Consider the following 72,089-nt stretch of genomic DNA (forward strand, 5'->3'; position numbering starts at 1 on the left):
AAACTAGTCTGAAATTTTTCCTTTAAAAGTGTTCTTTGGGGATTTCCTGTTGTGGCTCAATGGGTTACTATGACCTAATGAGTATCCATGAGGATGCAGGTTTGATCCCTGGCCTTGCTCAGTGGATTAAGGATCCAGCGTTGCCTTGAGCCGTGGTGTAGGCTGCAGAAATGGCTCAGATCCCATGTTGCTGGGGCTGGGTAGGCCAGCAGCTGCAGCTCCATTTCAGCCCCTAATCTGAGAACTTCCACATGCTGCAGGTGTGTCCCTAAAAAAGGCAAACAAACAAACAAACAAAAAAAAACAAACAAAAACACACACACACAAAAAAAACATTCTTTGGATTACAGGAACTGCAAGATTCATCTCAATGAAAGGGTCTATGATAACTATAAAAATTACGTTCATGGAGTTCCCGTTGTGGCGCAGTGGTTAACGAATCCAACTAGGACCATGAGGTTGCGAGTTCGATCCTTGGCCTTGCTCAGTGGGTTAAGGATCCTGCATTGCCATGAGATGTGGTGTAGGTCACAGATGTGGCTCAAATCCCGCGTTGCTGTGGCTGTGGCGTAGGCCTGCAGCTACAGCTCTGATTAGATCCCTAGCCTGGGAACCTCCATATGCTGTGGGAAGCAGCCCTAGAAAAGGCAAAAAGACAAAAAAAAAAAAAATGCGTTCGTGATAAGACATCCTCTTGGACCCTTAGAATGATTTTTAATATAACAAAAATATTTTGAAATTATATTTGAATATATTTTTGATCTTTTTCATGGACTATGTAACAACACATAGAAAATCACAGTTTGGGAATTGATGAACTTTTTTTTTTACTATTCTTAAAGACACTAGAAGGAGTTCCCACTGTGATGTAATGGGCTACGGATGTGACATTGCCTTGTCAGCAGCTCAGGTCATAGGTGCAGCTCAGATTTGATCCCTGGCCTGAGAAATATTTGCTCTAATCCTGGAAGCATTTTAATAAATCTTTAAATTTTGATACATGTTAACTTATTTGTACTTTCTTAGGACTGTCAAAAAACTTGCAGAAAATAATACTGAAGTTTGTAAACTTAGACTGAGTAGCAGTATGCCTAAAGCATCTGAAAATCCCTCATGAGCCTACACGTGGAGAACCACTTGTCATAACCACATCTACTAATCAGTTAGTATAAACATAAGTAGTCCAGCAGTGAAATCTGCTGCTGGTTAATGTATTGACCGAAAGTACTTTGTCAGATAAATCACGTTAAAACATAATCCAGGGGGCTAGTGTATTCTCTGGGATGCTGGTGGGAACGAAATATGAGAAAAACCTCAGGAGAGACTATCCAGGAGAAAAGGGACTCGAGCCAGGATTTTGAGTGCTTGCTTTATTTTCTCTTTGATTTCTTCATTGATCCTTTGGTTGTTTAGTAGCATATTGTTTAGCCTCCATGTGTTTGTGCTTTTTTTTTTTTTTTTTTTTTTTTTTTTTTTGCTTTTTTCCTGTAGTTGATTTCTAATATCATAACATTGTAGTCAGAAAAGATGCTTAATACAATTTCAGTTTTCCTAAATTTACCAAGGCTTGCTTTGGGGTGTGAGTGATTATTTTATAAAGCTGTCTACAATGTCTCTAGCACAAGAACTTAAGAATGGCAGATTGGTTAGAAGGTAAGCCCGAGAACCTTGTAGTAAACCCATTTCTGACGGCATTGTGTATTATATGCTATTTGTTAACAAGAATAATGAAGATTATGTGAACTAGACTAAGCATATCCTCTCTCTGTCTCAGGCAGAGAGAGGATATGCTTAGTCTATTTCCACTGTTACAGTCAGTACAGAATGAGTTAGATGTTGTGTTAAATTGGATTCCATTACTAGCCTACCCCATCCCTACACTCTCTTGATCATTATTTTATATTCTTCACATGAGAGACCAGGAGAAGCTGGAGAGAGGAAACAAGGGGTCAGAGGAAGACATTTCAGCGGGAAAAAATATGAAATGGTTCTTGAGTGTAAGGCACTGCATGATTATATGCTGTGAAATCTCTCTACATCATGAAGGTTTTAGCAAAATTTCACATCTGGGTTTTTCATTGAAGCATTCTTTTGAATACTGAACAGAAGTATTAGGATTTATCCCAGGGTTAGAAGAGTTGTGCATGGAAATATAACTTACTGAGAAAGACAACTATTACCATTTTTTTAGGGAACCATCCATGGCATATGGGAGTTCCCAGACTCGGTGTCAGATCAGAGCTGTAGTTGCCGGCCTACACCACAGCCACAGCAATACCAGATCCCAGCTGCATCTGCGACCTATGCAGCAGCTCGTGGCAACGCCACATCCTTAACTGACTAGGTGGGGCTAGGGATCAAACCTGAGTCCTCATGGATACCAGTCAGGTTCCTTATCACTGAGCCTCAATGGGAACTCTATTACCTTTTGATACAAATCAAGTCATTGAAATGAATAAACATTCTGTCCAATAAAGGGTTTGTATTGTTCCATATAGTTAAGCATTTCAGTTGTAGAATCTACCACCTACTATTATATTATGGCTTCTATTTTGTAATAATTCTGATAATTAAGTCATTCTTCATGTGCAAATAAAATCAGTCTGGTGGCAATACATGTTAATTTATCTGTGCTTGATCTTCAGCAAAGGTAGGAACTCATCATAAATAGATAAACTCCCATCGAGGACAGAAAATCTAGTTCAACAATAATATCTGGACAACAGCCAGTCAGCTATCATTTGAAAGATGCCTTCAGCAACAGAGGTAATTCAAACAAACATTTATCGAACATGTCCTGGTCCTTGGATATAAAATCCGTTATAAGGTAGATAAAACAGTTAAATATATTTCAGATAAAATAAAATACTGCCACTGGTTTTGAGGGCTATAAAACCCATTCGTAGAGCCAGATATCTACCTGGGAACACCGAAGAAAGCCCTAGTCCAGCCTTGGGAGAGAGAGATTAGGAAGTTCTAGTTTTGTTCCAAATATGAGTAGATATTGATCTGTTTAAGAATAAAGAGGAGTTCCTGTTGTGGCACAGTGGTTAACGAATCCGACTGGGAACTATGAGGTTGTGGGTTCTATCCTTGGCCTTGCTCAGTGGGTTAAGGATCCGGCATTGCCTTGAGCTGTGGTGTAGGTCGCAGACGCGGCTGGGATCCCACGTTGCTGTGGCTCTGGCGTAGGCCGACAGCTGTAGCTCCAATTAGACCCCTAGCCTGGGAACCTCCATATGCTGCGTGCACAGCCCTACAAAAGACTCAAAAGACAAAAAAAAAAAAAGAATACAGAATGAATTATAATAAAAAGGAATGGCGTGAAAAGAGGCAGGGAGATGTAAAAGATTATAGAAGGTATTGAAATACATTTCTTTCCAAGAAACAAAAGGCATCATGCATACACATTGGGGAAAAAACCCAAAGAGAAATGCCATCAGAATCAACATGGTACGTGTCCTGTGCCAAGAGGCATTACCACTTCAACAACTGGAGAAGAAATCCTTCAAACAGTGAAGGGGAAACTTCACATTTGCAAAGATCAAGGGTAAGGAAAGTCATATCCGCAAATCTTGATGAAACCATCTGATAGTTACCAGGACTTCTCATAGATATGTTTTTCCTTCCAAGTTTAAGATATGATTTCTCTTCCCTGCCCCTCTTTGATTGGTTACTCCACTGTGCAATTTGCTTTTTCCAGCATGGTGTTGTATTCTGATACATGTTGCCTTTGGGCAGAAGTCTGAGGGACAATATGATTTGCTGCACTTTTAAATCCTGACTGGAGAGAAGCTTCAATCACTACGCCTCTTCCATCAGCAGGTTACATACCTGACTAAACGGCTACATAAGTGATTAAGAGGAATGAGAAATAAATTTTATGTGTGTTTGGATTTTTTTTTAGCTCACCATAATCTAGCCTATCAGAGAAGTTAACAACATTTTAAAAATGCTGTGTATGAGGCCTGTTGCTATCACTGAAATCACAAAGATACTTACATTCTGATTACAGTTTGTTGGAGAGATAGATATTTGAGTTGGATAGAAAACTCAAGCTTTGCTTTATTTCCCAATTCTTACTGGTTTTATTCCTTTGACTTGGAGTATGGAGTGGAAGAGAAAACTTATTAAGAAAAGAAAGCGAGAGTGGGGTAGAGCGAGAGAACTTTAATAGTATCAGATAAAATATTTGGGATGGGAAAAAGTGAATACAGAGAGAAATTGATTCCTCATTTACATAGTTTTATCCAATCTCCATTGTACGCTGTTTCAGCAAAGGATAAAGAACAATGGTCAATGATTATGTGTTTGAGGTCTCAGTATTCAACAAAAATATTGGAAGAAAAAATGTATGTTATTGAGATGCTAGATTCTTTTAATCAAGGCAGACTCCACATACTTCCTCAATTTTATTTTTTTTTTATTTTGCCATTTTTTATATTATGCTCATCTGAGAACAGAACAGTAACATTCATTTAGATGTTTTACTCCATAATCTAGAAGCACAATTCTTGGAAGAGATAGCATAAGACGTAGTCCAAAGGAGGATGAGAATAAGGAAAGAGAAGAATCATATTTTGATAAACAGTAATCATCTTAGAGAGCTCTATGTTTTCTTCCTATATTTTTCTTAGGAAAGCTGCAGTCCCAGGCAGGATGTGATGATTAATTTTGTGTGTCAACTTGTCTAGTCTGTGGAACCCAGTTGTTAAAATAAACAACAGCTTAAGTGTTACAGTGCAGATATTTTTAAGATGCATTAGTATTTACTAGATGTTGAATAAAGCAGACGACCCTGCCTACTACAGGTGGGCTGCATTGAATCAGCTGAAGGCCTTAAGAGCCAAGACTAAAATTTTCAGAAGAGGAAACTCTGTCTGAATTTTCTACCTACTGGTTGCCCTGCAGATTTCATACTAGATGGCTCCCATAATTGAATGAACCCATTAAATAAAATCTCTCTCTCTTTCTCTTTCTCCTACATATCTTAGATAGATAGAGATATATGAGATAAATAGAGGTATAGAAAGAAAGGTATAGATACATACATATAGCTTCTGTTTCTCAAGAAAATACTGACTAATACACAGTGTCGATGAGAGGTTCTGTAGTTTCCACTGCGGTGCAAGCTTGGGTTGCTATGGAGGCTTGAGTTCAGTCCTCAGCCTAATGCAGTGGATTAGGGACCGGGCTTTGCTGTAGCTGTGGTGGACAGCTGTGACTCAGACTTGACCCCTGCCCTGGGAACTTCTATATGCCGTGTGTGGGGCCAAAAAATAAAGAAAAATGTAACTGAGGGAACAATAAAATGATGAAATATATGGGTGGTGGGGTGAGGTGAACACAGACTGTTTAATGAAAAGAAAATTAAGCAGTAGTTGATTGGAATTTGGCTCCAGAATCTTTAATCATTAATGGATGTGTTTGTCAGGATATGGTTTATCAGGATCAGTATGCATATGAATATTTACTAATATTTTAGCTGTTTTTAATCTCTAGACAGCCACCAAATAGAAGAAGAAAAATTTTCCTTTGTTATGTAAGGATAATGATAATTATTAGATTTGTTTTTTACATTTTTATAACAAAATCCCTTGGTACAATATTATACAAGTCAGTATTCTGAACCGGTTTGCTTTTAATGTTGTTATTAGATTAAGTTCTACTCAAGCATAAATTCAGTATTCAAGTCCTAATGTTTTATTACTATTTTATCATTAATTTATTTGATTTAATCTTAAACATTTTGAAAATAAAAGTCAACATTTTATTATGCTTTTGGCCAAAGCCAAATTAAAAACTTGGTTTATCTGGGAAAAACTTTCATTTTTGTTAGTTTGTTGGATTGCATTTTATTAGGAATAGTTAGCCTGTGTCTAATGAAGGGAACTATCCAAGAATAAGCTTTGAGATTTTGGAAACAGCTACTGGTTTTATTGAGGCGTATTAGCAAAGTGTTGTGGGTGATAGTATATCCAAGTACTGTGTATAGGAGTGTAGGTTTAGGGCTATAACGTTGACCTAATCAGTAAAATACTTTCTTTCAGTCTCAGAAAGGTGCCATTTGGACAATAAATTTTACAGTCTTTCTAGCCCTGGTCCAAAGGAGGAGAGAGTTGGGATGGAGGAACTTCAGTTCTTCAGCTCCTCTAGTTTATGTCAAGAGACAGGCAATGTGCATTCAAAGCCAAGTTCACGCCCATGCTTTCTTATCTCTTTTCCTCATGTTGTGCATTTCTCCACGGTGGGGTTTTAATGTTATCTTGCAACTTGGATTCATGCAGACTTTGCCTCCTGTACCAGGGGACATGCGTATTGATTGTGGGACCTATCTTGCCGATCAGTGTGACAGGTGTTAACGTGACAGGTATGGAGCAGCCATAGGGGGGTGTGAATTGTGTTAAAAGGGGGACCAAGCATTTGGAATAGTACAGAGTTCCCCAAAGAGTGTCCAGAAAGCAATGAATTGGTTTCCAAGCAAGAAAAAAACACCACAGACACACATAAAGCTATCTGTATGGTAAGAAGAGGGAGCTTGAGTCTGTCATTCCTTTCTTTAGAGATAAACAGTGGTCCACGAGGTGCGATGGGGGAGGGATAGAGAGGTATTTCTGAACAGTGAGGAGAGCAAACCCAAGGAGGAGCAGTATTTCCTTTTGTGTGTTTAAAAGTTGCGTGTCACGCCCATCCAGCATTCAAGCTGTAAATAGTGTGGGAAATGCTGGTGGAACTCAGATAACCAGATTCAAGGCTAATATCCAGAGGTAAGAAGTCAGAAATAAAGGTCATGGAAAGAATGTGATACACAATATGACATTCTTGAGGACTCGAGTGGAAACAATGACAAGGACCCTTTGGTAGCCTGTAGATGGAATTTTTAAAATATCATCATTAAAGTATAGTTTCTCATCTTAGAAAATAACAAGTTAGAAAACTAAGAAAATTTAGCTTTAATATTTTATTTCAGGCATGAGGTTGATAGTGCCGGATACTATTTAAGGAGATGACATATGGCAGTGGGGATAGTGAAAAATAATCTGTATCGTGAGGATACATGTTCCTGGGGAGGAAGAATCGAAGAAAATAAATTTGATATGCTTCACACACGTGTCTAGATACCTAGTATTACTGTCAATAAAACAACTGGCTTGTAATAATACAGACAAGTCAAATGCTTATGAAAACATTACTGTATCTGCCTGGTGTAAGTTGATTCATAAACCTAGGGAAGAAAATAATTAACATCTAACATTTGTGTGAAAAAAGGAAAGAAGTCATAAATTAGCTAACCAAACTTCAAATTTTTGAAGAGACTGGAGCTCTCTCCCATTTAATTGAAGTGAAAATAGATATTTGACCAGTTTTTAAGGGAAAGTTGACTTGATCTCAATTTGCTTTTTTGCAAATGGGATTCATACACTAAATATTTTCAATTAATGCCAAGTGCAAGAAGAGGAGAAACAAGAAAGTTTCTCAAATTTGACTCACACGAACACTTAATTTTCTCCAGAAATCACCTGTATATCACATGAAAATCATTCCTTCACTTAGGAAATCCCCACCTTGCTAATAGTGCAAGAATGTAAATTTACAGCACTTTTAACTAGGAAAACTTTATCATAATAAAATAGTTTAATTTCCCTGAGCGTGAAAGATTCCCCCCAAGGAATGTAACTCTATTAATGGCATGCTTTGATTAATTAATTGGTTCTGGGAACTTTTATACCGTATTAGTCACTTTCCTATTACTTTTCCCAAGCATGGCAAATAAATAAGACAGTGACTGCATTTCTGCATGTCCAGCCATTTCCTGCCAAGACATTTTGCTGAGATGCAGCTTCTGTGCAGTTTCCTACCGTGGGCTTCTCGGCCAGCTGAGTTCAAGCTTTGTTAGTTTAATGCTTAGAAATGACTCATGTTCTAGCAGGAAATCTTTCCCTCTCATTACTTTTCTGTGATATTATAGACAACTGTGTCCCTGGGGGGCATGACAATTGATCCCAGCAGGGTTATTCACAGTGACACAGTGACACCATTGCCAATGGGGGGTTGCCAAAGGGGAAGCTTCTTCAATGTCAATTTTCACCCAGCAGTGGTTTCTGCAGTTGTAAATAATTCTGACTATTTCATCTCTAGGCAGGTAACTGCTGTCAAATTAAAGAGATGTTCAGAACATACCACATAGTTTTGCTTTTACATTATTACACCTACAGTTTGATTGGTGTGCTATATTTTCTTGCATGAATAAACATTCACTAAAGGAGATGGACATTTATAGGAAATTTATTTAAACTAGAAAGGCTTTCCATTTTTTTTGCATGTCAACCATCTGAATTCATATTGCCATGATATTTTGGGAATATAAGATGTAGTTTACCTTATAGCACTTTAAATGTAATAAAATTATTTTCTTAAAACATTGAAAAATAGTTTTCATTAGTATCATGTCCATTAAAATATTGAACTGTATGCATATAATAACATTGCTAAGAGTAAATGTAGCCATTTCACTCATATTATTTAATTCAAACTTCCTAATAAGCTCTGAATAAGGTACATATTGTTATGTAAGATAACTTATTCTCGGAGATGTAACCAATTTTCTCAAATTCACATATTTAATAAGTCTATCTTTTCTTTTTTGGCCATGCATGCAGCATGTGGAAGTTCCTGGGTAAGGAATCAAAACCACTCCACAGCAGCGCCTGGGCTGCTACAGCGACAACTCTGGATTCTTAACCCACTGTGCCATAGGGAACTCCTATTAAGTCTATCATCTGAAGTACCTGGCACAAAATTTAACATATTTTTCTCTATGCCAAGTTGGTTCTTCCTATTCAAAACACACTGAAGGATGCTGAGTGAAGGCCACTTGTCTTTGTCCGTATTTTAAGAACCAAAGTGACTATCACTTTTGTTTTCAAAACTATCTTAAGATCAAATGAATGCTGTAATCAATTTTCAGCATGACAGATATTCAGATCCGTGAAGTGAATCACACCACCCTAACGTCTTCACTTCTTCTCCATTTTTAATGTTGCTGAAGTTAAGAGTCTGGACTGAAAGTCTCACTTCCTGACGGTGTGCTTTTTTTTTTTTTTTTTTTTTTTTTGATTGGAATATAGTTGACTTATGGTGTTATGTTAATTTCAGGTGTGCAACATTGAATCAGTTATGCATATACATATTATCCATTCTTTTTACAGATTGTTTTCCCATATAAGTTATTACAGAATATTAAGTAGATTTCCCTGGGCTGTACAGTAAATCCTTGGTATTTATCTATTTTATATATAGTGCTGTGTATATATTAATTCTAACCTCCTAATTTACCCTCCCCCTAACAGTCCCCCTTTGGTAAATGTAAGTCTGTTTCTGTAACTTTGAGTCTGTTTCTTTCTATAAATGTGTTCTTTTGTATCATTTTTGATGAGATTCCACCTAAAAGCTATAACATATGGTAGTTTGACTTACTTCCAGCACTTAGTAGGATGACTTCTAGGTCCATCTGTGTTGGAAATGGCATTATTTCATTCTCCTGACAGCATGCTTGATCCACTTCCATTACTCATTATCTTCTTCATGGGCAGTTATCAAAACTTAAAAGCTTAGGCTTATCAGACACAGCTTAGAATAGATTTACAAGGAGATCCTGCTGAATAGCATTGAGAACTATGTCTAGATACTCATGTTGCAACAGAAGAAAGGGTGGGGGAAAAAATGTAATTGTAATGTATACATGTAAGGATAACCTGACCCCCTTGCTGTACAGTGGGAAAATAAAAAAAAAATTAAAAAAAAAACTTAAAAAAGCATTCGGTGCAATCTGATGATTTCTCAAAAAATTCTTGTTTGAAAAGAGTCCTTCTTCAGGACATTAATTATTTAATTATTTTCCAGTCTACATTTTTGACTCACAGATGCAGCCAAACCACATCAATCTTTATTTTTTGGATATTTTACCTCTCATAATGCATATCTTTCACCTCTGAAAAATAGCAGGCAGTATCTGTTCATAAACTGTGGGTATAGGCAATTCAGATCACAATTCTCTATAAATAAGCTTAAAATTTAGGAGCTTTTTAACCAACATATTCAGATTCTAGTGAATAAGCACAAAGGCAAAATATTTAAAATGCTAATAAAATGTAAATATTTAATATCAACTTGTTTCTGTTTTTCAGTTTATTAGGCAATGTTTTCTAGTTGATAAACTTATTTCTAACTTACTAATAAGAAATCAATTGGAGCCTAGAGATGAATATATTCCCACCTTTTTGGGTAAGATTCTTTTTTTATTTTATTTTTTTTTGTCCTTTTAGGGCCACACCCACAACATGTGGAGGTTCCCAGGCTAGGGGTCTAATCACAGCCATAGCCACCGGCCTATGCCACAGCCACAGCAATGCCAGATCTGAGCCACATCTGCGACCTATATCGCAGCTCACGGCAACACCGGAACCTTAACCCACGGAGTGAGGCCAGGGATTGAACCTGCAACCTCATGGTTCCTAGTCAGATTCGTTTCCACTGAGCCACAATGGGAACTCCTTGGACAAGATTCTTAAGGTTACTAGAAGACACATACATGACCAAAAATCTACCTATGTGACAATTTTGCACTGTATATGATTGATCTGGTGAATAAATATCATATTTATAGTAATAAAGAAACACTTCCTTTAATTTTTTTATTATCTTGTTTTGAGTTGGAAGATAGTATTTCAAGGGTTATATTTTTAAAAACTAAAAGGTAAAAAATTTTAAGGTGGAGTAAAATGCGAATAGTGACAATGTTAGGTGTTAGGATCTATTTGATTCTTTAAATTTTGTATTAAACACGGGTTTGGTAGTATGGGAGAATAAATTTAAGTACATTCCTAATTTTAATGAAAGAATTAATCAATATCAATTTGAATCCATTTATCTTCTTTTCAAACTTGCTAGCTATTATCAGCTAATAAAAAGGTAAAAATCTTAAAATATTATGCTAAAGGATTTGTAGATCAACCATATGCTATCTACATCTTTCAAAGAATTTCACATGGGAGAATTCCAAAGATTTTTTTTTTTTTTCTTTTTAAGGCTGCTCTTGCAGCATATGGAAGTTCCCAGGCTAGGGGTCCAATCAGAGCTGCAGCTACTGGCCTACCCCACAGCCACAGAAATGCCAGATCCAAGCCAAGTCTGTGGGCTACATCATGGCATGCTGGATCTTTAACCCACTGAGCAAGGCCAGGGATTCAACCTGCATTCTCATCAGTTCTTTACCACTGAGCCACAATGGAAACTCCAAGATAATTAAAATATTAATTCATGGTTAATTAAAATCATAAAACCTAGTGCATATGTAAATGTGTTTTGGCATAAATTAAGGTGCTTTGATTTGAATGTACTGCCTCCAGGAGAATGAGCTGCTAGTAAATTAATACCTTGCTTCTATTAATTGTCAACATGTTGTAAATAAATACTGTTCATAAAAACTCTGGACCCACCAATCCAGGGAAGGACATTGTCCTTGCTCACTAAAGGACATTTAATAAAACCTAAATATAGTTAAAGTTTAATTGCAATTTAATGAATAGGCCTAACAAAAAATATTCACCCATGATAATATTAACTTAGTTTTTTTGGCCGTTGTTTTTGTAGTTGTCTTTTGGCCATGCCTTCATCAGGCATAAGTTCCCAGGTCAGGGATGAAACTCCTGCCATAGCAGTGTTCCAAACAGCAGTAACAAAGCCAGATCCTTAACCACTGGACCACCAGGGGACCCTAACCATATTTGACTTCGGAGGGTGGCTTTCATCATATTCATTTGCAAAGGTGTAATGATTCACATACCTTTCAATTTTGGATTATTCTTTCAGTTTTGCCAGGTTTGAAGACCATATACATTGCAGAAATTCTGAATTTCTGCCGTCACATGTACTTGATGGCTAGCCAGGGAACCAAACAAAATAACAGAGAATCTAGAGCACAAAAGTTTCACAAATTTATTTAAAACCAGCATATGTGTTGAAATCATAGAATCTTTTGCTAAGAAGATTGACCAGTCAAGGTTGTCTCAGCTAGAACCACTAGCTAATGTCCATGGATATATGTGTTCACGTGTGATGTGCAGATATATGTGTGTTACATATCCATAAATACGTATTGCAATGTGGATTTTTCCCCAACACAATTATAGATTGAATAGTTCTTGTGAGGCCAGCAGGGCATGCCATTCATAAGGAAACATGGCTATGAGGGTGGAAAGTGGGGAAAAATGGCAACCTCTAAGAGTAGGATTCACAAGAAGGAATTAAACCTAAATTCATCTCTCACTTCCTCCAAGCCCCCTACTTTCAATGGAGGTATCTTCCAGTGCAACATGGCACCCTTCTTCATGGGGCTGGACCGGGAGTCAAGAAATTGAAGCAGGAGATTCTTGAGGAGATGAGGAAGCTGTGGGTCTGTTGTTGCCTACATCAATCAAGTGAGCCAGCAGATAAATGATGAGATTTTGTGTCAACTGCAATAGCCCCTCAAGCCCTGCATACACCTTCTAATACAAACAGCAGTCAACTGTTGTATCATTCATGCCTTGAAATTCTCATACCACATTTCTCTTGTGACCCATCCCCCATAAAAACCTGGGACTAGGAAAGAAGAGAATTCTGGGAAATGTAGTTCCCTGAACTGACACAAAGTAAATCCACCTCAAAAGAGATTTTAAACATTGCATAAATCAAACATTAGAAGCTGTAATAAACACCAGAACACAACAATCTCTTTTTCTTAACTGAAATGGCCTTCATTTACACTCAGTTTATTTTTTAATCATGAAATTAGCTTATGCTCATCATTGCCTCCAACTGTGTCTCCTAGGAAATCACAAACCACAGTATCCTTACTTCATTTCTTCTAACTCATATAATAGTCATATCTTCATTACATTTAGTATTTCTTTTTTATTGAAGAGGTTTAATTTTTGGTTGAATATGTTTTTTAAAATATTCTGTTTAAGTTATCAATAATGATTTCAGATTTAAAATATAATAATGCAAGCCAAAGTAGGATGATAAATACATGTATATGTACATGTATATGTATCAGGGGTGGTGTGCTGTGTGTGTTTGAGAGTGAGAGTAAGGAATTTTTTTTTTTTTTTTTTTTGCTTTTTAAGGCTGCACCTGCAGCATATGGAAAATTCCCAGGCCGGGGGGTTGAATCAGAGTTACAGCTATTGGCCTAAGCCACAGCCACTGTAACGCAGGATCTGAGCTGTGACCTACACCACAGCTCATGGCAATGCCGGATCCTTAACCCACTGAGCGAGACCAGGGATTGAACCCACATCCTCATGGATACTAGTTAGATTTGTTTCTGCTGGCCACAAGGGGAACTCCAAAGAGTAAGGAGATTTCAAAATGATTCCTGCATGCCCTGGGCACAGCTGAAAATAAATCAAAAGTAAAATTGTTCTTCAAGCTTCACAACTAACCAGACAACCTTGCCCAGAAGAAAGGAGAGTTCATCCAAGCCAAACACTGAAAAAGATGGGAAAGTAAAATGAAAGAAGAGTGGAGGGGAGCAAATGAAAGTAACATAATAGTAATCATTGTATATAGGGAATATTGAAATTAAAAAATATTCTAGAGAGGATTCCATCCATTCAAGAAATTAATTAAAGCTAATATTTGAAAATCAGTTTGCTGTTCTTTCCACTATAGACTAAGTCCTCCACGAAAATTAAATATTATGTTACTCAACCAAACTGGGGTGCATTTACCTGTGTACAGTAAAGCCAGTCTACTGACACCAGATGTGGTGAAGAGAAGTTCAGTGTTTATTTAAGGCATCAGACAAGGAGTCCAGGACAGCCAGTGCTCAACAAGCCTAAACTCCCTGGTGGGTTTCAGCAAAGCATTTTTAAAGGCCAGGTGAGGGAGGGTCTGCCAGACATGTGATCAGCCCCTGCACAATTCTCTGATTGGTTGATGGTGAGGTAACAGGGGCGGTGCCACAGGGATTACATCATCAATCCTCAGGCACCAGTGGGGGGTGTGAAGTTATAAGCTCATGGTCTTCAAGTAGTTACTATCTTTCATTTGGTGAGAGTTTTAGCATCTGTAAGACAGCCCGGGAAACACGCATCAGATACTATTATCTAGGTGCTTCAGAAAGGAGCTAGAGCAGAAGATATGGGGGAGGGACCTGATCCAGGAAAGCCCCATAGATTCCTGCTAGGTTACAATAATACTAAATGCTGGTTAGTGGTAAAGCTGCCTTATAAATATCCATGGAACACTATGAGTTCAGAAAGACCTCGAGATTGCCCTGAACATGTGAGTTCTTACAGAGAGAGAGAGAGAAAAAAAAAAAAAAAAAGAACTGTGCTTATTGTTCTGAAAATAAAGGAAAGGTGTTGACATCTGGCACTTCCCTAACCATGCGTGCTGTCAGATCAGAACCGTTATAATAAATGACTTGGAAGGACTTGTCAATTTTATTTAAATTCACTAGTTTCAACAAGTTGGATTTTGAGACTGCCACTACCTTTTCACAAATTTGAAATATAATTGTTCAAAATATTTAAAAATTTAGACTTTGTGGAAGTTATAATACAGAGCTTGCTATATTTAGCATAAGTGATTCTTCAATTACTTATGACAAATAATAGGGGAGCTCTTAGGAAAAAATAATTGATTCCCAGAGGTTAAAACAGTTTTGGTAAGAAGAGGACATTCAATGTAATATGTTCTTTCTGGATAAATTTATTCTCATACTATCGCTTTAAGAAAATGTGATAATAATTTAGCTAAACTTTTCATAACATCTTTTTAACAAAGTGAAAAAATATGGACTGAAACATTAATTTGGTGCATATAGACTTACATGTGTAATTTACATGGACACTATTGATTATTGTTTTAATGCCACCCTGAGAAAAAAACTCTTACTGGCATGCAGCAGAACCAGATAGTTATTTAGCAAAGTCAATCAATATTTATTCCAATAAATTTGATAAAGATATACATGGAAATGATTAAATTTGGGGATAAATAATAGTTATAACCCTGATATGTTATTTGAAATAAATGATGTTTATAACATCCTAAATGGGATGGATTAAAAGAATGAAGTGAATTTTTTTTTTAAAAAAAGGAGTTTCCATCATGGCTTAGTGGTTAACAAACCTGCCTGGTGTCCATGAGGTTGTAGGTTCTATCCCTGGCCTCACCCAGTGGGTTGGAGATTTGGTGTTGCCATGAACTGTGGTGTAGGTCACAGATGCGGCTTGGCTCTGGCATTGCTGTGACTGTGGTATAGGCTGGCAGCAACAGCTCTAATTTTGCCCCTAGCCTGGGAACCTCCATATGTGTGGTTGTAGCCCTAAAAAGATAAAAAGATACAAACAAATTAAAAAAAATCACAGTTACTGTAAATTCTGCAGTTGTCATTTAAAAAGAAAGACTGGATTAAGTATAAGCTAAATAGCAAAAGTGAAGGAGAGAAGCAAAGTAGATGGAAGGACGGGGCTAAGTACTACATCAAAATTACAGTAAATATTTAGTTTGGCCATATGTAGGAATGGGAATCGGAAGAGACTGATACAGTCACAGGAAAAAAAAAAAAAAAGCAAAAACAAAAAACCAACAAGTAGACCAGATGTGACAGGAAGAATTCAACGTGGATAAAATACAGTCTGATTTACACAATGTACAAATTCCACAATCTTACATATTTCATCTGAGTTTATATGCTTCATGGGTGATGGTATTAAAAAAATGTATCCAGATGTTTGGGGTATGTATGAGAAATGGAAGGATAATCTTTATTGAAGCTTCCACATTAGGTGTGTGAAATAAAACCCATATTTTTTGGCAAGACAAGAAAAATTTAAACATAAAAATATTTATTCTCTGCCCTTTGGCTTCCACTCACCCCACAGTGAACTAAACCTTCCCATCAACAGGAGTACCTGCTCAACCACAAAGAGAAACCTTCTCCTAGCATCAATCAGACAACTCCTTAAGAGGTAACAGCCCTTCTTGATCTTGTAAGGGGTCATGTGACTCACCACGATGATGCTTACATCTGGATTATGTAAACTGTCAATAATGCATCATTTGATGTTCAGCCCTCAGTCTCACCAAACTCATTAAACTGTGCCCTGATATCTAACCAGTGGAATAGCTCTCAGAACGTTCTGAGATGCTTTTCCCCAGCTACAGACCTCAAATGTGGCTTGCATTACAATTTTTGGATGCTTTCTTAGATTGAGTAATTAATTTTTCGTTGGCAGACGTAAATGATAGTAGGTAACTGAATATGGTTTGATTCCTGGTACTACCCCAAGTGTTTTCTTCATCAGCACGTTCACACAGTCATAGATTGCCAAGTCTCTATGGTAATTTGTAATTATGGATTTGAATAGACAGTATGGTGTCTGGCTTTGATTCTCAAATGGAGGTTCCTGTATCTATCAAGCAGCGAAATAGAACGTAAATGGAAGACTGAATTCAAAGACAAACATATTGGGTCATTCTGAGCTCAGATATTTACTCGAAGACTACGGAAATAATAAGGAATAAAATATTACTCAAAGAATCTCATAAGAATTAAGCAAAATAAAATGACATTCTCTTATCCTCAAACAAAAATGTCATGATGTAAGATAAACATTTCTTTAATATTTAAGATATAGCACATTTACCTTTAAGAAACAGTAAGTGTCTTTCAACAGATGAATGGGTAAAGAAGATTGTGTGTGTGTATATAAATATAATATACACATATATATAATAGAATATTACTCAGCCATAAAAAAAGCAATGAAAGAATATTCCATCTATATGGAGCAACACTGATAGATTTAGAGATTATAATTACTAAGCACAGTAAGAAACAGAGAAAGATAAATAAGGTTTGGAGTTAGCAGATACAAAACTATAATATATAGAATGGATAAACAACAAGATCCTACTGCAGAGCACAGGGAACTATATTCAATATCCTATAATAAACCATAATAGAAAAGAACATAAAAAAGAACATGAAAAACATGAGTCATTTTGCTGTACAGCAGAAATGAACACCTTTTAAACTAACTATACGCCAATAACATAAATTTTAAACTATATCAACAAGAGCAAACCTCACAGCTGTGATCCCAGACCAATTGTAGAAAAGAAAGACATATATATAATTACTCTCCTTTACCATGTGGGAATGCTCCTACAGAAACATTTTTAAAGTATTTCCCCACGGCCTTCTATGAAACTTACCCTCTTGTCATAAAATAAAATATAATTGTTGGGGAGAATAATCTCTGAAATGACCAGCAAAATAAAACTCACACTTTATATAAAAGAAATACTCTCCTGGTGCATCTGTTAAACTACTTTTCCACTTTAAATAAACCCATGAAATGCAGTCTGTGATCTTCAGAGGCAGAGCTAAAATGCATTCACCTGTCAACTTTCTTGTGTCATGTACACATGCATGTGTACCTGTGCACACGCATCTTAACCTCTGGATTACAGTCAACTACGGTGAAGTCTATGTGTGTTTCTTCCAGGATCTCTCCAAAAGCCTCATGCTGACAGGGTCACCGCTGTGCACTCAGGCTCCATAACTAATCTGGGGATGAATGAATGAACACAATTCACAGGAAATGTATCCACACGCGCCTTCGTAACTGACCGTTTTTCTCCTGACCATTATCATGTTCCAGGACATAAAGGCCATGATGCCAGTTTAGGAAGCGATATGAATGTGTTTGATTTCTCCCAAGCAACAGATATTTTGCAATATTGGCAGGCTTCAAGAAAGGATTTTTCCTCTTACATTTCACTCAGATGGGACAAATAGAGTCTATCAATAAAGCATTTTATTAACTCTGCCTCCCATGTATATGGTAGTCATTTGTTTTGTCAATAAATTGCTCATATTTATTGGTCATGTCATTTTAAATAGAGCATAAAATGCAGCTACATAGTAACCTCGGGTGGAATGGAAAGGGTTTTATTGATAATATAAAAAAAGGGAGAAGGTGATAATGTGACTACTAAAATAAAAATTTGGTCGGCACAGCAAGAACATCACAATTAGTGGGAAAAAATCGTACAATTTTACTATGTAGATCAATTCTGCCTGTATTGATGTGCCTCATATAAGTATAAAATTACTTATTTTTTGAGTAGTATCCTGATAAGTATGATATTTTGAATTACTCCGGAATTAATCATTATCTATGTGTGTGGTGATCTTTTTTTTTATATGTTACCCAGTCAAATAGGTGGTATAACTCCACTGGAATGCATTTCAGTACCACTTTTGTTTTGTTTTGTTTTGTTTTGTCTTTTTGCCATTTCTTGGGCTGCTCCCGCGGCATATGGAGGTTCCCAGGCTAGAGGTCGAATCGGAGCTGTAGCCCCCGGCCTACGCCAGAGCCACAGCAACGCGGGATCCGAGCCGCGTCTGCAACCTACACCACAGCTCACGGCAACGCCGGATCCTTAACCCACTGAGCAAGGGCAGGGACCGAACCCGCAACCTCATGGTTCCTAGTCAGATTCGTTAACCACTGAGCCACGACGGGAATTCCTAGCTACCACTTATTTATGTGGGTTTGGGAAGTGAAATATTTTCTCTAAGTCTCACTTTTTACATTGTAAAAAATAGTGCATGTGAGGATATGTTAATTTTTTTCTTCATCAATTTTATCACAATTCTATTTTATAATTCTTTTTAAAGACCCAATTTTTGGCTTTGATGATCCTCTTATATCTTTGTTTTACATTTCCTTAATTTCTTCTCTTAGAAATTTTTATCTCTTTCTCCTACTTTTATATGTGTTCACTCTTTGATTTATTTTGCAAGGATTCAAGTATGAAATTCAGTATTTTATTTTCTATCTTATTCTTTTCCTAACTTGAGAATGTACTACTACAAACTTCCTTTTATTTAATGATGTTAGTATATTATACAGCTTTTTATAAGTATTGTTTTCTTTATTCACTAGTCTCAAGGAGGTTTTTTTAATCTCACAATTTCTTCTTTGACCCATTGTTTTTTTAATGTGTTTTTAGTTTCCAAATATAGGGGTTGTAATTTTTAAATCTTAATTTATGCTTTAAGTGAATTAAGTACAGAGAAATAGTTTGTATAATGAAAGTATTTGAATATTTTGGAGTGTGCTCTACTAATAATTACAGCAAACTCTTATGTAGCACATATTATATGTCCAGGACAGTTCCACACAGATTACATATATTAAGTCATTTAATCATCCACAGAACTGTGAGAATATGGTCTCTATATTTATGTCATATTTTCCAGTAGTCAAAGCAAAAAGAAACTGTGGAGATAAGTGATCTTAAAATAACCTGTAACGTTTCCAAGGCTGAATTGTAATAAGGTTCCTCAGCCTTCACTCTGTTTATAAAAATTAAAACAACTCTGCAGAGCCTTCTTGTAGCAAGATGGAACAGAACATATGCAAAACAGGTATATCATGCTGAGCAAATGTCTATCTTGGCTATGCTAATTTTCTCCATCACGAAGAATGGGAGAACGTACGTAAATCAAAATCAGCATCTTCTCTTGTGGCAGGGAGTGAGCTCCAGTGAAAATGATGTGGGACTGAAAACTTTCTTATAAAGAAAGCGCATCAAGCAATAATAAACCTGAAGGAAAAATTGAATGTAAGAGAAAACAATAAAAAACCAATGCAGTATTAAGGTTCATCTTAATATCCATTTAATTGTGTCAAATAACTTCTCCTCCCGCTGCCAAATCCTGGCTGCTGTCTTCTATTGGCTGAACTGGAGCTGAGCCATAAAGCAAGGGGAAGAGGGGTTTCATTCTGGAAGGGTGAGCTTCACTGAATAGAGAGCAGGATGCGGATGGAGACTGCGTCTCTGCGGAAACACGGAAGATACACATAAAGACCACACTTTTGTTATTCAGATATCACAGAGGTTGTTTTAGAACATTAGCTTTTCACGCTAGTGAGTGAGCAACGGATATTTATCAAGTGAGAGTATGGATAAATTATCAAGCATACTTCATAATCAAATATATATATATATTAGATTCTAATCTAATATTTATTTCCTTTTCTAATGGTTTTGTATCACTGATTAAAAAAAAAAAAAATGGGCTGGGGGAGCTGTGCCTGTGGCATGTGGAAGTTCCCAGACCAGGGATCGAACCTGTACCACAGCAGCAACCCGAGCCACAGCAATGACGACACTAGATCCTTACCTCGCTGCACCACAGGAGAACTCCAAAATAAGTTTCTTATCACAGCATCCACATCAAATTTCCCTTCAGAATGCAGTTGTTCTAAGTAAGATTTAAAAGAAAACACTTATGGAGAAGTGGTTTCTAATGTTTAGTAGATGGTCATCACAGAGACCAAAGCACAGTGCATTATTTTGTTCAATTTGTGATATAATCTCTTGCCTCCAGTATAATTTAATTTTAACCTGGTACCAAAATATTGCTCCAGGCCCTGACTGCAATGGAAACATACACATTTTTTATAATATCCTTCCGTCCCAAGTAGCTGAGGAACGTTCCCTTATTTTTCTCAATGATGATAAGCCAAGTACTTCATTTATGTCCAGGTTGTACCAGTTTTTATCAAAATCAAATGTTTTGCCTTATACTTGGGACCTAGCCCCATTCTCCTTAGAGGTTACCCATTAAAATTGATTAAGTAACCTTTTCTGAAATGATGTAAATTCCCTTTTCTTACTCGAATGTATAGAGTTGTCGTCTAAACCATTTGTTTTTTAGCATACAAAGTGACTTTTAAGATTTCAGTGTATTTCATTACTGGGCTGAAAACTGCAGAGATGATTTAGCATGGGTGCCCTATCCTTTGGAGTTTGTCGTTTAATTTTCTGTAAATACCCTTTGGAGTTTGTGGTATAATTATCTGTAAATAAATCTACTTGAATTGAAACTGAGCTCCTAAGTTTCAAAACCATAGTTGTGTGACAGGTATTGAGAGTGGTTTATTTTTCTTTTTTGGTGTTTTCTTAAGCCTTACTCCAGTGTTTCTTTCTAAGATATTGCCCTTTTAATAAGGTATGTCGTTGCTAGCTAACATTCATTTTAATTGGTTAAAGATGCAGAAATGAAAAAAAGTTAAGTGTTAAGTACTTGTGCTAAAATGATATCTAAGGAGGGCCACTGTTCTACAAGTGCCACCTGCACTTGCCCGTCCCAACCCTACACACTCTGTCTTATTTGTCTCCATCCACTGCCCATTTCCTTGTCCCCCATAGTTCGTTCTTAGTGTCACTTCTCACCAAGTCTACAGTTTATTTTAATCCTATGTCCTCTTGTCCAGACTATTTAATAGCTGAGATTTCACTACACCCAATCTATCCCTTTCTTATCCTTCCTAAACTTCACAACCGATCTCATTTTTTCCTAAAACCATATTTTCCTTATAGGTTTTCCTCTCAAAATCTTCAGTGGATCCTTAGAGTCAAATAAAATGTTAAACACATCTATCTTGAATTCAAGGCACGAGGAAATACCATCTTCCCAGGCTTCGTGTCCACTATTCGCCTACATAGAAGATGTGCTTCCGTGAAATGATTCTGTTTTAGACAAAATTTTCACTGCATTTAAACTACTGTTCTTTTGTTACACCATTACCCTCTAATCTAAAATCCCCCCCCCATTTTTTTCCCTCTCTAAATGCTACCCGACGCTTCAAGTTCTAGCGAGCTTATATCTTTCTTGTTCCAAAAAAACCATTTTTACGGGCTCCGGGCAAAAGTATTATTGTTTCTACTCTAAATGCCCATGCAATTCAACATCTGTCTATATGTTCGAATGTATTATTCACTAGTTCAGAGAACTGAGAAAAGCATTTCATAGGTTTAATTTCTCAGATTTATTTTAGAGACCTATTTGTATCACCCTGGCTCTTAGAATGGTGGCTTCCTTTCATTAAATGTGTATTTGATGAATGAAGATGCTATTTACCTAATAAGAAAAGAAGGAAATAAGGAAATTATTCAAGAGAATGCGTTAATTCATAGTGTTACAAATACTTTTCCTCTGGAATAGTCTTTTTCCTTATTTCATGTCCTCCTTCAGTGATATTATGGTTTAACATTTATTGAGCATGGAAAATGTGCTTGGCACTGCACACAACTCAATAGATAGGTATGGATTCTGTTCAGTGAGCTTGAAATATTTATCATAAAAATAGGGCCAGAAAGAATATGAATGACTCAGAGAAAGTGGTATCTTTATTATCAGCCCCTTCCTTTCCATTCCCTTTATTTTTTTCTCCAGTTTTGATCCTCTTTTCTCATATCTGGACACTTACCATCACTTTCGAACTCGTTTCCCTACCGATATCTTTTTCCTTTAGGCTTTCCCAAATTTCATGTATAGAACATGTTATTTTTATTCAGACTCCTCCTCTATTTAAAAACAATTTCCAAGAGTTATTAAAGAGATCACAGTAGACACTTTCTAGATGTGTGTCACTGTCAGTCTAAATAAATTCCCACTCATGTTTCTTCTAGTACCTTTGGAAAGTTATTCCTATTTCCATCGAAAGTTGAACCTGATGTTGTACCTTCATCAGCCATTACACCGATGCGTATTCCACTACGTTACGAATCCTGTTGATTTTTCCATACATGCAACCGTTCTCTAGTTTCCCAGTTTCACTTACGCCTAAAGAGTCTCCAGCATATCTTACCTTAAGAAAACAAACCAAACCAAGTAAACAGAACACCCTGGAACACATGCTCCCTCTAAGTTCCTGGAGTTGTTCTGCTTCCCATCATAGCCATATCAAAATGAAGAATCTTTGCTCCAAGGGACACAAGCCTAAATCAAATAGTTTTAAAGAAAAAATGAACATGGCCCTTAAAAAAAAAAAAAAAAAAAAAGATGTACATCCCATTTGTGACTTGGCTTGATGGGAAATCTCAATGCCCACGCTTCAGTCTTTTCCACAAGTCAGCCTCCCCCATGATGGTAAACGGCTGTAGGAGCTATGGACCTTACGTCCTCAATGACTGTAACTTGGAGAAGATAATACACATCTCTTATCTTTAAATCTCCAACATTAATCAACACATATGTTGGCTCTGCTTGTTTCCTTGCCCACTCTTGAATCAGTTACCCCACTATGGGCATGGATTATGCTTACTGACCTACTAGCTGGAGACATGCCCCAGAAGAGGAGAGAGGTAAACAGTGGTGAAGATATAATGTTAAGTTCCCAAAGGAAAAACACTGTGCTTTGGATTCAATGAGGGATTATAGCGGTTATGGAGGCAAAAGCCAAATACCTACTACGCTAAACATCTTGAATGAATTGTTACATGGCTCACTTTTCCATTTTATTCACACTAAACAAAGAAAAAATGCATATGAGTTTTAGCTTCATCAATTTATTGAAACGTCTCTATCCAAATCCATGTTTGACTAACACCCACGTTTTAAACCATTCATTTATTCAACAAAGGGTGAGAGTACTCTGTGTCCCTTTTACTGCGTTTTTTTCTATTTTCTTTTTCTAAAAAATTCTCTTGAAGTATAGCCAATTTACAATGTAGTATTATTTTCTGCCGTACAGCAACATGATTCAGTTGTATATTCGTTTTCTTATTCTTTCCATTATGGTACATCATAGAATAGTGGATGTAATTCCCTGTGCTATGCAATAGACCTTGTTTTTTATCCATCCTGTTTATAATTGTTTCCATCTGCTAATCCCAACCTCCCGACCCTTCTCTCCCTCACCTCCCTCCGCCTTGGCCACCAGGAGTCTGCTCTCTTATCCATGAGTCTGTTTCTGTTTCACATGTTCGTTTGTGTCATGTTTTAGATTCCACGTATGGTGACGTCATATGGCATTTATCTTTCCCTGTCTGACCTCTAGGTCCTTCCATGTTGCTGCAAATGGCATTATTCTGCCCCCCCTGTTGGGATGCACTTTAGATAGAATCGTAAAGATGGGTCCTTGCCCTAGTGGAGCTTCTATCTGGGAGGAAAGAGAACCATAAGTATTGAGCAATATAATTTAAGAAATCCATAAAGTACGCAGGATGGCCAGAGTAATTCACACTAAGAAAAAGACATTTGAACAAGAGATTGAAGGTCGTGATGAAGTTTGCCAAGGGGTGATGTGGAGACTCAGGATGCCGGGCTCTAGAAAGAATCGGTACCAACAACCGAAGCAGAGAGATAAACAGCAGAGGGGCTGGTGTGATTGGAATGAAGTTGCCTCAGTACAGTGTAGAAAAAAAAATTAGGTCAGAGTTCAGGTCCAGGCATAATCAGAACGGAAGGCCGTTATAGAGATTATGGATTTCACTCTGAGTGAAATGGGTGTTTGAGGTTCTGGACAAAGGGGTCGTGTAATCTGATTTATATTTTCAAAGGAATTGCATCCATATGCTGGAAATATCCTGTAGGGTGTCGAAAGGGAGGTCAGTTAAGAGGTTGATAATCCCAGGGTGAGATTATAGGGGTTCTGAACAAAGAGGACAAATTTTGAAGGTTAATTCCTTGCCTGTCTTTCAAATATGATTTTTGAAGCTGTCTGAAGTTGTCATACTTAAAATTTAAGCTCTATCCCCTCCATCATTTATTTATTAAACAGATAATTTTGAGCATCTCAATATGGCAGTCACCGGGTACTTGTTGCTAATCCAATAATCCAATGTAAAGTAAATTTATTCTGTAATAACCGCACCCAGGCTCCTAAACACTTCCATTTCTCTGCATAGACGATCCTTCTTTGCCCTGCCCCACTCATTGATATGTCTACTATTCAGCCTTTAATTTTTCCAATAGGCAGGAATTTCTTTGGCGTCGCTTTAATTTTTGGTTTTATTTATTTGAGCTCTTTCTCTATTTCTCTTTGCTAATCTAGCTAATGGTTTGTTGATTTTGCTTATCTTTTTAAGGAACCAGCTCTTTAGTTTCTTTGATCCTTTGTAGGATTTTTTTGGTCTCTATTTTATTTATGTCCAATTTGCTCTTTATTGTTTTCTTTCTCATACTAAATTTGGGCTTTGTTTGTTTTTTCCTAATTCCTTTAGGTGAAAAGTTATATTGTCTATTTCAAATTTTTCTTCTTTCTTGAAGCAGGTTAAGAAAACTGCTCAGAAACACTTTTGCTGCATCCCTTTGATATTGATATGTCATATTTCTTTCTCTTTTTCTGTCCCTCCCCCCCCCTTTTAGGGCAGCTCCTGCAGCATATGGAATTTCCCAGTCTAAGGGTTGAATCGGAGCTGCGGCTGCTGGCCTACACCACAGCCACAACAACGCAGGATCTGAGCTGCATCTGCGACCTACACCACAGCTCACAGCCAGGCTGGATCCGTAACCCACTGCATGAGGTCAGGGACTGAACATGCATCCTCATGGATGTTAGTTGGGTTCATAACCCCCTGAGCCACAGTAGGAGCTCTCGATATGTCATATTTCTGTTCTTATTTGTCTCCAGGTATTTTCTGATTTCTCTGTCAATTCCATTAATGAGTTACTGGCTATTCAGTAGTGTGTTGTTTGATATCCATGTTTTTGTGGGTTTTTTTTTTTTTTTCAGTTTTTTTTTATGATTGATTTACAGTTTCACGCCAGAAACTAGAAAATGCTTGCTGTAACTTTAGTCTTTTAAAGTTTATTGAAACTTATTTTGTGACCTAACATGTGATGTTAGGTAAATGTTCCATATGCACTTGAGAAGAACCTGTATTCTGATGCTTTTGGATGGATAGTCTAAATATAGTTACTAAGTTCATCTGACTAATTGCATCATTTATATCCACTCTTTCCTTACTGAGTTTCTGTATGGATGATCTACTAGTGACTTAAGTGGAGTGTTAAAAATCTACTATTATAGCTTTGCTTTGAATTTCTCCCTTTAACTCTGTTAATATTTGCTTTATACCTCCTGGTGCTCCTATGTTGGGTGCATATAACTTTATAAATGTTATGTTTTCTTACTGGATTAACACCCTTATCATTATGCAGTGCTCTTCTTTGCCTTTTATTACAATATTTATGGCAATTTTGTCTGAGTGTATCAATTTCAGCTTTTTTTTTTCATTTCCATTTGCATCGCTCACTTTCAGTCTGTTGTATTTTTACTTCTGACTTGAATCTCATGTAAGCATCATATGTGTCTTTTTAAAATATATTCAGCCACTCTACATCTTTTGATTGGTGAATTTAGTTCACTTACATTTAAAATATTTATTGATAATTATGTACACATGGCCATTTTGTTAACTGTCTTCTGGCTACTTTTGTGCTTCCTTCCTATTTATTTTTTCATCTCTTTCTCTCTTTACTTGTGATTTGCTGTTTTTCATTAGTATTATATTTAGATTTTTTTCTCATTTTCTTTTGTGTATTTATTGTAAGTTTTTTTTTTCTTATGGCTATTGTGAAGTTCATGCATAACATCCTGTGTAAAAAGCAGTATGTTTCACGTTGGTTGTAAAGAGTGAGAATTCTTATGGTACTTGGGAACTTTGGAAAATATTAAAGGTAATCAGAACACAAATATATAATGAAGATGAAATTATATCAAGACTAGCAAATGTTCAAAAGTTGAATAACTCTAAAGATATCTTATTTACATAAACAGAGAAATATGACAAATCAGAATTTTTGTTTTGATCATATCTTTTGCCTTTCACAATTATCACAGAGCACATGTGTGCTAAATCCGTCTGGCATACGAAGGCATAAGCTAATGCTAAAGCAAAAGGCAATAGAGAAAGTAAACCTTGGACATGGAATAAGGGTATTGACTTTTATCTTGTCATTTCAACTTTACAACTGCCAACTAATTTTTGTTGGCCTTGATCAAAGTACTTTTATTTTTTGAGGCCCTGTTTCCTTATCCATAAAACATTGAGTTCAGATATTTTCACAGATGAGACCATTAAGGCTTTCCATGTACACTTCTCAGATTGTGAAGAAGAAATTAATAAACATATTACAATGTTTTATATATTTTAAAGCAAAATACTATAATTTATTATATTATTTTGATGTATTTAGTAAAAATGTTCCTAAAATTTTCAACTCTGCCAACAGATCTAATTCAATATGCTAAATATTTCTGAGGTTTTATGTTTTTAAATAATTATAGTATATATACAACATATTTATATACAAATTTGTATTTAAAATCTTAATACCTTATCGAAATAAAACACAAATTTAAAAATATTATCCGAGGGTTTTGGAACATGGCAGAATAGGTAACACCAGTAGTTTGTTTTCCTACCTAGAGAAAAATTGCTGTCAGCATCTGCCTCAGATAACTATTTTGGAACTCTAGAGTCTGTTAAGTCTTGCAACTTCCAAGGGAAAGTCTTGATGGTAAATTGTGGTCAATTTCAATGCTTAGCACAGTAGCAACTACCCATCCCCCACCCCAACACCTTGGCAGACAGCTGTACACCTATTCTGGAGCAACCTGCACAGAGTTTCAAGAGCCAGGATGAAAAAAATTCACCCTGTCAAATAGCAGGGATCTAGGCTCGGATTATTGGTTGCAGCTTATGATCACAGAAGTGTAGGCACAAAATTAAGAGTCATGGCTTTGCATCTTCTCCACGGTCAAAGATCCTCATCCTATGCCCGAAATGATTTTCAGAGGACCTAAAGGGCAGTTCCCCCCCTTTTTCTTCCATCCTCTTCTTTTTTCCCCCCTTTTCCCCTTTCGGGAGATAGAAATTGAAGATTAGGACATTCAAAAGCAACTACTGTACAAAGAAAGTTATCATGTGTGAGCAGGGAAAGCTACAGGTTTAGAAAAGGCCCCAGAAGACCTTAAGTTTACACCTTAGGCAGATGCCAGGCACAGAGACAGTCTAGCAATCAAAAATTAAATTTAATTAATGAAAAAAATAGCAAGGAGTTTCCATTGTGGCTCAGTGGGTTAAGGACTTGACGTAATCTCCACAAGGATGCGGGTTTGATTCCTGGCCTCAGTCAGTGCATTGAGGATCTGGTGTTTCTGCAAGCTGTGATGTAGGTTGTGGATGCGGCTTGGATCTAGTATTGCTGTGGCTATGGCATATGCCTCTGCTGCATCTCTGATTTGACCCCTTGCCTGAGAACTTACATATGCTGCAGATGTAGTAGGGGGCAGGGGGGTGGGAAGCAAAACAGCAAACCGTGGGGCAGGGGGAGATTTTGACCTCCAGAGTTAACACGTAAATTTCAATTGTCTAGCTTTCAACAAAGGACTGAAAGACATACAAAGAAGGAGAAAAATATGGCCCATTAAAAGAAAAAATAATAAATCAGCAGAAATTGTCCATGAAAAGAACTTGATAGCACATCTGCTATACAAAGACTTTAAAACAATTGTCTTAATGATGCCCAAAGAACTAAAGGAAGATATAGATAAAGACAATAATGGACAAAATTGAAATTTCAGTGACGAGATGAAAACCTTAAAAAATCTTGACCTGGAAATGCACTCACTGAAATTAAAATAAAAATCACTAGAGGGATTCAAAGGTATATTTGAGCAGATAAAAGAATTAGTAAACTTGAAGATAATAGAAAGTATTTTTTGAAGAACAGAAGGAAAAATGAAGAAAAGTGAATGAAAACTTAATTGGTCTGTGAGGCACTTCCAGGTATGCCAACATATACATCATGGGAGTCTCAGAAGAAGCCGGGGAGAAAGAACAGATAAAAATTTTTAAAGAAATAATGGCTGAAAATGTCCCAAATTTTATGAAAGATGTGAGTATAAACATCCAAGAAGCTGAAAATAAATTCCAAGGAGGAAGAACTCAAAGCCTTTCACACTCAGATAGTTATAATCTAATGTTCAAAAGTCAACAACAAAAAGAGCATCTTTAACGCAACAAGAGAAAAGTGGCTTGTCACTATGAGATACAACCATGACTTTTTTCTATGAGCCTTTTAAAGTACAATAAGCCTTCTCTATACTTTTAAGGTCGTGTCATTAGCTTTTCTGCAGTGGCTTTTCTAATTTCATAACTCTACAGATATCTCATTTTGTTCATTATGTGTTCAAATATTATCTGTTGCTGAAGTGTCCCCCACTATTACCTCCCCCCATTTTATCTAGACAGTATTTTTCTTTTCCCTTTTGTATCCAGCTTGATAATTTTGAATATTACTTCCAGTTGATATTTAACAGTGCATTTTGAATATTACTTCCAGTTGATATTTAACAGTGCAATCTTTGTCCTGCATGGATGATTAGATCTTAAATATTCACATGGCCTACCAGTCATTTTTCTGTCCTTTTACACTCACAGCAAGTTAGAAACTGGAGGTGTCCCTCTTAAATTTTGCTGTTCTTCCCTAAAAGGCTATAATGACAATAGAATTCATTAGATCTTTGCTGTCACTCATTCATCTGTCTTGCTTCTGTTTCCAAATATTTCTATTATTATGTGAGTCATTTAGTTGGTGGTGGTCTCCCAATCTGTGTAAACTGTCATTAGTTTATAGTTGTCCCATGATATATATATCATATGTGAGTATGTGTAAATATATTCATTTTTGTAAAAGGCAATTGGTATATGCGCTCATATGCGCTTATAGGTAGAAATATTAAAAGATACACATTTTATTATTCACATTCTTTATCTTGGGAAGTTTTCAAAAGAGGTTTGGAGTGGAATAGGAAGAGATTACTAATTATTCCTGACTCATAACTCAAATGTAATTTATATATAAAATATATATTAAAAATAAAATAATTAAGCATATAACATCATAAAATATTAGACTAGCTCTTTGCTACAGTTTCTCAAATTATAATTTCTGTACTACTTGCATCAGAATAAACTGGTGTGGTGATTTAAAATTGATTCCTCTTCCCCACCTTCCAATAACTGGAACCAAATTTTCTGTATCCTTAAGATACCCTGAAGGTGGTTCTAACCTAACTTAAAAATTAGGAACCATTTTCTCAAATGGCTTGAATTATTTTATGAGGCCACCTTGATACATTTTTGCATTCTTTTACCACCTCTCTGCATAAAGAATATATTATACAAATATTTGTGCTTAATTATATATCAAATTTTATCTCAGATCACCACGGCAACCAAAGAAAGCATGGACAGTAAGGTGGCTCGTCCCTTCCTTATGTGCGTATTCATGTTTAGTTCCCATTACTTCCCTAAATTCAGGGTGTCTTTCTCTTTCTGTTTTATTTTAGTTCCACAAGACGGGCAACAATGCATATTTTAGTAGAGGTTGGTTGATTGTGAAATAGTTCTCATAGATCAGAATTTGATTTCTGGTGTTGGCAATTCAATGAATCATTTATTCTATCTTGCACAGGTGTTCATTAGGAAAACATCATACTCTGTTGAACGAACAGCTATTCTCTCAAGATCATTCAGGTGCAAAATTGCATTAGGGACAATGATAAGGGATTAAGTGACCATAAGTGCCATCTTTATGTCTTATGTGATAAGCAATAGAAATGACCCTTAGAGTCCCTAGGTTCCAAGCAATAATGTATAGTCCTTGAAGAACGGACGCAGGATGCTCAGCATTTCCAGAGATTATCACATGGCAGAGCAGATTCATACTAGCCTCTCAATAGTCGTTCAAAATTCTTGAGTCTTTTTCCTAGTCACCATCTTCTTCAAACTTCTAGAATTACTGTTTCAAATCTCCTTTATATCTCAAATATCTAATCCCCTAACTCTCTTTTTTCTTAGTATAGGGAAATTTCCTTATTCAGTATAAGGACTGAATTTCCTTATTCATATATAAAACTAAAATCCATAAGCCAGTAACAACTTCAATTCCTACCCAAATCTATTCATTTGGACTTAGATATTAACATGTTGTTTATCGACAAAACAGCAAAATATCCTGCTTTAGTTACTACCCATTCTTGCCCTTCTCAGACCAGTTTCTTATAAGGTTTTCTGTTCATTTATCTTTTTATTTGATTGGAGTATAGTTAATTTACATGGTTTTGCTAGTTTCAGGTGTAAAGCAAAGTGATTCAATTATACAAATACATATATCCATTCGTTTTCAGATTCTTTTCCCATATGGGTTATTACAGAATATTGAGTTGAGTTTCCTGTGCTATACATTAGGTCCTTGTTGGTTATCTATTGTTTTTATATAGTAGTGTATATATGTGAATCCCAAACTCCTAATTTATCCTTCTTCCAAGCAAGAATTTCTGATTAAATAGAGCCTTTTCTTTCCTTATCTCCCACTGGGTGCACAATACATTGCACTCAGCAACACAACTCTATCAATCCAACAAAGGATTTCCCTTTGAAATTCCAACTGACTCCCTATTTTCCAAGTCCATGATTTACTTTTCTGTGGAAAGGTTCATTTGTGCTGTATATTAGATTCCAGATATAAGTGATATCATATGGTATTTGACTTTGTCTGACTTACTTCACCCAGTGTGAGCATCTCTAGTTACATCCATGTTGCTGCAAATGGCATTATTTTGTTCTTTTTTATGGCTGAGTAGTATTCCATTGTGTATATATATCACATCTTCCTAATCCAATCATCTGTCAGTGGACATTTGTGTGGTTTCCATGTCTTGGCTGTTGTGAAGAGAGCTGCGATGAACATGCAGGTGCATGTGTCTTTTTTAAGGAAAGTTTTGTCTGGATTTATGTCCAAGAGGGGGATTGCTGGATCATATGGTAGTTCTATGTATAAATTTCTAAGGTACCTCCATACTGTTCTCCATAGTGGTTGTACCAACTTACCTTCCCACCCACAGCACAGGAGAGTTCCCTTTTCTCCACACCCCCTCCAGCATTTGTCATTTGTGGACTTATTCATGATGGCCACTCTGACTGGTGTGAGGTGGCACCTCATAGTAGTTTTGATTTGCATTTCTCTTATAATCAGGGATGTTGAGCATTTTTGCATGTGCTTGTTGGCCATCTGTACATCTTCGTTGGTGAAATGTCTGTTCAGGTCCTTTGCCCATTTTTCCATTGGGTTGTTGGCTTTTTTGCTGTTTAGTTGTAGAAGTTGTTCGTAGATTTTAGAGATTAAGCCCTTGTCAGTTGCGTCATTTGAAGGTATTTTCTCCCATTCTGTAAGTTGTCTTTTTGTTTTATTTTTGGTTTCTTTTGCTGTGCAAAAGCTTGTTAGTTTGATTAGGCCCCATTGGTTTATTTTTGCTTTTATTTCTGTCGCTTTAGGAGACTGACCCGAGAAAACATTTGAAAGGTCGATGTCGGAGAATGTTTTGCCTATGTTCTCTTCCAGGAGTTTGATGCTGCATGCAAATCAGTGAAACTAGAACACACCCTCACATGATGCATGAAAATAAACTCAAAATGGCTTAAAGACTTAAATATAAGACAAGACACCATCAAAATCCTGGAAGAAAACATCAAACATGTCTTCTTAATTTCAGTGGAGTTTAGGGATATTGTGCCAGATTGAAATCCATCATTTGGAACTTAACCTTCAATTGCAGATGCCTTTTCAGAAGGAAACACATTAGTAGGTATTGAATTTTGAAAGACTTATATTAGAAAAGTTTGTGAAAAAATTAAGAAACTGTACCCAGTGTTATGTACTGAACATTAAATTTATAGCATAAAGTTCAGTGAGGAAAGATCCTATTAAAACCAGGAGATAGACCGTGGAGCTGGGAAACAAATACACTATCACAATGAAGTCATCATCCTAGCTGATGTAAACGTGGCATTGCCTTTGTCGGCCTATGTAGTTAAGCTGTAAGTACTCTTTTAAAGTTCTCTGGATGCTTTTCTCCACAAATCCCTGTCATAAATTTCCTGGAAAGAAATTTTCCGTAGTAAATATACAAAGGAGGTAAATGTATGACTTTCTGTGATGATCATGCAGAATATTTTAGGACTTTATACTCAGTGTCAGACTGTCTTCAAACTTTAAATGAAGTGATGATTTTGTAAGCTGATCAGTGAAGACTGCCAAATGAACGATTTTTAGTGGTTCTTAACTGTCTCTTAGCTAGTTCTGCATTCTAGAATAAGCCCAAGGAGAAATATAAAATTTCTTGCCTTGTAGTGTGGGGCCACATCCTTAGAGTATCTCCTACTGTGCACACGTATCCACAGGTTTTTAGATGAGTCCATAATTACCACTATTTTTGTAGCTGGAGACAGAGAAAGAACACAGGCATGCTTCCAGACATGTGTCCAACGCCACTTCTGTTTTGCTTTGTTTTGAATTTGTTACAGTAGCATTTGCACAATAGGTTATGCACATTCTCATCCACGTATTAAGTTTGGGAATGTTACTCTGCTTTGTGAGCTTCTTTTCTTTACTTTTTAAGCTTATTTGTTTATAGCTGTACCACACTGGTTTCTATAATAGTGAGACGACAAGGCATTTTCATCAACATATTAGAAAAATTTGTAGTCATTACTTCACTTTGTGGAAAACATATTTGAGTCATTTTTTCCTAATATCAAATGTTCTTAAACTCCAAATACACTCTGTATGTAACTTCTACTGCCCTGCATGATCTGATATTGAGTGCAGTATGAGCACCTCTACTTTCCCAAGGAAGTAATTTGATGGGAGGAAACGAAAAAGGAAATTATCAGGGGCATATGGACATAAAAGGAGAACCTATAAAATTTCCAGGCACAAGTTAGTACTCAAGGAGAAAACTTATGTTGATTATTCCCAAATAAAACATGAATTTTTTTCCATGAAGAGTTTCTGTTTTAATGAGAAGGGACGTTATTTATGGTAGGCATTAGACTGTAGTTGACTGCGTACTTTAAACATTCTTAATAACTTTCTTAATTTTGCATAGATGGTTTTGTGCTGCTAAGGGTTTCTTCATTTTTCCCAATCTCATATCCTAATGTATTTGAATACTTCAGTTCAACTTTATTTCGGTTAGTATTTCTTGTAAACTTTAGTCTTTTTAGAATCAACTTTCAAACACTGTTTTCCAAAGAAAGGAAAATAAAATAAAAACGTCACTAATAATTTAAATGTCATTTTAAATATCTACAGCTTTCTATTTTAATGAATAAAGTGTTAGTAGGTATTAGCATAAATATTTGCTGTCTTTTGGACTTCACATCCAGAGTTTCTTTTTTACTAAAGGAAGCAGTCCTGCTCTTGCAATGCATTTTGTTCAACTGGGTTTCAGAAAAGGATGTTTTCTAATATGAGAAATCCATTTACATTTTTAAATATGCAAAGGCAAATGAATTGGTACTAAATTATTTAAATAATAATGTTTAGATGATGGTATTTCCATCCTACCATCCTTTCTATGTTTACCAGGGAGCTGGCATAGTACAATACAAGAATGTATCCATGAGTTAACACTTGAATTTGATGGAGGAAACAAGACTTTTAAATATGTAAAATTAAACTTTGTCATTAACAAGGTTATGGTCTTGTTTCTTTGTAGGTCATTCAATGTTGTAGAGACTAAAGAGGTAATAAGTTAATATGAGGTAATTTGGGTAATAAGTCCTTATTCTTAACATACAGTACCCAAAAATTCTTTAATTTTTAATTCTTATCTAAGTACATTTTTATCCCTAGGTATTTTTGCTTCTATATTAATATTGAAACAATTTCATTTAATTAACACGAGGATGTATTATTTGTACTCATATATTTTAAACATTGTATTTCTCAAATTTAATTATAAATGTATCTGCCATTGCATCCAAGGATGCTCATTAATCCAAGTGGCAATTATCTTCTAGTTCATATATTTCTTTTTCAAATTGATCTTCTCTGTGACTTATGAATAATATTATTGTTGACACTCAAAGGTTAGTGATCTATACAAAATTAGCCTGTGGCTTCATTAACTTCCTTAAGGAATTAAGCTAATTACCCACGTATTTATGTTTTTATTCATGTATTATTTCTAGATGAAGTAACTATAGCTAACATGGTATTAATAAGAGAGTAGAAAATGTCTTTCCTCCAAAAGCACTGACATTTCAGTGCAATAAGGTGAGTTTTCATTTGGATCCAGGTGGATTTGGACTTGACTACTTGTGTTGCAGTGAACTGTGTGGCATAGCGCAGACTGCTTACGCTCTAATTCTACTCATTTTAAAAAATTAAGGTAGCTATAATCATCTGTAAGAACTGTTGTGAGGGTGTAATTGAAATCAAAGTCATAAATGTTGGCACCACTAGATGTCTACCGTACTGTCTACCTGGATGGAATACCGTGAATGCCTTGAACTCTAGGGAAACGTTTCTGATGAGAACACAACACCGCCATGGTAACCTGCAAAGTAGGTTGGTGTTAATGACTTATTCCCTGTTATGCTGTTATTTTCAGCACTCGTTATGAACTTCTTTATCAATTTTTTTTTTAATTTTCAGAGAACTCAAGCAATGAAAAGCAGTACGTATTTATTTTTCCTCAATATATATTAAGCCCTCCAACTTGGAAACTTTGGATGTGATGGTCAGGACAAGCTATAGTATGCTAAGAGAAAGAAATAAAAAGCATGTGTCTCCTTTGGGGCCTTTCATACTCAAAAACACTGTCAGCTGTGCCGCCTTTGATAGTCCACATGCTTGACCTCAGTATTCTAAACTAATACCTTGACTTTTTGATTAGTATCTAAAATAGGAGTTTTTGTGTCACTCTTCTGCCTTTATTGGGCTGAAAGAATAAATTATTGCAACAAAAAATGCATAGACATTTGATTGTGAAGGAATTTGTCTATTTCTGCAAGTTTAAAGTGTTCATTGAATAAATTAAGCAATCCTCTTTTTTTTCTTTTTTGTTTATTGGTAAATATTATAATCATTTAGTTTCTGTTAATGTAATCATCTGTCTGAGAGCCTCTAAAGTTTCTCACATTTATCATCCTTAAATATACATGTGGCTGACCTGATGTTGATTTATTGAGGTATTTTCATTTGCATAATATCTGTGTCAAATCTCCGTCCTTTCATTGGAATGCACTTGTTACTGTATATGAGTAGTAAAATGGAACAGCAGAAACTGTACTTTTTGTCACAGAAACAAGCAACTTAGACTCTGCATAACATTCCTCCAACCTAAAGGAAAGGACTTCTTTGAATATTGGTATTGATAGCGACCAGTATTGGTTAATTGATTCTCATGTGTCAGGTAACCTCTCCCCTGTATTTCCTTTTGTCCTTTTAATAACTTTGTGAAACTGTCCACCGCCATTTTTTGTTTCATATATATGTATTTTTGTTTGCATAATATATTTTAATTTGGTTTATGAACTAAAACATCAAAATATTTTTAAGGCTCAAGTCAGTATTTCACTGGACTGGAATGTAAGTGTTCATATAAATTAAATTCAATAGCTCATATAAACTTTTTTTTCCCCAGGTTAATAATAGTTGCTTGTTTCCAAACTGATGACACCGGAGGTCTTGGCAGTGAGACTCTTTCATGCCTCTTCTTAGTTAAATTACCAGACTAAGGTGGAAGGAGGTTCTTAAAGAGATAGCTCTTTTTTCAATGAATTATAGAAAGTGAAATAGTTACATGTCTTAAAAACGTGCTATATTTAAAAACTTGAAATGTACGTGGAACTATACTTATGAGCAATCCTTACATATGTAACTGAAATACAAAATATATAATTAAAATAAAGATTGATCATTCTGGATCATTTCTGTTATTTTAAAATTTATACTGACTCTGCCAAGCTATTTCTAGCAGAATGAATATCTAGAGGGTGATAAAATGAAAAGCACAGCTTACTAACAATGACTTGGCAAAATTTGGTCAAAAAAAAATCAAATCAATAATGGTTTAAATTTGCTATAAGTTTTAAAGTACTTTATAAAATATCCATCATCTAAATGAGGATCATTTAAATAACCACATTATACTTATTGCTGATCAAATTGTCAGAAGCTGACTGGGATTAGCCAGCTAGTACATAACTAAGGAGCAGTATTTTGTACTCTCAATTCTTATGAGCTCTGTCCCATAAAGCGCGCCCCCCCCCCGCCTCAACACACACACCCCTACCAATTTGTTGGGGTTCAGTCACATACAGGTTGTGGCACAATTAGTTGACAGATTTTGCTTTCGGACCTTAGAATTGCAGTGATCATACAAAGTATAATCAAAGAAAACTTTTCTGAAAAGTTTATGTTATAGTAAATGTTAGTTTGGAGGGTCTCTTCTATCCAGGAAGTTTAAGATGGGTCATATTTTGATATTTTTGACCTTTAATCCTACTGAACAAAGTTCGAAACTACACAATCGTACCATGATATTGTTTACTGATAAAATTTACTTTGTGGTTTATGCTTACAAACTAAGGACAAGGTCTGAAACTAAAGTTGATAAAAATCACCACAAGATATGTGATTAGTTATGTGTAGAAGTTTCCTGCCCCTAGAGATAGTATCTAAGTGTATTCCTTATTCAACTAAACTGATTCTCAAATCTCGAGACTCATCGTAAATCATATTGAGAAGACTGCCATAGAAGTAATGCTTATCTCATCACTTGAAATATAAAATTTTACCGCAAAAAATGTCTGCATAAATACAAAAAAAAAAATCAAGGTTAAAAAAAATGCCCTTATTATATTTTTTATTTGCACTGTTGACTAGGAAAAGATTTTATGTTTAGTCATGAATGACTTAACATTAACCAAATAAACAATCACAATAATTAAGATTGATGGATAATCTATTAGTATTTGACAAACAATGTTCACAAAGGTAATAACGTTTTCTTGGCTCCCAAATTACCTTCACCTAAGTCTCTTTGCTCTCTTAAGTCTGTCAGTAAAATTGTTCTGTGAAAATTAATTGTCCCTGTTATCTTGTGTCATTTAGTGGTTAGACAAACACTTATGGAAGCTTATCACACGGGACAATTACTCGATTTTTAATGAGGACTACAAGAGAAAAGAAGGCAAGCTAGACCTCCAGGAGCTTCTTTCATAGTGAGAGAGAGAGGCAAACAAATAGCAGTTTCAATTTCATATAATAAGTGTAATGATCAAAGAAGCACAGCAGTCAGGAGCAACAGGTAAGCTTGGCTGGTCGGAAAGTTTGTAAGAGAAGTCACCCACCCATCTGGGTCTGGCGTGACCAGAACGTTGAGCAGGATAAGAAAATGGCATTCCAGATCTAAAGACTATGGGAAAAAACCTCAAAGTACATCATGAATGTAATGCCTAAAGGCAGCTCAGCAGACCTGAACCCTGAAATGGAAGTTTGGGAAAGGCAGTTGGTGAGGACAATGGTATTTTTTTTCCTTGACGGTGAAGCTGGGTGCCTACAGTGGAGTTCATTTTCTCAGCATCTGTCTACCTTTTTCCATTGTTTGGTTTCCTTGTCTTAGCAGAATCTTAACTACAGTCTCCCACTTTTGTCAACCAAACACTCAGCCTCTCTTGATAATCACTTTTGCTGCAAGACATTCCATGTTTGTTATGAAGAAACAGAGTTATTTTTCCATGTGTCATAAACTTGCCTTACATGTCATATCAGAATCGTCTGAAGGAGATATTTCCAAGGCCTATTCCTGATTTTTCTTCTCTTGGAGATTTTGATTCCATAAGTCTGAATTTGTGTCAGTTTATCTGTATTTATTATGATTTTATATGACTCTGATAAAATCAAACAATAAAATGGAGTAGAATATCACTGATTTTTGATATGTATATATCTGTATATAGTCCCTGAAGATATTACCTAAAGCAGGAGACATTGTTTTCAACTTAAGTACTTTTCGGCCTCTTTTATTTTCTGTATGTCTCTGTTACAAGAGTGCATGTTCAATTACCAGCAAAGGTGAAATAACTTTAAAAATTACCTGTTTCCCCTCAGTTATCTTTATTGCGTTTTTATTGTTTTTCTTGGTTTTGGGTTTTTTTTGGCCATAGTTTATATGATCGCTCCAGTTCAAAAGTTCTAAAGTCAAATATGTGAACTAATCATGCTGGAGCCCTGTATGTGGCAGAACCTCAACAAATTGGTAGGGATGTGTGTGGGGGAGGGGTGGAGAGAGAGAGAGAGAGAGGGAGGGAGAAGGGTTTGTGTGGCAGGCTCATAAGAATTGAGACCTTAAAATATCACTTCTTGGTCTTGCACTAGTTGGCTAATCCTAAGCAATTTCCAGCAATTCAACCAACAATGCATATAATGTGTTTATTTAAAATCCCTCATTTAGAAGATCCTTTATATTTTAAAAAGTACTTTAAACTTATTGGCAAATTTAAATCATATAAAATTTGATTTTTCTGACTAAACTTTGCTAACCCATTGTTAATAAGCTACGCTTTTTATTTTATCATTTCCTAGATATTTATTCCCTGGGAAATAGCTTTTCTGTGTTAATATAAAGTTTCAAAATAACAGAAATGATCCAAAATTGAATAATCTTTATTTTAATCATTTATTTTATATTTCAATTATACATATAAGGATTGCTTATAAGTATAGTTCCATGTACACTTCAAGTTTTTTCATAGAGCATATTTTTAAGAAATAGGGCATATTTATTTTTATTTTATTTTTATTATTTATTTATTTATTTATTTTGTCTTTTCAGGGCCGCACGAGTGGCAACGGAAGGTTCCCAGGCTAGGGGTCAAATTGAACCTATAGCTGCTGGGCTATGTCACAGTCACAGCAACAGCAGATCCGAGCTGTGACCTACATTACAGCTCACGGCAATGCCTGATCCTCACCCACTGAGTGAGGCCAAGGATCGAACCCACAACCTCATGGTTCCTAGTGGTATTCGTTTCCACTGCGCCACGATGGGAACTCTGAAATGGAGCATATTTTTAAGAAACTATGAAACAAGCAAAAGTGCATTCAAAACGCCAGTGAATATATTCTGTTAATATTTTAAAATTTATTGAAAAAAGAGCTTTCTCTTTAAAAACTGGCTTCTATCTTGGACTGGTAATGCTCACTAAGAAGAGACATGAAAGAGTCTTACTGCTGAGAGGTTTTGTTATTTGATCCTCTGGTATCATCAGCTTGGAAACAAGCAACTATTATTAAACTGGGGAAAAGAAAGTTTATATGAGGTATTTAATTTGATTTATGTGAACACTTACATAGTGAGTCAGGGAAATATGGTCTTGAGTATTTAAAATATTTTAATGCTTTAGTCCATAAACCAAATTAAACTATATAATGCAAACAAAAAGCAATACGCACAAAACCAAAAATGCAATAGTTAGCTCATAAGTTGTTCAAAGGACAACAGGAAATACAGGGAAGAGGTGTAGCCTGTCACCTGACACATGAGAAGTGATTCCCCTGCGCTAGTCATGATCAACACTAATATCCAAAGAAGCCATTTTCCTTTAGATTTGAGGAATAGTATGTAGCGTCTAAGTTGCTTGCTTCCGTGACCTGCAACACAGATTTCCTTGTTCCATTGTATTTCTCATACACACTGCACATACTGCACACCACACATGCACTCATGCATCTTAATAGAAGGACAGAGATGTGACCTATAGAAGATGTTGGGGGAAATGAATCGTGAGTGGCCAGTAGATATGTGTGGGCACACGGAACTCTCTAGCAAATATGCCATATTAATGAGTGGTGTGTGTCCGAGAGAAAGCGCAGCTGCATTCTTTTTGTAACACTTGTCACTGTCATAAAGAGTACTGGTTTGAAGCAATTTTTGACTTCATGTGACTAAGGATTTATTATTTCGTGTTAATCATATAATTGGGATTACCTGAGGTCCAATATAAAGTCTGTGGAATGGTCACGTCCTTGAAATTTTCTCGATTGTGTTTATTGAGAAGTAATAACTTCCTAGATTGAAAAAATGATCTCTTCAGGAGGAAATTTTCACAAATACTTCAGAAGATTGGAAAAGAATTACGTAAAATATTTACGTAATTATTGCATCAAATAGGTTTAATTACCAAGGATTATTTATACTTTACAAAACAGCATGGTTTTTGTTAAAGTGACAATACAGTTTTTACCAAGCTTATAATATCTCAAATATTGGAAAACATTCTTTCCTAAAATGGAAACAAATTTTGACATTTTGCTTCACAATCTAAGGAAAGTTACTTATAAGAATCACGCGTGTAACCTTTCTAGACTTTACCTCAAATGCTAAGAGCTGCCAAAAAGTAACGACAGTTTATAATGTGGTAAATATTTAAAAATATCTTAGGAAGAAAGTTTCAGTACCAATTGTGAGTGAAGTACAATGTTTTTGCCTCTCTAATTTTTCTTTAAGATATGCCATTTTCTCTATTTTATTCTAAGCTTATCAGGGAGGTTATTTTATTGGCGAATGGTCAAGAAAAATGAATTATTTTTACAAGTTAGCCATTCACATTCTTCATATACTCTAGAAAAATATTTTTAGAAGCAGAAAATTCTGTCATAATCCAAAGAAACACAAAGCATGTTCTGGAGAAGACAGTCTTGCTGGGTCATCTTTTAGAAGAAAAAGGAGGAAGAGCAGGAGGAGGGGGATGGGTGGAGGGTAGGAGGGAAACAGAAGCGGGTAGGGGAGGAGGGGGAGAAAGGGGCCAGGAGAGAGAGAAGTAGACACAAATAAAGGAGAACAAAAAATTACCTGGTTTTAGAAATTGAGAAATGATACTGTAAAGAATTTCTATATGATCTTAATGAATAGTCCTCATTCATTCGCAATATTAAATCATTGAAATGGTGCAACAGAAAAATGCGTTCATGTTCTACAAAAAAAAAAAAAATGTTTCCAATATTATATTTTTAAAATGGGCTGAAGATTTGGAAGACATTTCATCAAAGAATGCATGTAAATGCAAATAAGCCTGGGAAAAAGTTGCTCAACATGAGTCACAAGGGAGATGCAAGTTAAAGCCTCAATAATTTACTCCTCCACCCGAATTGAATGACTACAGTTAGCGTAGCAAGGCCAGTATTGCCTGGGATGGGCCAGAACTGCAACTCTCCTATTTTGTTTGTGCGGCTGTACAATGACACATCGTAACTGTCTGGCAGTTTCTTTGAAAGCTAAAAAAATATTGATACATGGGACTATATAATCCCACTCCTAGGTGATTATTCAGGAGAAATGAAAACATTTATTCACGCAGAAAACTGTCCTTGAATGTTCACAACAGCCCAATTCATAACAACCAGAACTTAGAAACAACCTACATGTCTATCAATTGGTGAAAAGATAAACAAATTTGGTTCATTCTTAAATGGTACCTTCTCTGCAAAGAAAGGAGCCAACCTCTAACATATGCAAAAAAAGGCAAAAATATAGTCACAGAAATTGGAAGCTCAATATATGGGGGATCCTTAACTGCAAAGACATACTTGGGAAATTTTTCTCATAATGAAAATATTCTATATTTCAACTGTAATGGGGTTTCCATGATTGCTAACATTTTACATAACTCATCTAATTGTACTCTAAGGATTAGTGAAGATTCCTATGTAGAAATTGCAATTTAGGAAAAAGTTCACGTTTTAAAAAATAAATCCCTTATGGGATTGTCTCTAGCTCTGCCCTCTCCCCCCAACTTTTTTCATTCGGGAACAATTAAAACAAATTAAAAAAAAAAAAAAACGCATTTTTACCAGTAAGGATGTGTGGTGCATTGAATATATGGACGCCAACTTTAGGTGAATTAGTGAACATGGCAGTTTTCCAATTACACGCATTTTTTTTTCCATTTTTTTTTTTATTTTTTTCTCTCTTTTTTTGGGGGGGGGCATTTCTAGGGCTGCACCCATGGCATATGGAGGTTCCCAGGCTAGGGGTCTAATTGGAGCCGTAGCCACCGGCCTCACAGCAACGTGGGATCCGAGCCATGTCTGTGACCTACACCACAGCTCACGGCAACGTTCACAGTAACACCGGATCCTTAACCCACTGAGCAAGGGCAGGGATCGAACCGGCAACCTCATGGTTCCTGGTCAGATTCATTAACCACTGAGCCACGATGGAAACTCCTAATTATACGCATTTTTAACGGGCATATTGAAAGTCAACCGTTGAGCACTAGGCACTATCCCCAACACTCACTAACCTTATCTCTACTTTGATGTCTGCTAAGAATCTCTAGTCAGAAAGAGAAAGGCAGAAACCACGGGATATCACTTCTGTGTGGAAAGTAACATGTGGCACAAGTGAACCAATCCACAACACAGAGAGAGACTCACAGACACAGAGAACAGACTGTAGTTGACAAGGGGGTTGCGGAGAGAGTGGCATGTAGAGGAGTTTGGGGTTAGCAGATGCAGGCTGTGACATTTAGAAGAGACAAGCAGTGAGGTCCTGCCGGACAGCACAGGGAACTATAGCCAGTCGTTTGGGATCGACCAAGATACCATAAGAAAAACAGCTCACATAGATAGGACTGGGTCACTTTGCTGCACAGAAGAAATTGGCGCAACCTTGTAAATCAACTATAACGTTTAAAAACAAATACAGTGACTAGCTATTCACTAAAAAAAAAACCCAAAAACCTCAAAATTACCATGTGCAGACTTGACCTGTTGCTTCTCCCCAGACCTGTGCTTCCTGTCCTGTTTAATGATAACTCCCTTTTTCTAGTGGTTTGGTGCATTTTTCTTGCTGTCACCTTTTAGTGTTGTCCCTCTCTGCTGTTCTGTCTCTCTCTGTCTTTTTCTCTCTCGTTCACACACACCCCCTGAGTATACCCACGTGCACACTCACGCACACCTGTTTCCCCATCTGGTGTGTATGAAAACTCAGCCAGCTTTATCATTAAAAATGCAGTAATTCCAAATAAGGTTTTCAAATGCACCTTCCTGCTCGCACTACCAGGTAGATAATTATACTACTTCCCACACCAATACAAAACTCTACCCCAGAAGTTTCCTGGTGGAATAAGAATTACTCTAAACTCTTGTGTTAAGGATGTTCAAATTTACTGAAGAGCTGTATCCTGGTTCTAGCTTCTGCCATTGCCTTTCTTTCAAAGGAGTCTCCCTCCACACAGCAGCCACAGTATGCAATAAAAATCTAAGTCATATCACAACACGTAAAAAAATTAAAAAAAAAAAAACAAAAACAAAAAACTTCAGGAGTTCCTGTTGTAGCTCATCAGGTTAAGGTCCTGACTTTGTCTCTGTACGAATGTGGGCTCTATATCTCTGGACTCGCCCAGGGGGTGAAGGATCCGGCATTGCCACAAGATGAGGCTTAGGTCAGAGATGCTGGCTCGGACCTGGTGTTGCCATCCATGGCTGTGGCATAGACCTCAGCTGCAGCTCTGATTTGACCCCAAGCCTGGGAACTTCCATATACCATAGGGGTGGCCGTAAAAATAAAATAAATAAATAAATAAACTTCAGTGGCTTCTCACTTAAGTAAAACTCAAAGTCCCTGGTTTGACTTATAAGACCCTGTGGAATCTGGACCCCCTACTGATTCTTATCTTTAAAATTTCTGAATATTCTTTTTTGTTCATTTCCTTTTCTCCACCTTAGACTTAAACTTCATGAAAGTGGACCGCTTCACACTACCTTTATCTCCAGAAGCTGAATTTATTTGGCAGATAGTAAGTACTCAGTAAACATTTTCAAATAGTTGAATGAATTAAAATATTTTTCTTTCTTTGAATGTATATTTGAGGCTTTGAAACTCATATCTTTTATTCAAGAGAGAAGATTGGTCTAGATTATCCTTTTTGTTTTGATTTTGTTGTCTTTCATTAGATTAGTTCTGCTAGCGTAAGTGTTGGTATAGGAAACAGTAAGCATTTCCTAAATTTTAAAATAAATTGCATAGGATTCAAATATCTGTTCAAAGACACAAAATAAGGACAAATTTATCTTCTATTTCTAAAGTATTGAATATATGTTATGGAATCTGCTTTTCCCCTCAATTTCTAAACAACTATGTCTGAATGCTTTTTAAAACCATTCTTCATTTCCTTATGCTTTTTTAATGAGTTCACTTCAGTGATAAATTCTGTAAATATATTAGAATGGCTTTTAGAATACATTGTGTTCTACCGAGTAGCTTGCAAAATAATTCAACAGTAGGAGTATAATTTCTTCATAAACAGCCTTTAATTTGATTTGTTTAATTTATAGTTTTCCTACTCTGCACCCATAATTTCATTCAAGGATAATGAATCCTATTTGACTTTTGTGGGGGTTTTATATCATGTGTTATGAATTTGATTTCTTGATCTTGATTTAGAAGTTTGTCCCTGTCTTTTGGTTAGATTGGTCTATAGAATCCTTTTTGGTTTTGAGTCTGTTGTTGTTTCTTCATTTGATTAGCTCTGCTACTGTGCATTTTGATGTTGGAGGTTTCAAAACTTCTATAACATTTAAATAAAACTGATGGAATATAAATACCTATTCCATGAAATTTGGAAGAAATGTTAACACCAGGTGACTCAAGGTATTTTTAAAGTAGTAACATAAGGGTATTTTTACTTTCTTCTAAAGTGTTTTTTTTTTTTTGTTAAATATGTATATTTTAAATTGAGATAATTCTTGATACCAAAAGGCGAATTTAATTTTTCACTCATATAAATATGGTTGAGTTGAAACAATAAGTTGTTAATATGAGTCTGATCATTCCTAATTTTAAAACAGAACAAAAAATATAATGCTTGAAAAAGCAATGGTCCTGGGCATATTTAGTCCAGAGAGGGGAAGTGTACCCTGTTCTGTCTGGAATAGAACAAATATATGGACCAAGATTATTCCACAGAAACATAGATAAAAAGACAGCATGAAATTACATTTTAAAAACTAAAGTTGCTTTTGATACATTCGTGTGAGAACAAAAGAAGACCATAAATAATGTACTTGTCATGCTCACTTTTGGAGGAGGTTAGTTATATCCGAGAGAAACAGAGTGAGTGGAGGTGAGGAATCAGAACCTCATCTGGCTTGGAGTGGACAGGGCCCTGCAGACCGCATGCTATTGTCCGGGCATGTCCCCCTGAGTGAAGGGTATTATTATTAATGAGACTCCAAGCCCCTCTAAGAAAGCAAAATGCTGTTAACCTCCAAACACGATTGGTGCAATAAACTGTGTCTTTTAGAACATGTGCAATTGTATTATCATTTTATAGGGTTTAAAATTTGTTGCATTTAGGAGTTCCCTAGTGGCTCAGTGGGTTAAGGATTTGGCATTGCTGAGTCCTGTTCACTGCTGTGTTTGAACCCTGGCCCAAGAACTTCTGGATGCTGTAGACGTGGAAAAAAAATTACTATTTAAAACTAAAATAATTTCAAAGTTTAAATAAAATCGTATCTGAGAGAAATAAACTTCAATATACACCTCTACATATACAGTTTTGTATATATAAATAAATATTAATATATGTGTATGAATATATATATGCACTGCCATGCATAATTTTGTGGTCTAAATGCTTCATTCAGACAACCTAGCATTTTTCTCATATTCGTAATTAAATTTTCTAACTAGCATGGGTTTTTCACCTCTGACATTAGGCTACACAAATAAATAATAACAGGAAATATTATACCACTTAATAGTTTATTTAAAACTTTTCAGATAAGAAAAATAAAATCACTACAAGGAATTTCACTTTTAAAAGCAAGGATAAATGCTTAAGATAACTTCCTCATTACTTTAGAAAACTCTGTTTTCCACTATATCAAATCAATTTCATTTGCCACAATATATTATTGAGAGCATAAACTTTCCAAAATACATGTTGTATTGGCATGTAAATAGTAAAGATTATCGATGTTATTGTCACATAAAGCCATTAAGCAGAAGAACAAAAGCAATGGCAGCCTTCAGGGCCTTTTGAATCTTATAAGATCATGCAAATGATGACACAGAGGTGATGGAGACAGATATTAACAGAATTTGGAAAAACAGTTTTTCTTCATTATATCGGTTCACAATATGATGAATACTGTACTATTAAGGTCTTGGCGGGCTTAAATGTTATTTTCCACTGCTGTTCATCTCTTTCATATGAAAAAAAGGTGAGTGAAGGGGGCTAGAGAAGAAACACTCTTATTACTCTTGGGTAATTTAGATGGAGGCATACAAAGTGGACTAGAGAATAACACAAGTAAGGCTTTTTTCTTTGAGGAAATAACCTCATAACTTCAGGTGTTTCCTTTTACTATAATTATAAATTACTAGATTAAAAGTTAAATGTAGATGCTGCTGCTGTGGCACAGTGGGTTCGGGATTGACTGCACCTGCTCAGGTCGCTGCAGAGGGTTCGATCCCTGAAAGGGTGCAGTGGGTTAAGGATCCTGTGTTGCTGCCGCTATGGTGTAGGTTGCAGCCATGGCTCAGATTCAGTCCCCCTGACCTGGGGACTTACCTATGCCACAGGTGCAGCCGAATAAATACATAAAGTGAAATAAATAACAAAAATTAAGTCAGATGTGATTATTAAATATAACTTAATATTTGTTGTCTTTTACCAGATGATACAAATAGTCTCTATTACCTTTTTTTCAGTTTAATTTAACCTATTATTCCTCGACTAGGAAATTGTTTTCTGCAAATCCAAGGATTTCATTATAGAAATTGAAAGTGCTGCCAGCTTTATCTGATCTATCAAATATGCACCATAAAATCAGGGGAAAGGATATGTGCCATCAATGCCAGGCATCAAGGATACCAATAAGGGTCACTTTGACATATTTTACGTCCAGTTTGTGAGCAAAGATGCCAGTAAATTCTGACAGGAAGCAGCAGTACTTTTGCTAAATTGCTGTAATAAATTGTTAAGCTCTTTTAAAAGCTGGGAGGTGTCGTGGGTGGGGGGATGTGTAATCCCGAACTTTATAACTCGTGAAAATTAGCTATAAATTTAGGGAATGAAAGGAACAGCCAGAGCAAAGGATGGCTTTTTTTTTTTTTTTTTTACCAACTACACTTGGAATATATTTAATTTTCATTTAGAAGCCCTTTACAATAGCTTTTAATTAGTTAGCATGCGTTCTGATAAAGGGCAGAAGTGGGAATCAAAATATTTTTATGCGGGGTAATATATTTTAATATACAGTTTAATTTCAGACTTTTTGTTTCAAGCCATCTCTAAATTGTGAAATAAGTAAATGAGTAATATAAATATAAATGTCCCCATAATTAAAATGTACAATGTACAGTGACCGCCACTGTAAAATATAGAATAGAACCTTACGTTTGTCTCTCTCGTACCCTTGTAAGAAAAGGTAGCTGAATTTGAATGTGTAGTTGAATTTTGGTGTGAAGAGTCTTATATGTTTCAGCACATATTTTATTCATCATTTGTGTTATTCCATACTTTAGGCGTGCATCTGGTTAATTGACTATGTGTGGGTCATTCATTTACTACATGTAATGAATAATGGAATTAAAGGATATGGTATTTATAGATAAGGATATTAAGTACTGCAGTAATTAACTGACTTTCCCGTGTTAAATTACCTATTCTCAGACAGGACATAGAACATATAGAACAATGCCCAGTATTTCATGCTTACGTTTTAAGTACAACTTGAAAAATTTAAATAATATTTTAACATGTTATCCTTTAGCCCAATCCTTTAATTACAGGTAATACCTGACATGTCATTAACACATCCAGAGGCGTTTATGACAAAATGTGTATATATTTTTAGCTATTTAATGAGCAGACTTTCAGATGAGAGTCTAAGCCAACTGTACATAAACTATCATATTTGGTTCCATCCAGAAGTAAAAGGTATTTATACTTGAAAGGTCAAGAGCAATGCTGGCTAACTGGATTGCCACAGAGGTCAATTTATTCCTAAATTGGTTTTTGTAGCAGGTAACCCTGCAGCTCCAGCCTTACCTGGAGGAAACACGAGTGAAAAGAGCACCAGAGCTGCTGATCTGAGTCCGGAGGCAGCCTATACAAGCTGTGAATAATCATATTCTTGTAGAGACTGGATGCTCCGAGGGCCCTAGAGTATAGTACAGAAGGACTGTTTCTAAAAACAATGGGATCGTAAAGGAGTTCAAATGTCCAACAGACTGGGAAGAAAGGCAGCGATGCCAGTAATGTGGCTGTGGGGAAAAGAACGTTAGCTGAGCCCAGGTGACAAAGGGACAGGCAAGGAGGGCCTAGAAGGGCCGAGGGCTGCATCGACAAGGGCAGGGACAGACTTTCCGTTGGAGCTTTGCTAAAACTACATTTTTTTTTTTTTCTAGTAACATTCAAGCTCCAGAGATACACCGTCCTGTTTTATATCAGGCTATGCAGTGATTCAGACTGTTCCAAGTGAGGAAGTGTCCCATTATTGTGCTTTCCTGTATATTCTTAGAGCAGCTCTCCAAATTAAAGTGACCTGAGGATGCCCCCGCACCCCCACTGGCCCAGTCTCCAAGTGACTTTGTCAGAGCCTTCATGAGAGGTCACAAGGTGACTTGTTGAGCACACTTGCCGTGTTAAATATGGACACAAAATGGGCAACAAAAAAGGCAGTGATGCCAGGTCACTAATCCTAATTTCTAGGGTCGGTCAACTGTACTCCTTACTCTTATTGCCTAAGGGGGACTCAGGATGTTCCAAATGCCAAGAAACATAGGGCACGAGCCCCTCAGCAGAACCTGAGGGCATCCAGTCCTGACGGCCAAATATTTTTTTTTCTTTTTTTAAAATTAAAGTATGGTTGATTTACGATGCTGTGCCAATTTCTGCTGTACAGCAAAGTGACCTACAGACGGCCAGTAGGCCCATGAAAAACGTGCTCAGTGTCACTAATTATTAGAGAACCGCACATCAAAACTCCAGTGAGGTACCACCTCGCACCTGTCAGGATGGCCGTCATTAATGAGTCTGTGAATAGCAAGGGCTGGGGAGGGTGTGGAGAAAAGGGAACCCTCCTGCACCGTTGGTGGGAAGGTAAATGGGTTCAACCACTGTGGGGAACAGTGTGAAGGTACCTCAGAAAACTGAATATAGAACTACCACAGGACCCAGCAATCCCACTCCTGGGCATCTGTCCAATCCCTTTTTGTGTCCTGTAGCTCTTTTATACTTAAAGCAAAGTATATTCAAATTATTTTTTATTTCTTATGTTGGGGGATATGTCTTTTAACTTGGAAACAAGCACTTAAAAAAATCCTCGGAAAAAGACGTTGTGTTTCTAGCGTTTTGACAAGATAGCGATAGCACCCGTGCTAACACGGCTGCTCCTTTGAGCTATTACCTTTTGCCAACCTCTCTGCACTCCGTGCCAAGGGCTTTATCAACATTGTCTTACTTAATCTCCACACTCATCTTTGAAGTTAGGCATTATTATCGAGATTTTACAGATGATGAATCTGCAACTTAGAGCAGTCAGATAGTGTATTCAGGGTAGTGTGATTTTTAAACGGCAGGGCTGTCATTGAGCCGAGACAGATTCGACCTCCAAGCTCATCCTCTTCACCACCTCATTATCCTGACTTCATGCTTTGTAAAGCATGATATGCTATGATGTATGCGTTACTTCAGCTGGCTAATTCAAAATTATATGGAGTAGGTCTTCCTGGTGTTATCAGCATCTTACAGATAATAAAATCAAGATATAGAGATGACACTAAAAACAGAAGATTATTTATTGAACCATATCAAAGAGTTTTAAAATGCTTTTAAATTACTGCACTTTGCCGTTCGCTTTATGTGATTTTTTTTTTTTGCATGATGTTATCGACTAAGATATATTTTAGGGTACCAAAATGAGGGACAACTCAAAAGTTTGGAGGTAAAGCGGCAGAGTCATTGCTTTGATATTGATTAAAAAGAAGAGGAGCAGTGGGGAGGCTTCAGTGAATTGTTTATCTGGATACCGATGATTTCGGTCTAGGTGTTTGTTTCCTAATACATGTGGCTCTTTACATTTAAATTAATTACAATGAAATACAATTTAAAATTCAGTTCTGGAGTTCCCGTTGTGGCTCGGTGCGTAAAGAACCCAACTTAGTGTCCATGAGGATGCGGGTTTGATTCCTGGCCTCACTCAGTGTGTTACGTATCCGGCATTGCCCCAAGCTTCGGCGTAGCCCTGATCCGGTGTCGCTGCGGCTGTGGTGTAGGCCAGCAGCTGCAGTTCCAATTCGACCTAGAGCCTGGGAACTTCCATATGCCACAGGTGTGGTCGTAAAAAGAATATTAAAAAAATCAGTTCTTCATCAGATATCGCAGTCATGGTTCAAGTCCTCAAAAGCCACATGTGGTCGTGATTAGCAGATTTCAGAACCCAAGTAAAGAACGTTTTCAGCATCAGAAAAATCTGTACTGCAGAATGTTGGCCTCAACACTTAGGCATACACAGAACTGCCAAACTGGGTTAAGATGTTACCAAAACTAACCTCAGACGTGGTGTTAGACAAATACCTATGTCATCACTGGCCTGCTGATAGGAGAACGGAGGACAAAATGCATGCTCTTGACTTAGGAAATAAACAGTGGGGTCAATGATAACAGACACATGCAACTAAATTGCCTGTTCAGTGATCTGGACCTTAGCTTTGACGGAAAACGGAAGTCTCCTTTTTCTGAGGTGTTTGTTAGAGATTATGAAATGGTAGATTTACATAATCAGTTCAAATTTGTGTTTGCGCTAACACACTCTCGCAATATTACTTTCTTCTGGTTGCCTTGTGGATTTTCTCCTGTTTTTCCAAATTTTGACTATGTGGATTCTAGACACGTTTTATTTTTTATTGAGCCTTCTTGACTGCTGAGATTGTTCTTCTGCATTTTATTTACTTCATTTATTTTGGGGGACTGTTTAGTCGTTCTCTCTCCAATTTTTTTTTTAACTCCATTTACTCTTCTCCTCCTGAGATTCAAATTATACATAAATTGGCACCATTTAAGTTCCATAAATATTTCCACACCATCCACTGTGTGCTAGATTCTATTTTTGTTTTTGACCCTTTTTACTTTTTTTTTTAATTGGCCACACCTGTGGCATGCAGAAATTCCAGGGCCAGGGATTGAACCTGCACCACAGCAACCACCTGAGCCACAGCTGTGACAACACCAGGTCCTTAACCCACTGAGCCATGAGGGAACTCCCCCATTCTTTTCCTGTTTCATTTTAGGTCATGTCTATCGTCCAGCCTTCAAGTTTCTGGTTTTTTATTCAGTTTTCAAATCTACTAATAATTCAATGGAAGGCTCTTCTTCACTTCTATTTTTATATTTAATCTTAGCATTTCCATTTTATTCTTTTGAAGTACTGGCCATCCCTACTGAAATTCCTTTGGGATTCATGCCTGTTGGCCACTGATACAGATTCCACTATATCATTTAACATCTCAGACACAGTTATTTTCAAGTTTCTATACTGGTTTTTTACGGCTATATTTCTGTGTAGCTAATTCCCACAGTTAAGCAGTTGAAACCATACGGCTCATCCCACATTTTGGTAGGTGCAAAGTCCTAGTACAGCATATCTGTCTCTGCTGAGGGTCACATGAGGCTGAAATCAAGGTGTCAGCCGAGGATGTCATCTCATCTGAGCTTGGAGTTCCTTCCAAGATCACTGGTAGTTGTCAGAGTTTACTTTCTGTCCGTGTAGGACTGCAGTCTTTCTCCTTGCTCCCTTGAAATAGAGGCCATGCAGTTCTCTGGGTCTCAGTGGGTTAAGGATCTGGCATTGTCACTGCTGTGCTTGGGTAACTGCTGTGGCATGGGTTTGATCCCTGGCCTAGGAACTTCCCAGGGGCACAGCCAAAAAAAAACTTTATTATTGATAATAAAAAGAAAAATATATGTTAAAATATATTATTACCCATCTGTATAATATATATCATTGCAGAAATATCTTACACAAAATGCCAATACATATTAAATCATTTATGAATAGGAAGTCTGTTTCTAACATGCCACTGTATCTCCATAATACACTTGGTCAATTTAGAAAATACATAACAATATGCGTGAATGTCATATTTAATTCATTCCTTTTGTCAGGGGATTCCTTTTTGATTGATCACCTTAAAAATTACCTCAGAATACCAAATGTTGCATAAATATTTAATAAATGAACAAATACACACACCAAGTATAAATTTATTATGAACACAGTTAATCCAATTTTCAGAATTCATCTGTCGGTGTCAACATTGGTAAATAGAATAAAACTCAAAAAAAAACAAGCTTTTTTTTGTTGATAGCCCTGAAGCTTGGTAGCAAATCTGGCTAAGTTATTAGTGTGCAAAGGCAAAAAGTTTTCCTCTTTTGGTGAATGTTTTAAGCAATTACGAACTTCTTATTTTTGCTAGCACTAAAAAAATATCTGACAATTTATATGTGTGTGAGGAAGAAAATATTTTTGAGTCATACATTTCATACGTTTTATGGTATTTGTTCTGCAAAGGGGTCATAACACATCACAGTAAAAGAAATAAGACTTGAGGAGTTCCCATCGTGGCTCAGTGGTTAACGAATCCGACTAGGAACCATGAGGTTGCAGGTTCAACCCCTGGCCTTGCTCAGTGGGTTAAGGATCCAGCGTTGCCAAGTGAGCTGTGGTGTAGGTTGCAGACGCGGCTTGGATCCCGTGTTGCTGTGGCTCTGGTGTAGGCTGGTGGCTAAAGCTCCAATTCAACCCCTAGCCTGGGAACCTCCATGTGCCACGGGTGTGTCCCTAGAAAAGGCAAAAAAAAAAAAAAAAAAAAAAAATAGGACTTGAGGACCAGCCACATTTGCTGGTCATCAATAAGATAACTTTAACCATTGCCATAATTAGAAATTGCAAAGCACGGCTATTGAAGCATTTTAAAGGAATATATATTTCATATATTTTATTTATTTATTTAATGTTTTTAGGGCTGCACCTGTGGCCTAGGCTGTACCTGCGGCATTCATCTATTTAAATAAGATATGCTAGGGCATATATTACCAGGGTAATCATTTTAATATGAAAAGGATGAAAAAGAAAAATCAAAATTTTCGTGAAGGAAGGTTTAGTTTTTACTTTTACCTTTTCCGAGAATACAGTCACAAAACATCCATATGGTTTGGCTGATTTCTGTGTCTAAGGAGAGGTGACAGTTGAAGGCAGGTAACATTCACCAATATTAGGTTATTTAGGGATAGCATAAACTTTTCTAAGAGGGTTAACCAAAAGTGTCCTTTCAGAACCAGCTTTCCCTCTTCACTTCCTTCCATCCCCTGGTTCAGCCTCCTCAGTCACATCTCCAATCTGAATCAATTAGAAGGGTAGGTACAATTAACAAATAATTAGAGTCCCCACTGTGGCACAGGGGGTTAAGAATCTCGCTGTGGCATAGATCACAGTCGCAGCTCAGATTTGATCCTTGGTCCAGGAACTTCCCTATGCCCTGGGTTTAGCCAAAAACAAAAACAAAACACCCCACCAAAAAACAAAAACAAATAGTCACAGTGTTTTGATATATCCTTAGATTCACAGACCTCTTTTATAATATATAGATAGAAAAGGTTTAAGGGTGGAACAAGGTCTTAAAAAAAATATGAAGATGAGAAAGAGATGAAAACCCTGTTAACAGAGATGCAGGTCAAGCTAAAGAGCTTGAGGCAATTGATATGGAAAATTTAAATGGTCATGTCTCCTCTCTGTGTGCCTGTCTTTTTTTTATCCCATGATGCTAACAACATAAACATCTTTGTGGAGTTCCCTTTGTGGCTCAGTGGTTAACGAACCCGACTGGGATCCATGAGGCTGTGGGTTCGATCCCTGGCCTCCCTCGGTGGGCTAAGGATCCGGCATTGCCATGAAATGTGGTGTAGGTTGCAGACACGGCTCGGATCCTGCGTTGCTGTGGCTGTGGGTGTAGGCCGGCAGCTGTAGCTCTGATTCAACCCCTAGTCTGGGAACCTCCATGTGTCGCGGGTGCGGCCCTAAAAAGCAAACAAACAATATAAACCACCTTTGCCATCAATATTTATTTTTGATTGGTTCTTATAGTTCTGTTCTCAGACAAATGTTATAAAAGCAGACTGAATTATCTTTCCATTATCTCTGTAGGAAATTAAAAGTTTCTTTTATATGAAGAGGCAAAAAAGAGTGTTCATTTTAAAAACAGAGGAAAAAGGATTATAGAGTCATTTCAGACAGTTAATTAAAATAACAATCCTGGGATGTTCCCATTGTGGCTCAGGGAGTTATGAACCCGACCAGTATCTATGAGGATGTGAGTTCGATCCCTGGCCTCGCTCGGTGGATTAAGGATCTGGAGCTGCCATAAGCTGTGGTGTAGGTCGCAGACACAGCTCGGATCCCGCATCACTGTGGCTGTGGTGTAGACCAGCAGCTGTGGCTCTGATTTGACCCCTAGCCCGGGAACTTCCACATGCCGTGGGTGTGGCCCTAAAAATAAAAATAAAATAAAAATAATCCTAAACCAAATCCTAATAATGATAATAGTTGAACAAATTGTATTTTTTTTTTTTACAAAGGCCTTTTTACTAATTTTACAATCTCAAATTCTCTCTTACCTTGGAACTAGCCTTTTAGGTAAAGATAATTTATAATTGAATTTCCTACTTTGTGTGATTTGCCTTAATCTATAAGATTTATTCATGGCATAATGGAGATAAGTTTTTAAAAAGGATGTTGGATTATTATAATACCTTTATACACAACATGTACCTACACCAATAACTTACTCTAAAAGAATATGTGAGTATGTAGGGCTCATTATTCTGTAAGAATATTTCGGGAACAGCAGAGGGGAGTATTAACTATTTCATAAAAAGAGTTTGGATCCAGAGTGAAATGGGTCTGTCCGTTGCGGTTGTAGTCAGCAGGATGAGGAGGTGGGCTGGGGATTGGTTTTGTGTGGATGGTTTTACTGATGAATACCCAGAACGCTCAGTGTCAGACTTTGAAAAGAGAACATCGTTCAGGGCTGTCATTGCCGCACTTAGTAATAACCAGGGTAATTGTGATCAAACATATGGACAGAACTCATAAAAGGAAGTGTACCTATGCCTGTATAGATTTACACATTGAAAAAGCTAAACCAGAAAACCTTTACCTGTGAAAAACTAACCAATTAGAAACACAGAAAGATCTCATTTAGTATATCAATGGAACGGTCTATTTTCTAGCTATCAGAACTCTTGTTCTAAGACCTGCCCATCATCCTTTAGAAGTCTCCAAATGTCTTTCTGGAATACCTACCTTTTGATTTAGAGCCCTGGGTAATTTCAGGAAATCATTCGTCTTTTCTATAAAATTGCTCAAAGTTCACATTAAGAAAACATCTTTTTCCGTAGATTCTACAGAAGGCTTTGCTTCCTTCCAGTAATTTCAGCAAAACGTTGGTTGCCTGGTTTACATGTTAATGAGAATTTCTCCATGCTGCTGCTCTGACCTCAAAGCTCCAATCTACCTACTTGTCTGAGTTCTCTGTTCCTGAGGCTTCATCTCTGCCTCTAGCTTTGACAGCAAGAGTCACTTCCTGATTAGCGTTCAAGTTCAAAACTTTTCCGTGCCAAGACATATTAAGAGTAACACTTTTAAATATCACACAGGCACTAGAAGCTCGGGGAATCATTATCAAACATTTTACTATCAAATATCTAAGAGACTTTATGATGTACCTAAAGCACAGAAAAAATTAAAAGAAAATGAAATCACATGATCTATATGTTGTCTTTATAATATATATATATAACATATATGTATAGATATAACATATATATAGATAGATATTAGAACCACACATGGAGAACTAGAGTTAATTGATCAGTCATTTTGAACTCAAAACTTGTCAAGATGCTGGAAAAGTATTGTCAAAAAATAGTGCCCAGAGCCATTTTTCATTCAGACCACATTCCGCATCCTGCCGTTACCACAGGAAGATGTGATGAAATAAGAACTTCCTAACTCACTCCTTCAGCCTCTGCATGTCACGTCATTAGGATGAGACACCTCAGAGTAACTAGTGTCCTGTAGGAAATGCACAGAGAATGCCTTTCGGGGAAACTGCCTAACATGTCTAAGAGGTCCTAAAACAGGATGGACTGTTTGCAGGAAAATCACATTATGTGTGAAAAAACTCATCAAGCTCTGTTGATTTGACACTCTGAAGAACTACTGGAGATTACTCACTTCAGAGTATTAACTGAAATGAAAATATGCCCTATAGCACTCTTTATATACATCGAGTATTAGGTATATTGTCATATGTTACATTAGGTTACATTCCTTCACGTTACATTATGCTGTGTCATGTTGTATTGCGTTGTTATCTGTCATGTGCGAGACTGTACTATGTTATACAGTATGATACTAAATCATAGCTAGATGCTTATGATTAATGCTAACTTAAATTTCTATCATTTCCTATTTATGTATTTATAGGCAGTCTTGCATTGTGTCAATTACATCATCAGCCAGAGCTCACCTTATTGTTAAGTAAACAAATTACTTGACTAAAAGCTAGGTTGTACTGAACAGTTGATGACATCAATACAGCTGTTAAAACTGAAGGGCTCTGATAAGTTCATGTGTCCATCTTAACAAAAAGAATACTTCTCCCATTTGAGACACATCTCGTCGGATAACAGTGCCAGAAATTTCACTGTCGGAGTTCCCGTCGTGGCGCAGTGGTTCACGAATCCGACTAGGAACCATGAGGTTTTAGGTTCGATCCCTGGCCTTGCTCAGTGGGTTAAGGATCCCGGCGATGCGGTGAGCTGTGGTGTAGGTTGCAGACGCGGATCGGATCCTGCGTTGCTGTGGCTCTGGTGTAGGCCAGCAGGTGTAGCTCTGATTCCAGCCCTAGCCTGGGAACCTCCCTATGCCGTGGGAGCGGCCCAAGAAAGCCAAAAAAAAAAAAAAAAAAATCACTGTCAAGTTTCGTTTTGGTAACTCTTAAAGAAAATCTCAAACTTTCTATATTTCCAAGGCTGAAATGGAATTACATGTAATGTATTTTAGATACGATACTTTCACTCATGCGCCGTGTGATCCCTCTTCCGGGTTATATAACTGTTTTTCCATTCCGGTGTATTAAATAATATTGCCGGTGGAGATTCCCTCGGGAGACGCAGGTGCTTCCTCCCTTCCTAGGGCTTCGACATCTCAAGGTGCCATGTGTGAACCAGCGAAACTGAACACTTAACTCGCTTTTCTTCTCTTGTATGATCCTGCTATCATTTGAACACAAGGCTATGCAGAAAATCGGTGACCAAAAAAGTGAGCCAGTGTCAGACTCCTCTCTTAATAGTTGTAAATGAGTGAGTTTATAGTATAAAATTAATTTCGGCAATTTATGTTCAGTTCATTTGTCTATCAGATTAAGTTTGTGTCATACTAGAAATGTGGGTTTGTTACCTTCCAAATATTTATGAAGATGCTTTAGAAAATATTTGCCTTCCAAATATTTAGGAAGATGATTAAGAAAATCTAATATGAATGATTTCATAACTGTTACTTTTGTTATGGTTATTTTTTCTTTCATAAAACCTTAGAAATGTACTATATAGGGATAGCCTACTTTTCCTTACCCAATTTGTGGGGGGGAAAATGCTATGTAGAGTTTAGAAACTAGTTTTTATGTAAAATAACAAACAGCCTTCACATACTTCTTTGAAGCTGTTATATAGAATATCTGGACTTCTGATGCAAAATTAAATGTATCTTCTACAGAGCAAATAACAATGTAAATACAGCAACACAAAATGTAATTGAGGATATAGACATGTTCATACAACTTAAAAAATTATCTTCAATTTTTGTTTCCTTTTTGAAAAGAAAATTATATGTAGTTTATTTATTAACTTCATTCGCAAAAGTATACTATCCTCATAAGAAATGCTATGCTTGTAAAAATCATTTCAGTTCTTGGGGTGGGTATGTGAAAATCATTTTAAATTGAAGTGTTTACATTGTGTGAGAGTGAAGACAAACAGCATTTTCATAGGTTTATACCCTAATGAACCCTAACTGGTAATATTTAAGCAGAATATCTGTTAAGTGACATACGTTGATTAGGTAGTTTCACTAATATCAGTGTGCCTGATATTCCAATACTTCTCTTTTGCCTTCAGAATCCTTTCTCTAAGCAATAATATTCCATATGCATGACATTTTCATGGTCTCTTTTCATGGAAATTGATGAGTGTATATTCAAAAAGAAGTGTCTGAAAATCAAGCGGTTTATAAAGATAAATGAGCAGTGACGCTTATTTTTTTAAGATCAACATGAAAAGCCCTAAAATTTGAGTTTAGCGTATGTAAGTACACTTAACAGGATGTACAGGGGGGATCACTGTTGTAAGGAGGCATTGTCAGGTATGACTTTTTGATAGAGAACAGGCAGGTAGGTCTCAAGACAGCCCGATGCGATGATGTTTCTATCGGTGGTGTAAATAAAAACTTTAGTCAACATTTGCTTATTTTTTTGACATCTTGCCGACTACAGATTAAACTGATTTTTTTTTTTTTTTTTTTTTGCACTGAATAAATGAGACGAAATCTTTTGTGTCACTGCTTAGGGAAGCCGTAATCTCTGTTATGATTCTTGCAGATTGAAAACAGGAAGGGAAGGTGAGTTTGAATTTGCTTTATTTTTATCATGTTTTTATTATTGTTATTGTTATTTTGTCCTTTAGGGCTGCACCTGTGGTATGTGGAGGTTCCCAGGCCTAGGGGTTGAATACGAGCTCCAACTGCCGGCCTATACCACAGCCACAGCAACACAGGATCTGAACCGCATGTGTGACCTACACCACAGCTCACGGCAATGCCGGTTCCTTAATCCACTGATAGAGGTCAGGGATCGAACCTGCAGCCTCATGGATACCAGTCAGATTTGTTTCCACTGAACCCCAACAGGAACGCCTGAATGGGCTTTATTGATTGATGTTTTGATTGACTGGTCATTTTAAATGAGATTCCCTTCTTTATTCCTTTCAGATAATTTTTAGACCCAAAACAACTTCAAAGAGTTACTTCATTCCCTGCATTGAGCAGGCAGTGTAGACAACCAGCTCTTGAGTGTTGGGATGATGCAGGTGACAAGCAGGCAGAGGAAGGCAAGATTGGTGGTGAGGTGGGCCTCCAGCTGCACCCCTGAATCAGTGTCTAATTCCATCTAGAAGAGCAGATCTTTAGGGAAGAAAGAGGGGTTTTGATATGGTATCTGAATGTAATATCAAATATTTCCAAGTTTGTTGGGGAAGAAGCATATACCTGCGACTCACTTCCAAACTATTTGAGACTATCGGCGTAAGCACATGATTGATAATTTTCCATTTGGACTAAAACTAAACTTGATATGATTTTGGTCAGTTTTATGTTTTGTTTTAAGCAACATGTGTTCCAGGAATGAAATTTCAGTCGTAAATATTCCTCTTTTGAAATCTGAAAAATAGCAGTAATTCCTCTTACCTTTATTACTTGGGAAGTCTTGTGGTAAGAGAGGTCTGGTGCATCAGATTCAAGGATTCTGTGCCTGTCTTAGTTCACCCTCCTAACAGGGGAAAACTTCATTCATTCCTTTCCCCTCCTCATGTGTCTGCATGTCTGTATTTGTGTGGGTGGGTAGGAGTTTATCAGTGTATTTCCCTATGTCATGATCCCATTTAGGGAAAATCATTTCTAAGGCCGAGGTTGTCAGTGAACAGCAGCAAGACAGCCCTTCTTGAGCTGAATAGAACATCAAGAAAGAGAAAGGCAGATACCGTAAGATATTGTTTCTATGTGAAATTTAATATATGACACAGTTGAAACTCTCCACAAAACAGAAACAGATTCGCAGGCATAGAATAGGGACTCATGGTTGCCAAGGGGGAGGGGGAATGCAGGAGAGATGGTTTAGGAGGTTGGGGGTTAACAAATGCAAACAGGTATACAAAGGATGGATGAACAGCAAGGTCCTACTGTGTAGCATAGGGAACTATAGTCAGTATCCTGTGATAGACCATATTAGAAAGAATATAAACAAGAATATACACATACATATATTTGAACTAGTTTGCTGTATAGCAAAAACTATGTTGTAAACCAACTATGTATCCATACATAAAAAAAATAGCAACATCATTTTACTTGCGACCCAACTAACTGGGTAGAGCCTTTGAAAATAAGTTATTGACAATAGATGAGAAAGTGAGACAATGCTACAGGCATTATATTTTGCTTAAATCATTGCATTCCGTTGCAATGGATCAAAACTATCAATTCAGTAAACACCAGATCATTGCCTTTGGTTGCACACCCCCTTCTCCTGATTTTCCTCATGCTACTAAACAAAAAAATAAAAGTGAATAGATAATCATATGGACACAATCTGATATTGTTTGAAAACATTTTAGTAGCTTTCATTGGAAAAAATTGCTTAATGAGAACAAATATGTTTGCCCTGTTGGATACTGACTCTTCAATTCCAATCATTGTGTTTGCCACATGAAAGGGCTTTTTTTCCCTTTGTTTGTGTTTTAATATTTTTTTTCTTTTTAAAGTTTATTCTTAATGATTGAGGAGAAAAGAAAATAGAGAAAATCTTACGTAACTTTATAGATAATACCAAGCAGAAATTTTGAAACAAATCTTGCTCTGTAAGTGCTGCAGGTTTTCTGTAGCATCTATATGGAAGCAAAAAAATGAAAATAGATCTTTACTAAATAGAAGAATCTGTTACGACAACGTGGATAGAGGTCTTGAGTGTTTTCTAATGCAAAAAAAAAAAAAAAGCTGCCTTTCCTTTTTTAGTATAACGTCATGTTTATTGTAAGAAGACTTTGTAGATAATTCAATCCTGTGTTTCATTTTACCCTATATAAGATACGTATTAAATCTAAATGTTACTTCCTTATTTTGTCTTTGCAAAAATTCATAGGGATTTACATGTACAAATGTGTATGCCGTAAAATCTCCATTTATGGATGATGAGTGTTATTGTATATGGTTTTTTGATTAATAAGCATTTAAAAATTGAACATGTAAATGCAACTCATGCTACCTTTTTGTAATTCCGCTTGTCAGTCCTTTCTTCTTTTATACTCTAGTTCCAAATCCTGGAATACTTACTGTTATCTTATTTTGTGATGACAAGGATGCAGACAATGATATTGCACTTCCAGGCAAATGTCTGTACCAGAACATAAGATAAAAATAGAAATTAAGCTAAAACTATATCTTCCTCTACCAAATTGAAAACTTTGTTTACACTTAAAAGGCAAAATGAAGATTTGATGCACTCAGATTGAAAGTAATTCCCTTCATTTTGTAAGGGGTTTGCTTACAGCACACGTTCATTCATTCTGTGAGATAGCTGGTTAACAAACATGTTTTAGCAGATCCCCTGAGCCAGGCACCCAAATCAGTACACTCCCTGCATGTGGCCCAAGCCTCTCACATCTGTTATGCGGAGTGATGCAGATGATTTCATGCGCTTCATCTTTTGAATGGGATGTAGAATGCTAGCATTCAACGTCTCAAATATAATCGTCAACACTGCTCTTACATAAATACTATCAACTGCGGAGTTCCTAGGCTTAGTCACCAGGCAACTGTCTCCATATATGTTTATTACATATAATATATGTAATATTATTACATATGATACTAACTTTGCACTCCAGTTGAACACCTGATAGGTGATGTCTTAATATTATGTTTCATAAGGGGGTTTTGATTTGGAACAAAAAGCTCATATCTCAGAGGTTTGAGGGTTGCCTTGTTTTGTCTTCTATTTACTGTTAAAGTGGATAAAATACTGTTAAGTGGATAAGATTCTAGAAGGACAAATGTGCATTACCACCCTGGTGAAAAGATAAGTGAAACTCTAATTCGTAGCTCCTGATTTACAAGCTATGGTTATTTAACACATTATCGGGCATGGGTAACTTCCGAAGCATTAAACACCAAGTTGTGTTTCAAGTCATCCTTCCTCACTGAGAGTCTGTTTATGCCAAATTAACAGTGTGTACCCCTATATAAGCAGGGTGGTGATGTTTGGATTGGCTTTTTAAAACAAATGACAGCTTTTTGTTTTCTTCAGGCAAAAAAAATCTGTAGACTACCCATGATAACAGCTTCAAGAAGCAGTGCTTTCTAATTGGCACATGGTAAATCAACTATACTTTAATAAGAAAAATCAATAAATTAAAAAAGAAACACTGCTTTATTATAAAAGAAAATGAGAAGGACATATCTGAAATAGACATGGAAACAAATTGAATTATTTTTTTCAAAACGATGCTATGTTGTTGTGGAAGCCATGTCACAGAAAAATGGTTAGCGGAAATCTGAATCTGCATGAAATGGGATATTTTGAGGGTTATTGAACACTATTCCTTTTCATGGGAACAGGACAAGGTTATTTAGCACAGGTGTTTCTGTAATTGTGATGCATTAGCAAAATTAGCTGTGTTCAGTTCAAGTGTTCATGCTTGCTCTGCCACCTGTATGTGAAACAGTCTATTCCTGCTACCAAGAGATTTCTTTTGAAACACGTGTGTACTGTAGAATTAAGTTCAAAACCTATCTATTGTCAAATTACCCTCTATTGTTAAATAAAATGTTTTGTTTTGTTTTGTTTTGTTTTTCCCCAACAATGCATACTTTTGATTTTTGGGAAAAAACAAACTTGGGAAAATGAATGCTGTGTGATAACCTCTGAACCAAGTTTGAAAGAGAAAACGTTAAGGAAGAACAAAGCAGTCGTTCAGGTCACAGTTGATGTTGAAGAGTTTTCTAATGTTGAAAAGATGACAAACACTTAAAATTGCTTTCGTATGGAGAAGCCGCTTGTACATGAATCTATGAGGATTCTAGATAAAAATTCAAAGACACTGGGCCCAGTCTATTAAATGTGACTGAGAAACACCCAGTGATCCTGAATCACTTTCAACTTTTCCAGCCATTGATCAGATGGTTAAGATGCATGAAAGATACATGGTTTTTAAGCCAAGATAATTTTATTTAAAATACCAGTGTACAGTGCTTGCATTTGCAGGGAACATAAATATTTGATGACACAAAGAACATCCCTTAATAATCAACAGAAGTAAGTGTATAATTGTTTTTTTCTCATTTTGAAAAAAATGTAGACAGTGCCATGAAATCATGAATATTTTACTTAAACTTGTTTCCAAACCACTGAGTTCAAAAGCAGGACTGCCGAAGTCACTGGAGTTTGATATTTTAGAATTGACAGCCTTAACTGAATTTTTCAAAGTCAAATAAATATATAGTATAAACTATTATATTCATTTACTTGAGTAGAAATTAAATATATATGCAAACCATATTCTTAGATCAGATAGTTGATTAGGTGACTAAAACATTACTTCTCGATTAACTGCTTTGTCATTGTTAAGATAAATCTTCAAAGAATGTGATTGCTTTTTTGAATTAAGAATTGTAATTTTCATGTTATGAAGCTGATAGCTATAATCTAATTTTTTTATAGAAAAAGCCTAAATGATTCAGGAAGCTGTTTAATTTGTAAGATTAGTTCAATGGCACCAGCAGTTATATAAATGTATATACTTGGGCATGTGTGCGGCCTCGTTTTTTACTCATCAATCTCAAAATTGATCATTGGCAAATAGTCTGTTAATTCTGATTCCTTTCATTGTGACCAAAAGTGATTTCATTCGTGTCTCCATTTCTGGACAAATCTAGAAAACTATCCCATAGTAAGAGAGTCTTTTGCCAGCTAGGATATTAATATTTCAAGGAAACAACTGCTCTAACAAATATTTCTGGTTTGGAGTTAAAAAATCATGTCTTATCATCTCAGCTGTTTCATTAACCAGCAGTGTTATGGAAAGGTGACTTTATATTTTGCATTTGGTCTATTCAGTTATAAAAAAAAAAAAAACCTTTGCTGCTGATTTAAGAATTTGAGATATTGGACGTGTCTTACATGGAGCAAATACTGCTCAAGCCCTTCATGAAAAAGATGATGCTATTCTTCCAGACTCAGAAGTACATGTGTCTTTGACCAAACAATGACTCTATTTTGTGAATGGATCTTCTGAACAATCACCACCATGCTTACCCAGGACACTGAGGCTCCTCAATTGACTTCAGTCATTGAGTACTGTGACTTTTCCAAATTTTTATTTGTCCACTACTTCTTGATTCCTCTACCTCACTTGGACTCCCAGTGACAAACATTCTGGATCATAGGAGTTAACTGGGAGCTATTTTGGCCCTTGTCACTACCCCAAAATTATTTGTCTCTGCCTTATCCTTCCATCTGTTATCTGTGGATGACAACTGACCACATGCTATTATCTCTAATTCAGACCCCATAGTTCATATCCTGAAGTGACCAGTAAAGTGTACTTTGATTTCCTAACATCGGAGAAAGAACCTTGCTGCTTCAGTCGCCATCAGAGCCATTATCTTTTAACCTTAATTAAGTGTCAGTGATACCATCAGTTCCATGCCTGGCACAAGGTAGGACTAAATATGTGAATAGTGAAAGATTGAATAACGAATAAACATGTCAGCCTCAGCGTCCAGATCACTTTTTCAAGTTTTTTGTTTTTTGTTTTTTGTTTTTTTTTTTAAATAGAGTGAGAGTACCCTGCCAGATCTAGGCTAATGACTCTCTTCCCGGGCTTGTACTGATAAGAAAATAGCATCACACGCTGAGCTCTGTATCCAGGATAGCCACATACTGCACTGAATAATTCCTGAAGAAAGCAGAGGTTATACATGTTAGAGCCACTCTCCTCTTTATGAACTGCATGCTTTGGTGAAAATAAAAAGTCGAAGTTTCATGTCTATAAATGTAAACTGGTTTTATTTGCGTTTTTTGTCCTGCTGGGCTGTTGCCTCTGCCCAGCTGAACCCCATACTTCGTTCAGAGTGTGTTCACTCATCTCATATCATAAGTTGGTGATGTGGGGTAGAACCGGGAAAGAGGATATTCTGGGCTTTGATTTTAACCTCTGTGTATAGGCAGCTGGGCTCAGGCTTTACCCTTTGGAAGTATGATCATCACTAGAAAGTAACACCCTTACTGGCTGAAACTACTGTCCCTAGTTTTTAAAATGCTTATTTAATATGAAATATGTTAAGATTTCATGTTAAATATCACGGAAAACTATGAAATAGGTGACTTTTTGATATGGGAACCATATATAATTGGCTTAACATTTTTTTAATTTATAAGCTTTCTGGAAATTTGCAGTAAATTTATTTAGACTTTCAAATATTTTTTATTATTATGTCAAAATATATGACTAAGACAATATTTTCTAGATTGGAATGGTATATGTTAGAAATAACTGCTAATGGTTAAAATTAAAATAAATTCTGCTGTTATTAATATATACTTAAATACTTGCATGGGAATTTTTAAGAGTGGTAAATCCACAGATAAAATTATCTATGGTATATGAACCTCTTCTTGAACTTCATACTTTAAACTTCAAAATGAAAAGGGCAGTATGTCCATTCATTTTTTATTTCATCTATATCCATTAACTATTAGTAATAATGTTAATATTTCATAAATACCACAAAATAATAAATAAGAGCCAAGGACTAACCTATAGTTCAAAGAATGAGCACTTATATTTGATATATAGGAAGTCCATGCCTGGGAAAATAGTAATTATCTATAATAAACTTTCTGTCATTAAAGAAGCTTAAAGGAGCATAACCAAAAAAGAACTAGAAAAACACAGATAATCACTTTGATTACTTGAATGGGTTTTGATTAATTGGATGTTCGATTGGATATATTGAATGGGTATATAATTACTTGAACAAATATGAAATAAAAGTGTGTGGAAATGAAAAAACTGCAAATTTGCAGAAAATAGTTTCATGACATACTTCATGATCTCATACCTACTTTGCAGCAGCTCCAGTCTCAAGGCACTTGGTTTTGCCATGTAATTTGCAATACTATCTTATTACTGACACTAGATCTCTATACAGCCAGGATGAGATGAGAGTTTAGGGGATATTGAACTTGGCGACTTTTTCAATGAATGGCAGTTGGAGAAACACCTGTGGTCAGGAGCTTTTGGCCAGGCCTCTGGGGAATGGGAGATAAATCACTCCAATTCAAGATAGGCTTTGTTTTGCTTTTGCACATTGCATCGAAGTCTTCAAGTTTCAAAAGATTTTTTTATATGTTTGATACGACCTCAAACTTTTTGTCTTTCTCTCTCCTAAAATTATAAATTTAAATATAAAGCACAAAACACTAAACTTTATAAGAGACTTCATCACATACAGATATGGACTACTAAACCTGTGAAAGGTAATTCTTCAGAATAAAGGGAAGTATTACCAGTTTTAACTTAGATTCACAAGAATGAATTAAAAAAATGCACGAATCAGTGTGACAACTAGTATCACGTAAGGGCACCTGTCTGTAGGATAATTTATAATATCGCATCACACAAACATGCTAGGTGTAAATGTAAAGTATATAATAAAAATAGCAAGGAGCAAGAACTAAAGGAATTATTCTGTGTGACTGTCCTTAATTCTCTCACATTACATTTGTCTGAAAAAAATTCCATTTCATCCTTTCTATTTCAAGAATAATTTCACCAGCTATAGAATTTGAGTTGGACAGTGGTATGTGTGCGCATGTGTGTGCATGTGTGCACGAGCGTGTGTTTTCTCCCAGCACTTTATAGATGCTGTTCCATTGTTTATCATTGTTTAGTATCTTTTTCCAATGTCTACTTTCAAGATCTTCTTTTTACCTTTGTATTTTCCATTTAACTCCGATGTTCCTTGGTGTGATCCTGTTTGGTCTTATGGAGCTTAGTGTTGAATGAACTTTTTAGATCTCCTGATTGAGATATTTTTATTTTTAATTTAGGGATGTTCCTGTCATTATTTCTACAACAATTTGTGTTGCCCCACTTTCTCGTTACTCTGTTCCAGTCCTATAATTACATGTGTATTAAATTACATTGTTGTACATGTCAAAAATCTCTGTTTATTATTATTATTGTTGTTATTTTAAATCCATTGTCACTTAGGCACCTGGTATGCTAATTTCAACATATATGGATCACCTGAGTTCCCATTGTGGCTCAGCGGAAACAAATCCGACTAGGAACCATGAGGCCTCACTCAGTGGGTTAGGGATCCAGCATTGCCATGAGCTGTGGTGTAGGTTGCAGATGTGGCTTGGATCTGGCGTGGCTGTGGTGTAGGCCGGAAGCTGTAGCTCTGAATAGACCCCTAGCCTTGGAACCTCCATATGCGGCAGGTGTGGCCCTAAAAAAAAATACATATGGATTACGCAGTGGTTGGTGACTAATGATTGTTTTCCTTACTCTGGTTGAATCAACTTTTCCTTCTTAATATGTTTGTGTAGCAAATTACTTTTTTTAAAAATTCAAGTATCTTGATATCCATCATAGCTAATACGTAAGAATTAAGTTTCCACAAAAATCTTGGAGAGAGTCACGTTTCCTTAGACATGTTATCAGAACACAGGGAGATCATGAATGACCTGCACTCCCTGTGTATGAAGGTCCTTTGTAAAGTATCAAAGCTTTCAGGAGTTCCCATCGTGGCGCAGTGGTTAACGAATCCGACTAGGAACCATGAGGTCGCGGGTTCGGTCCCTGCCCTTGCTCAGTGGGTTAACGATCCGGCGTTGCCGTGAGCTGTGGTGTAGGTCGCAGACGCGGCTCGGATCCCGCGTTGCTGTGGCTCTGGCGTAGGCCGGTGGCTGCAGCTCCGATTGGACCCCTAGCCTGGGAACCTCCATATGCCGCGGAAGCGGCCCAAGAAATAGCAACAACAGCAACAACAACAACAACAGACAAAAAGACAAAAGACAAAAAAAAAAAAAAGCTTTCATAGTTACATTGTGTAATGTTGTGTATAAACCTGCTGACCAGAATTCTTAGGATGTATAAAGCTGAAGAAAGAGTTTGTTCCTAAAAAAAGATGAAGTGGAAAACATAATTATTAAGTCATATTCTCTCCGTGATTACTGCTGGTATTAGAATTAATCCCATGCCCCCACTCACTTTTACCCCAAGTCTGTCAATCACACATACAGCTCCCAGCAATACCTGTGCTGCTGAAAATATATGTATATATGTATATAAGTAAAGTGTATATATATATTTACTTATATACATATATACACACACATATATTCATACACACACATATATTCATACTCTCCGTTATATATATAAAGATATATATGTATAATATATATAAATACATAGACTGTGTAATATATACTATTTATGTATTTATATATACTATAAATATACTGTGTAACATATACTATTTATATTATAGCATATATTTATATTATAAATATATACTATTTATACTATTTATATTATCATGTATATCTATATATTATGTATATAGAATACATTTATACATACATAATTATATAGAATGTAATTATATATATTATATATTTATACATTTATAAAATATCATATATATATTTAAATATATAAATATTTACATATAATGTATTTATACATTTATATGTATATAAATATATATTATATATAATGTATTCTATATATACATTTATTATATATATTTATATAATATATTTATAAATATATTTATAAATATATTTATATATACATAATAATATATATTTATATATAATATATTTATACATTTATAAATATATCATATATACATTTAAAAATACACATTATATAATATATTTATATATACATTTATAAATATATGTGCATTTTGTATTATATATTTATATACATTTATATTTATATAATATAAATATATTTATATATACATAAATAGACTGTGTAATATATACTATTTGTATATAATATATATACATAGACTATGTAATATATAAATAGACTGTAATATATACATTTATATATACTTATATATGCCTATACACATATATATTCATACTCTCCGATATATATAAAACTATATATACATTTATATATATACTTATATATACATACACACACATATATATTCATACTCTGTGATATATAGAAAGATATGTATGTATAATATATATAAATACATAAATAGACTGTGTAATATATACATTTATATATACTTATATATACATATACACGCACATATATATTCATACTCTCCGATATATATAAAGATATATATGTATAATATATATAAATACATAAATAGACTGTGTAAATCCCAGGTCCAAAATTCTGCATAATTGGCAAAAGTTTAAAAAAAAATGGTCAAGGAGGTATCCTGCAATTTCTTATAAATCATCACAAAAGAAAATAGGCTAAATGTAAGTCTGAGAAGAAAAATAATGAAGAAAAATTATATAGTATATTATGAGAATTCTTAATTTATAATTGTTGGATATATGAAACATATTTAAAGTATATTTGATATTAACAGTGAATACAAAGCGTTCAGATATATATTATATATGAAAATGTCAATGATTGTGGCATTCTTTTAGTTTAAATATAACTTTAAAAACTGTAAAGCACTGCATTACCATTAAGAGGGAATAAGGCAATATTTCCTTTGATTATCACAATCAATATGCAAATTGGATTACTCAATTTATATGGAGATTTTAGAGAATTTCTGGTGTCTTAATATGATATTATAGACTAAAGTAGGTTAATCTATCTTTACTGTCGGGTTTTCCTAATAATAAAAAATAAATACGAGATGGTTCTTAGGATATGATCTATAACATATAAGAATTCAGTTTGTACCACTTCTTTGCTTCTACCAAAGTTCTGTTACGTAGAGTTACGTACATTTTACTAAGCAAAGAAGGAATAGTACATCCACAATTTAACAAAGTCAGTTAATTCCTTACAGTTGAGGCAGAAACTTAATTGATCTCCTGAATTTTTCTCAGGACTATAATGGCAAGAAATATTTGTTTTACTAATGCTAAAGAAAATATTTTATTTGGTGTTTTAATTTAAGATATCATCATAACATTACCTAAAAATGTGAGTTTCTAATGATCATAATGTCTGTGAGTATTAGTCACAACTCAGACATTCAGTTATAAACGGCTGTCTCAGTTTCTTATTTCCGAAAACTTCACAATGCTTTGAAGGTGCCTGTGCAAAGTCTGTTGAAGCAGATACCCCTAATTATGAGCAATACTTTAAAATTCTTAGGGAACCCAGCACATCGGCTTGCTGTAGTAGGAAAATGTACAAGGAAAATATTAGTTAGAATTTAAGTAGAAAAAGGGAGAGAAAAAACTCTCATAGAAATATTTTATTTCAATGAAGTGGCTCTTTATGACGCAAGTGAAATTTGAAGATGGAGTTGTAGAAAATTAACATTCAAAAATAAATATAACCATATCAGTTTTCTCTCAATGCTTTTTCCTCTGGGAAAAAAACAGTGCTGTTGCAATTTTTTTATTTTTAAAGAATTTTGGTAGAATAAGCCATGGTTTTGTACTTTTAAAATTTTAGATGTAGATGCTTTTCTCCTGGAAGGAATAGATCATTGATTTATTAAGACCCTAAGCAATAACTGTCAAATACACCATCCAAAATTAATTTAATTAAATACTTGACTCATTAATTTTATACCTTGTGATTTTGAGAAGACATGAAACTCATCCAATATGCTTAATTGAAGAGTCACATCAAGCCACTCCAAGGGTAATTTGGACTGAACAAATTGACTTTATATAACCTAGAATTAAATATAATCCTGTAAGGAAGAAATTTCTTGCTTTTAAGTGTACTTTATCTTGCACAATAATCAAAATCAATACTACGAATTTTTTCCTAAGGGTGATATTTTAGGTTCTACATGGATATAAGGTAGAACACAGTCAGCATTAAGCTGTACTTAGACATTAAATTTATCATTAGCATTGATTGCTGCAAAGTAATTAACAATCCTTGGACGCGTCTTAATAATTAAGATGGCCAAATGTAATATTTCTGATGTGATCCTTTAAAAACCAAATATGACATACTTCTCTCCTTATAGGCATTTTCTTTTCCAATAAATATTGATACTTTAGATGGAACATCTATTTTCTGAAATACCAACCATTATCATGGAAGTTTTATTGAGAGAAATGAAAACCTTTTAACATTTTAATGTTCAAACAACAGCAATTAAAAATTTTTAGAAATTCCCTCTATGAGAAATGGTTATGCAGATTGAATATCTTTAATTTTAATTTTTTCATTAGTTCATGCATTAACAAATATTTATT

The sequence above is a fragment of the Sus scrofa genome, chromosome 10 (assembly GCF_000003025.6).
Source record: "Sus scrofa isolate TJ Tabasco breed Duroc chromosome 10, Sscrofa11.1, whole genome shotgun sequence".
Classification (NCBI taxonomy): domain Eukaryota; kingdom Metazoa; phylum Chordata; class Mammalia; order Artiodactyla; family Suidae; genus Sus; species Sus scrofa.